The sequence below is a fragment of the Hydractinia symbiolongicarpus genome, chromosome 6, assembly GCF_029227915.1.
Source record: "Hydractinia symbiolongicarpus strain clone_291-10 chromosome 6, HSymV2.1, whole genome shotgun sequence".
NCBI lineage: Eukaryota > Metazoa > Cnidaria > Hydrozoa > Anthoathecata > Hydractiniidae > Hydractinia > Hydractinia symbiolongicarpus.
The window spans coordinates 31952539-32024627 of record NC_079880.1 but is presented as its reverse complement, the minus strand read 5'-3'; positions in this window follow the sequence as shown (position 1 = coordinate 32024627).

Sequence of the window (72089 nt, the reverse complement as noted above, 5' to 3'; positions counted from 1 at the left end):
GTTGACGATGTTCTAGAGCCATGGTGCCAAAGAAAATGACTTAAGACGTCGTAGTCCATGTAGGATGGATGGACTAGGAAAATGGTAACATGTGCAAGCGCGTGGAAACACGTGATTTACGTGTAAGGCCTTTACTAGATGGCAAAAGGCCATATTACGGCATTTAGAGGCCTGTGCATGTAGTTGACGGCGTTCTAAAGCCATGGTGCGAAGGAAAGCGACTTAGGACAGCAGTAGTCCATTGAGACTTGACGGAGTAGACCAATGGTAACCTGCCCAGTCACGTAGAACCACGTGATTTACATGCTAAGCCTTTATTAGGCAACAAAAGGCCATATTACGGTCTCTAGATTCATGTGCATGTAGTTGACGGCGTTCTAAACCCATGGCTCTGGCGAAAACGACTTAAGACGTCGTAGTCCATGTATGGTAACCTGTGCAAGCGCGTGGAAACACGTGATTTACGTGTAAGGCCTTTAATAGGCGGCAAAAGGCCATATTACGTCCTTTAGAGGCCTGTGCATGTAGTTGACGGCGTTCTAAACATATGGCTCTGGAGAAAAAGACTTAAGACGTCGTAGTCCATTGAGAGTAGAAGGACTAGACCAATGGTAACCTGTGCAAGAGCGTGGAAACACGTGATTTACACGTAAGGCCTTCATTAGGCATGTAAGAAGCATATTGTAACCTTTAGAGGCCTGTGCATGTAGTTGACGGCGTTGTAAAGCCATAGTGCCAAAGAAAACGACTTAGGACGCAGTAGTCCATTGAGAGTTGAAGAAGTAGACCAATGGTAACCTGCACAGCCACGTAGAACCACGTGACTTACGTTTCAAGCCTTTATTAGGCATATAAAAAGCATAATGCAACCTTTAGAGGCCTGGGCAGTTGACGATGTTCTAAAGCCATGGCGCTGCGGAAAACGACTTAGGACGTCGCACTCCATGGACAGTGGAAGTACTAGACCAATGGTAACCTGCGCAGGAACCTGGGAGCACCTAATTTACGCGTAAGCCCTTTATTAGCTGGCAAAAAGCCATATTACAGTCTTTAGAGGTGTGTGCATGTAGTTGACAGCGTTGTAAAGCCATGGTGCCAAGGAAAATGACTTAGAACGTCGCAGTCTATGGAGAGTGGAAGGAGTTGACCAATGGTAACAAGCACACACACGTGGAACCACGTGATTTTCGTGTATTGCCTTTTTTAGGGGGCAAAAGGCCATATTACGGTCTCTAGATTCATGTGCATGTAGTTGACGGCGTTCTAAACCCATGGCTCTGGCGAAAACGACTTAAGACATCGTAGTCCATGTAGGATGGATGGACTAGAAAAATGGTAACCTGTGCAAGCGCGTGGAAACACGTGATTTACGTGTAAGGCCTTTAATAGGCGGCAAAAGGCCATATTACGGCCTTTAGAGGCCTGTGCATGTAGTTGACGGCGTTCTAAACCCATGGCTCTGGGGAAAAAGACTTAAGACGTGGTAGTCCATTGAGAGTAGAAGGACTAGACCAATGGTAACCTGTGCAAGAGCGTGGAAACACGTGATTTACACGTAAAGCCTTTATTAGGCATGTAAGAAGCATATTGTAACCTTTAGAGGCCTGTGCATGTAGTTGACGGCGTTCTAAAGCCATGGTGTCAAAGAAAACGACTTAAGACGTCGTAGTCCATGTAGGATGGATGGACTAGAAAAATGGTAACCTGTGCAAGCGCGTGGAAACACGTGATTTACGTGTAAGGCCTTTAATAGGCGGCAAAAGGCCATATTACGGCCTTTAGATGCCTGTGCATGTAGTTGAGGGCGTTCTAAACCCATGGCTCTAGGGAAAACGTTTTAAGACGTCGTAGTCCATTCAGAGTAGAAGGACTAGACCAATGGTAACCTGTTCAAGAGCGTGGAAACACGTGATTTACACGTAAGGCCTTTATTAGGCATGTAAGAAGCATATTGTAACCTTTAAAGGCCTGTGCATGTAGTTGACGATGTTCTAGAGCCATGGTGCCAAAGAAAATGACTTAAGACGTCGTAGTCCATGTAGGATGGATGGACTAGAAAAATGGTAACATGTGCAAGCGCGTGGAAACACGTGATTTACGTGTAAGGCCTTTACTAGACGGCAAAAGGCCATATTACGGCATTTAGAGGCCTGTGCATGTAGTTGACGGCGTTCTAAAGCCATGGTGCGAAGGAAAGCGACTTAGGACAGCAGTAGTCCATTGAGACTTGACGGAGTAGACCAATGGTAACCTGCACAGTCACGTAGAACCACGTGATTTACATGCTAAGCCTTTATTAGGCAACAAAAGGCCATATTACGGTCTCTAGATTCATGTGCATGTAGTTGACGGCGTTCTAAACCCATGGCTCTGGCGAAAACGACTTAAGACGTCGTAGTCCATGTATGGTAACCTGTGCAAGCGCGTGGAAACACGTGATTTACGTGTAAGGCCTTTAATAGGCGGCAAAAGGCCATATTACGTCCTTTAGAGGCCTGTGCATGTAGTTGACGGCGTTCTAAACATATGGCTCTGGAGAAAAAGACTTAAGACGTCGTAGTCCATTGAGAGTAGAAGGACTAGACCAATGGTAACCTGTGCAAGAGCGTGGAAACACGTGATTTACACGTAAGGCCTTCATTAGGCATGTAAGAAGCATATTGTAACCTTTAGAGGCCTGTGCATGTAGTTGACGGCGTTGTAAAGCCATAGTGCCAAAGAAAACGACTTAGGACGCAGTAGTCCATTGAGAGTTGAAGGAGTAGACCAATGGTAACCTGCACAGCCACGTACAACCACGTGACTTACGTTTCAAGCCTTTATTAGGCATATAAAAAGCATAATGCAACCTTTAGAGGCCTGGGCATAAAGTTGACGATGTTCTAAAGCCATGGCGCTGCGGAAAACGACTTAGGACGTCGCACTCCATGGACAGTGGAAGAACCAGACTAATAGTAACATGCGCAGGAACCTGGGAGCACCTAATTTACGCGTAAGGCCTTTATTAGCTAGCAAAAAGCCATATTACAGCCTTTAGAGGTGTGTGCATGTAGTTGACAGCGTTGTAAAGCCATGGTGCCAAGGAAAATGACTTAGAACGTCGCAGTCTATGGAGAGTGGAAGGAGTTGACCAATGGTAACAAGCACACACACGTGGAACCACGTGATTTTCGTGTATTGCCTTTATTAGGGGGCAAAAGGCCATATTACGGCCGTTAGAGGCCTGTGCTTGTAGTTGACGGAGTTCTAAAGCCAGGGTGCCAGGGAAAACGACTTATGACCTTGTAGTACATTGAAAATGGAAGGACTACACCAATGGTAACTTGCACAACCACGTGGAACCGGGGGATTTACCTGCTAAGCCTTTATTAGGCGGCAAAAGCCATATTACGGCCTTTAGAAGTCTGTGCTTGTAGTTGACGGAGTTCTAAAGCCAGGGTTCCAGGGAAAACGACTTATGACCTTGTAGTACATTGAAAATGGAAGGACTAAACCAATGGTAACTTGCACAACCACGTGGAACCGGGGGATTTACCTGCTAAGCCTTTATTAGGCGGCAAAAGCCATATTACGGCCTTTAGAAGTCTGTGCATGTAGTTGACGGCGTTCTAAACCCATGGCTCTGGGGAAAAAGACTTAAGACGTCGTAGTCCATTGAGAGTAGAAGGACTAGACCAATGGTAACCTGTGCAAGAGCGTGGAAACACGTGATTTACACGTAAGGCCTTTATTAGTTGGCAAAAAGCCATATTACAGCCTTTAGAGGCCTGTGCATGTAGTTGACGGCGTTGTAAAGCCATGGTGCCAAAGAAAATGACTTAAGACGTCGTAGTCCATGTATGGTAACCTGTGCAAGAGCGTGGAAACACGTGATTTACACGTAAGGCCTTCATTAGCATGTAAGAAGCATATTGTAACCTTTAGAGGCCTGTGCATGTAGTTGACGGCGTTGTAAAGCCATAGTGCCAAAGAAAACGACTTAGGACGCAGTAGTCCATTGAGAGTTGAAGGAGTAGACCAATGGTAACCTGCACAGCCACGTACAACCACGTGACTTACGTTTCAAGCCTTTATTAGGCATATAAAAAGCATAATGCAACCTTTAGAGGCCTGGGCATAAAGTTGACGATGTTCTAAAGCCATGGCGCTGGGAAAAACGACTTGCAACGTCGCAGTCTATGGACAGTGGAAGGAGTTGACCAATGGTAACCAGCACACACATGTGGAACCACGTGATTTTCGTGCATGGCCTTTATTAGGGGGCAAAAGGCTGTATTACGGCCTTTAGAGGCCTGTGCATGTAGTTGATGGAGTTCTAAAGCCAAGGTGCTAGGGAAAACGACTTATGACCTTGTAGCCCATTGAGAGTGGAAGGACTAGACCAATGGTAACCTGCACAAGCACGTGGAAGCGGGGGAATTACGTGTAAGGGTTTTATTAGGCATGTAAGAAGCATATTGTAACCTTTAGAGGCCTGTGCATGTAGTTGACGATGTTCTAAAGCAATGGCGCTGGGGAAAACGACTTAGGACGTTGCAGTCCATGGGGAGTGGAAGAATTAGACCAATGGTAACCTGCGCAAGAACGTGGAAACACGTGATTTACACGTAAGGCCTTTATTAGGCAACAAAACACCATACTACGGCTTTTAGAGGCCTGTGCATGTAGTTGACGATGTTCTAAAGCCATGGCGCCGGGGAAAACGACTTAGAACGTCGCAGTCCATGAAGAGTGGAAGGATTAGACCAATGGTAACCTGCGCAAGAACGTGGGAACACGTAATTTACACGTAAGGCCTTTATTAGGCAGCAAAACGCCATATTACGGCTTTTAGAGGCCTGTGCATGTAGTTGACGGAATTCTAATGCCATGATGCCAGGAAAAGCGACGTACGACCTTGTAGTTCATTGAGAGTGGAAGGGCTAGGCCAATAGTAACCTGCACAAGCACGTGGAACCGGGGGATTTCCATGTAAGGCCTTTATTAGGCGGCAAAAGCCACATTACGGCCTTTAGAGGCCTGTGCATGTAGTTGACGGCGTTCTAAGCCCATGGCTCTGGGGAAAACAACTTAAGACGTCGTAGTCCATTGAGAGTGGAAGGACTGGACCAATACTAACCTGTGCAAGAGCGTGGAAACACGTGATTTACACGTGAGGCCTTTATTAGGCAATAAAACGCCATATGACAGCTTTTAGAGGCCTGTGCATGTAGTTGAGGATGTTCTAAAGCCATGGCGCTGGGGAAAACGACTTAGAACGTTGCAGTCCAAGGAGAATGGAAGGACTGGACCAATACTAACCTGTGCAAGAGCGTGGAAACACGTGATTTACACGTAAGGCCTTTATTAGGCAACAAAACGCCATATGACAGCTTTTAGAGGCCTGTGCATGTAGTTGAGGATGTTCTAAAGCCATAACGCTGGGGAAAACGACTTAGAACGTCGCAGTCCAAGGAGAATGGAAAGACTGAACCAATGGTAACCTGCCAACCCTTCTGGAACCACGTGATTCTCGTGTATCGCCTTTATTAGGCCGCAAAAGCCGATATCACAAGCTTTAGTGGCCTGTGCATGTAGAGATAGGGAAAGGGGGATGTTAGGACAGACCCCTTAGCACTTTACCATTCCACGTCAAATCATGGATCATCCCCGTTAAATCAACGATAGAAGAGTCCATAAAATCCATGTGCACTTTACCACTTTACGTCAAATAATGGATCATGATCCATTAAATCAACGATATCCGTCCAAACCCCACTCCCCCACCCCAACCCCCACCCCCCTCCCCGTCCCATGGGTCCCTACCCACCCTCCCTGCCGTGTCCCCCAGATTATAGTGATATGTGTCTATAATGGCCTCTAGCAAGTGTGGTAATACCATCTTCCATAATTATGCGCTTATCATCATCCACATTGAGCGCGAGTTTGTTTGTTTTTATGGTATGAACATCATGCTTAATCGATCGAAAGGTCATCTGTTCTCTGTAAACATTTTCACCCTCCAACAGACATCTCTTATAATCATCGAAACCTATGGTCTTCCTTACCACACATTTCTTGACCCCCTTGCACCTCTTATCCTCCCTACCACATAGCTGTTTGTAAGCGTAGGTCTTCGCTCTTAGGGCGACAAACTCCGTCATTACCTTGCCACCTAACTCGTCCTTCATCAGCCCAATGATCTTTTTATTCAAACCTAATGGTAGAGGTCTACCATCTTCCCCATCATACCCCGATGTGTCAAATCTCAAGGCTACATCGTCGGCGATATCTTTGTAAAAGTCGTCGGTTTTTATGTGGTAGACGAATGAATCCGTATCCATGTAGCAAAGCTTTACATCCACACCATATTTTGGTCTCATGTAATCATAGTGGAACTCATACATAACCATCTTGGACAAGTCGAGAATTGCCAGTCCCAGGTAGATTGGCTTATTCATTTTGATCTTGATCTTGGACATCTCTATGCCCATCAGTGTTTCCGAGAACCACGTGCTACCCTTGAAGTTGGGCTTCATCACCAGCTTCTCATATTGTTCTTTCTTGGTAGCCAAGCGTATGTCTTTTTGTTTACGTTGATTCTCCATAGTTTTACCAAAGACAGAATTGTTCATAAGCTTGAAAAAGTCCTTTTCGAAGTCATTCGTTGATTTGGTACGCAAATCAGTGTTAAAATCTATGTACGACTTCAACCACGCACTCTGATCAAATCTCAAGACCCTATGAACCTTCTCAAGAACAAGACCATGCTTCAACGCTTGATCAAGCGCACGGATATGAGTGATATATTTCTTCTTGTCTGAAAGACATGGTGTCAGCTTCTCGACGCCATTAATGATCTTCCTCTCGGGCATGAAAGGAAGGTCGTTATGAGAATCATGAAGCTCCCGTGGATAGCTAACATCAACCTCAAGGATGTACCCCTTTTCACCGTTTTCCACAGCTAATCGTGAAATCAGTTCGGGTGTAAAATCAGAAACCATTCTCTTTCCCGTCCTAGGAGAGTTTACCACACGATTGAAAGTGTTGGTTACAGGATCGTGAACAACTTTTCCACTATTAATAAGACCTTGGAGAAGTGCGTTTCTCTTTCCCGTCCTAGGAGAGTTTACCACACGATTGAAAGTGTTGGTTACAGGATCGTGAACAACTTTTCCACTATTAATAAGACCTTGGAGAAGTGCGTTTCTCTTTCCCGTCCTAGGAGAGTTTACCACACGATTGAAAGTGTTGGTTACAGGATCGTGAACAACTTTTCCACTATTAATAAGACCTTGGAGAAGTGCGTTTCTAAGAGTTGGTGTAGGTCTCGAGGGTATCGGTGCTGGTACGGGTTCGGGCAATTTACTAACGTCATCAACCCACTCAAACCCTCCGGTCGGCATCTTCTGAATCATGGCCCAGCCGTACAAATTATTTGCATCGAGGTACTGGAGATAGCTATTCATATCCGATGTGTTGTACTCGCCCCCCATATACTTATTGTTGGCTTTGACGTATCGGTGAACAGCCTGACACAATCCACCCCTAATACCACTCTCAATGAACATGACCATCTCCATATCCGACAATAAATCTAGACTAACCTTGGTCTTTTTCAAACACGCCCTCCAGGCTAATCCCGGAGCAGTGTAAAAGTGAGCAGGGTCTAGATCGTAGTTTCTCAAGCATGTTTCTCTGAATGTCTCAAACACATCACTCAGAAGCAGAACATCCGTCTTGAGATAGATATCATGATAAACGCCCATATTTTCAACTTTCATGTCCTTCCACACCTTTTGGGCATGCGCATAATCGGCATCGCTGATACCATTCATGTTCAACTTGCTATAAAAGTCATCTTTCAACGGAAGCTTAGTTTCATTAAACCTATCGAATGAATCAACATACTCATATGGGTATACACCCTTCCTTCTCATTATGTTGAATTCCTCATCATTGAAGAATTTTCTAAGGTTTTTGCATTGATCATCGGATAGATTGTTTACCAAGGAACTTAATCCGCTTGACATAAATCTAAATGAGTCTATGAATCTCAGTTGTATCTTTTTGTCTTTGGTCTCACCATTTTTGTCAATGTATTCACCAACTTTAACATCCGTAGAGAAAGAGATATATTTCTCTTTATTTTCAGCGATAACGCTCATGCCACCTTCTCCATACTTCCTCGCAAGCTCCTTAATGAATAAATGCGCATCGTAGCCACTCAGATTGTGGAAGACAACCGGAATATAATTGGGCACTTTGTATCGGATATTACATTCTTGATGGGCAGCCCCGCGAAACTTACCGGTGAAATGGCAGTGATCCCTAACCTTGATGTCATCCTTGTCATCAAATTCTTCCATGCAAATGTGGCACACCCCGGCTCTCTTGAAACTGTCACGCTCCTCATCCGTCAGTGGATCCATTGCTTTCTGAGGAAACATGTTATATAACCTTTTCGCCTCAGAAACTACATGATCTACAAAGCGCGGGACACAGTCCTCGCCGCGGTAAAGATTCAGAGGGTCCGGCACTTCACCATGAGCATATTTACTATAACAACAGAATCCGGTGGGAACATGTTTACCAACTTTCTCGGTTGATGATCCGCATTTTCTTTCATCCTCGGGCAACTCTTTTGTAAAAGCTTCGAAATCGGCATACATGATGAATGGGGCTTTGAGCTGAAACTTACCATCAGTGAAGGTTAAGGTGCTACCCTCCTTAGGGAGTTGAATCTTAGCGGCATCGTTATTCTTGCAATACTCAAAGTGCTCATCCCTTTTCGGTTCGCTTGGAAAACCATAGAGACAATTCAAGCAATAATACTCCTTATTTTTATGCTTTGAGTTGGCCTTGCTCAGGACACCGCTCAAGTTCTTAACGGCAATGTAGTGCCTCTTTTCACCCTCACACAATAGAAACAAAACAACAGTTTCCTCGCGATCAAGATGTTTCGACTTGCGACACATGTAGATACCTTCTCCCTCATCCTTTGTCAAAACATGCACAGCGACATCGGGGTTCCTCCTCTCGAAGAGATCTATCTTGTTTAGCACCATTGGGAAAGTTAGACCATCCCAATTATACTTATCATGCTTCTTAAGGATTGAGATTCGTTCAGGGTGATTATCGATCTTATCATGATTGAGAGCAGCGATAATAGCCCATCTGAAACATTTATCATCATCCTCGTTATGAGGGTTAATCACAGATCGCTTTCCACTGAAATTCTTGGGTAGCGGTAAGTAAGAACTACCTCTGGTTAATTTCAGTTTATGAAAGTCCACATGCATATGCAAGATTTTATCAATTGTGAATCCGCTAGCTGGCAGCGCGGGGTTTTCAATCTGCTCGATTATCTTATTACGCATACGATCGAAAACATCAGAAATGTCATCGTGGGCGTGCAGTATCTCCATATAGCTATTGAAAGCTTTATCGACATGTACACACGGGGCATCGGTCGAGCTGGTGTCCTCCCTTACCCACTTCACCCACAAGGTCGCCTGAGTCTTCAGCGACTTCTTCTGCCCGAGCACGTCACTCATCAACCTATTTACGACGTGCTCGACCTTTTCGAGAAAGACCCTGACATTCTTCCCACCATCCGAGTTTATTTTGAAACGTTTGTATGAACCTACAAAAGCTTCTTCAATGGGGGTATAGGGGTTTTCCTCCCCCTCTTCCTCCTCCTCCACCTCTTCCTCTTCCTCTTCCTCTCCACTGCCCTTTTTATACAAACCCATGATCTTATCCTTCATGGTTTTGAAAGCTTTGCTCGCTTTCTCCTTAATAGCCTTAGGTACATGATTTATTAACCAGTCTCTCCATTCGATCAACTTGCTTTTCAAATCCATGTCTTGTTGGCTAGTGCCTGGTCTAGGTGCTGGTATGGGTCTTGGCATGGGTATGGGTGCCGGTACCGGTCTTGGCATGGGTACGGGTCTAGTGGGTCTCGGCATGGGTACGGGTCTAGTGGGTCTCGGCATGGGTACGGGTCTAGTGGGTCTCGGCATGGGTACGGGTCTAGTGGGTCTCGGCATGGGTACGGGTGCTGACACAGTAGTGGGTGTCAATAATTCGATCAGATCGGCCTTTCTGAGCCTTGAGTAGCCACGTAGGCCGCGTTCTCTAGCGAGAGCTCTTAATTCAACAACTGTATTTCTCGAAGTCATGTTTGATATACGATTTTGAACCTTTAAGATGGTTTTATATAATCAACTGTTGATGTAATGCTTGGCTATGATATACGATTTTGTAATCTTTAAGCCATTTTTATAAATCGTAAACCGTGTTGGAGGGTCGCGAGTGTCCTACTTTGTGGGGCAACCACCATGCTAAATTGTAGTAAAACACGCTTTGTGATACATACATCGATACACCATGGGTACCCACCCATTGGCACCTCGAGGGTCGTGAATCACATTTGTTACCCGTCCGAGTAACAAAAAATGCCCTAACAATCCGACCCCTCAAATATATTGTCTAATGACAAGATCTATTGATGCGCGACATATAGGGCATTTATCCCCCCTCTTCTCCAATTTATATGCGCACGATAAACAGCAGCAAAAATGCCCTGTTCTACCATGAACAATGGTGGCAGTCTTTCGTTTAGAAAGACAAATGATACATCTATCATCTTCATCAATACCATCGTCCGCGTCGTCCTCATCATCAACCTCAACCCGTGCCGGTACCGGTCTAATCGGTGCTGGTACCGGTCTTGGCACTGATACATTTGGTCTCATCACGGGTCCTGAAAATTCGGTCACTTCGAGATCCAGCATCCCTAGGACGAGCGGCAAAGTCATATCGGGATATCTTGCGGGTACTGTTGATAACAACAATTCGATAAGCTCAGCCCTTCTGAGCCGCGAGTATCCACGTAGGCCAAGGTACCTCGCTCGGGCTCTTAAATCAGGGACCGTGAAAAGATCAAAGTCATCAATATATTCTCTACTGTGTATCAAATCGAGAACGATTCCTGAAGACATGCTTGGTTGTGATATACGATTTTGTAATCTTTAAGATGGTTTTATAAATCGTAAGCCGTGTTGGAGTGTAATGAGTGTCCTAGTTTGTGGTTGCCCCACCATGCTAAAATTGTAGTAAAAACACGCTAAAACACACATACATCGATAGACCATGGGTACCCACCCACCAGCACCTTGAGGGCCATGACCGGTTAGACCATGGGTACCCACCCACCAACACCTAGAGGGTCGTGACCGGTTAGACCATAGGTACCCACCCACCAGTACCTTGAGGGCCATGACCGGTTAGACCATGGGTACCCACCCACCAACACCTAGAGGGTCGTGACCGGTTAGACCATGGGTACCCACCCACCAGCACCTTGAGGGCCATGACCGGTTAGACCATGGGTACCCACCCACCAACACCTAGAGGGTCGTGACCGGTTAGACCATGGGTACCCACCCACCAACACCTTTAGGGTCGTGACCGGTTAGACCATGGGTACCCACCCACCAACACCTTGAGGGCCATGACCGGTTAGACCATGGGTACCCACCCACCAACACCTAGAGGGTCGTGACCGGTTAGACCATGGGTACCCACCCACCAACACCTAGAGGGTCGTGACCGGTTAGACCATGGGTACCCACCCACCAACACCTTGAGGGTCGTGACCGGTTAGACCATGGGTACCCACCCACCAGCACCTTGAGGGCCATGACCGGTTAGACCATGGGTACCCACCCACCATTACCTAGAGGGTCGTGACCGGTTAGACCATGGGTACCCACCCACCAACATTTGTTACTCGTCTGAGTAACAAAAAAAAAAAAAGGGTTGTTCAATCACTTGGATCTTTTGTCGTTATAACGTTTTTGAGCTTTTAGATATGCCTCCCTGTTTTTCGACCTCCACCTTGAACAGTATCCATACCATTCCTTCTTGGTATCCAGATCGATGGTGTAGGATGGGTCGAGATCATTCTTCTCAATCACCTCAACCAGTTTAGCCTTTCTCATACCCACGATATACTTAATTCCGCGGGATTTAGCAACCTCTCGCAACTCTCTCAGTTTCATCAATTTGTATTCGGGTACGGTGGAATCGCAATGTAGATCGGTATCGGTATTCATGTCTGACATCTTAATATATATAATAAATATAAAAACTTTAAGCACTTTTATCGTAACACATCATAACAAAAAGGAGATAAATAAAGGTGTGCATAAATAAAACATGTCAAACTCTAAACTTCAAGAGACTTACTATCAACCTCAAAATTTATGGAAAGGACAAAAGGCTGTTCAGAGCTTAAGAGGATTCGGTTTCAGGCCAAAGGAGGTTAAGAAGTGGCTATCAAAACAAGCATTTTGGCAAGTACATTTACCCGCTCCAAAACATGTTGAAAGACCACATTATGAAGTTACCACCCCTAATGATTTACATCAATTCGATTTATTGTACATGCCCGGTGACATACTGTATGGTAATAAATATAAGTACATTTTGTCGGGAATCGATGCTGCTTCCAGATACAAAGTAGCCCGACCTTTGAGGACTAAGAAAGCCAAAGAGGTTGCCGCTATGATTGAGGACATCTACAAGGCAGGACCATTAACTTATCCGAAAACTTTCCAATGTGATAACGGTTCAGAATTCAAAGCAGATGTGACAAAGCTGTTGGAGAAGCATAAGGTTGAAATTAAAAGGGCGACTACAAAATATAAGCATACACACACAGCTTTTGTTGAGGCGTTGAACAAGATACTTGCGGAAAATTTATTCAAAATACAAGATGCTCAAGAACTGAATGATTCGGAAAAGGTATCATCTACATGGGTTAAGCATCTGTATAAACTGATTGATAGGCTAAACGATACAAAGACGCAGATGATTGATATGAAGCCGAAAGATGCTATTATAATGAAAGAGGTGCCTCTGGTTAATCAAGAGAGCTATCCACCTGAAGTAGAATTACCTAAAGATGGCCTGTATAGATATCTACTACAACCTGGTGAAGAGCATGATGATGGGCGGAGACGGGCAACCGATAGAATATGGTCGAAAAACACATATAGATTGCGTGAGGTAATAGCGCAACCTGGTAACCGTGTAATGTACTATGTTCAAGACGGACCCGGACGGGCTTTTGTAAAAGAGGAATTGATGTTAATACCTGAAGATACAGAATTACCTCCTGATTATGTGCAAGGTTGGTGAAAAAGGGGGCGATATCTTTACCTGTTTCTGGTAAAGATGATTGTGCCGAGGATCGCGCGGGGCGGTCGGCAGATAGGGCCGCTATGGCTCAGTCTTGGGGGGACGATCGCGCCGCATAATGTCACAAACCGCCTTAATATTAATTTTTATCGTACCACACGAAATATGCGAGCGGTGTACATGCGCACATCACTAACCTTGATTTACGGTCCTTCTGAGGCTTTGAACCTGGTCCATTAGACTTTTTTCAAACTGGTTGCGAGTTTCGCTCTCCATCTTTCTGTCGGTTTTCGTCATCTTGTCCAGAGCTTCGTAGTATATACCGCTCAGGGTTTGAAATTCAATGTGACTAATGTCGTCATTATTCAGAGCCCGCGAGACGGAGTTTTCAAACACGGCGATGGCGGACGTCGCAACATCATATAATTTCATGACCTTGTCAAGTTTGCTCCGATATCTTTTAATCAGGGCCATGACGGAGCCCGTGAAAATGGTTCCGGACAGTGCTACGGCTCCCAATCCCACGGAAGCGGGGATTCCGATGAGCGTGGCACCGGTTACCACCGAACCTATGCCCGAAGCGACGGTTAGGGCCGTGGCGCTGGCATTTAAAAGCACCAGTCTGTGCAGCGTCTTGTTATATTTCTCATATTTTGTATTGAACTTATCACGTAATTTTCTAAGCTCCCCAAGTTGAGAGTTCACGGTATTAGTATTAAACTTGTCCTGCTCGCTCGAATACTCGGGAGCCGTGGGTAGCTTCGGATAAATCTCTGCCATTGTGTGGTTACTACAAAGAAAAAAACTTTACTCTAAATAACCTATATCCAGTTTATCCAGATCCTTGAGAGTTCTATGATACGTATCACACAAATTCTCAAAATCGGCTCTACAGATCCGAGTGTGCCAGAGTAGCGTTTTATCGAAAACATCGATGGCATTTTGTACAACGCGATATGCGGCTCTTAATTTGATAAGTTTCTCCCGATATGTCCTAACATATTGGGCGGTAACCGCATAGGAAGCCGAGCCCAATAGACACATACCCGAATTCCGCATGTAATTTCCATGGGTACCGCCCAAATTTCTAATAATGGTCACCGCGGTCGCTATCGAGCCGGTAATGGCTGCGGTTCCGGATAATCCCTCCAGAATCGACCATATGATCAGAGATCCTCCGTGTTCGTGTGTCCTGTCTTGGAACTTACCTCGTAATTTCACCAGCTCCTCAAGTTGGGAATTGGATATATCCGTTTTAAACACTTCTTCTCTGGTACTAGAACTCTCTGCCATTTCTATTATATTAGGAAAAAACTATCCTCTAAATAAATAAAATAATGGCGGACATTGATATTGATCCGTTTGGTGACCATGGTCAACCCGACGAGGGTACCGATGACTCCACGCCCCTGGTACCGAAGGAACGCACACGGGTACAGATACACACACCTGATGAAAAGGAGACATCATTCGGAGGAGGCTCCACTCAACGTACCAGAGTTTTGCGGGAAATGGTTGATGTGTTGTATGATAGATTATCTGAAGGATCCCTGTCAAAACCTGAGGTGCTACATACAGACCTTTTTGAAATTAAGGATGGTGAATTATACTACAGAGATAAAAACGAACCTTTGACAAACAATGGAAGACTAAGGGCCACCGGTACTATATCAGATATATTAGGCAAGAGAAGGCTGCGTAATTTAGGCTTTGACATACCAAAAGGTAAGATTACAGCCCGACAAGCTGCTAAGCTAAACAAAATACAAGAAGAATTACCCTCGTCATCTAAAATAACAACAGCAAGTGATGTAGAATTAGAAGCTATATCCGGGGATGTGGTAAACAGTACGGAAGATTTAATTTCATTGGTCAAACAATCTGTAGACCATGAAGCAACCCAGACCGGTGATCTATTTGAATATCCTATGCGTGAATTGCTAGGATTGGATAGATCATTGAGAAACATAAGAGGAAGTCTTCAGGATGAAGTTGCAAAAAAGGTTCAGCTCGAACAGCATATTGACAGAGAAAAAAACAAGTTGGAAGAGATGGTAAACACACCAAATATGACCGAGGAACAACAAAATGAAGCGAAAGAAAGGTTGAAAGGTTTGCAAAATGAGTTGAAAGGCCGGCAAGAGATTATCGATATTCTCAAAGGTAAACTTAACAGTCAAATAAAAAGCATCAGGGAGACGATTACCAAAGTACTTGACAAAGAAACTACATTGGGTGAAAAGATACGAACGCTATTCCGTGAGCAGGGTATCACCGTTGTCAGTGTACTAACGGCATTCGGGATGGTTATCGGACTTTTGGTTGAAACTTTGACGCCCGGAGGTGGGGGGTCATCCACCGATAATACAAAAAATCATGAAAAAACCGAGGGCGGTGCGAGGGAATGGATAAAGAACAAGCTGAGCGCGCTAGGATCTCTCCTGGGTAGATTAGCCGGTGCCGCAGCCGCGTCCCTACCGGGTATAATTGGATCCATCGTATCGTGGATCCTAAATAGAGCAAAGGAAGCCGTCGGTTGGTTGAGTCAAAACCTGTGGGCTTTGATAGTTGGAATCGGAGGTCTGATATACACCTACATGGTGACAAAGCGTTAGCGGATATGTATTATATGTTACATGACACATGTAACATAGTAGTAGTACCACGCGTACTATTTTTCGAAATACCACACGGCACCTCCGACGCCGATCATGCTTAGCGCGATAAATGCCAATTCCCGTTCATGCTGGCCATTGCTGGGTGTATAAAAGTCGCTCAATACGGGTTCGCGCGGAATATCCGTGAGAGGTGATCCTCCAAATACTTTTTTATATTCCCGCATCGCGTCATCCAGCTCCGTGAATTTACCCTCGGCCTTCTTCTCAAGTCTGAGCTGCTTATTGATAAAGTCCACCCTCTCCTGTCTTTTACGTTGCCATATAACCTGAGCCTTCTGCAGTTGTTCTATGGCTAGATCATGCCGCTTCCGTTCCTTATCTATCCTATCCTTTGATAAACTTGAAAAGAGGTAGCTTGATCCGGTGAAGGCCAAAGCGTTCGCGAAGGCACCTCCCAACATCATTGCAATTGAAGCCATGTTTCATATACTACTACAGTATATTTTAGTGGCGTTATTTTAATACGATAGCTTCGGAGTCTATTATATCCGTATCCACCTCCGTGTATTCCACCTTGGGTAAAATACTCTCAACTTTCTTACGTCGATATGAAACCCAGACCAACCATTCCAGTATTCGCAACATTATATATTTATAGTTTCAGGTATAATTTTTTGCTTAACTAGATATTCTCTTGTCATTTCACTTGCGGCGACTATGGCTACAAGCTTTCCGGTATCTTCCAGGTCAAACTTCTGAATTGAGGGTGGTGTCATTTTTAATACCTTTTTCCCGAGCATTGAATAGCCCACAGCGAAAACGCATACGACCGATGCTTTATAAATATCGTTGACTATACTTTTCTTATCCATGTCTTATATTTACTTCAAGATTATAGTATCGCGATATTATCCCTTTATTCCATTTCAAGTTTACTTATTCTCACGGTTTTTTTAGGATCGGAGGGTGGTGGGGTACCCTTCACCTTAATATTTTTGTCCTTATTTTTATACACGAAATAAGCACCAATTAAGACTAGTACTATCACTCCTCCCCCCATTATGGTGTAGTTCATGGGCCCTCCATCTGGTTTAGGGCCTTCGGTCATAGAATCCACATCTATTACAATATCATTTGAATCTTCGGGCTGTGTTTGTGCTTGAGGCGTCGGCTGTGTTTGTGCTTGAGGCGTAGGCTGTGCTTGATTCTGTGCCATGAGCCATTTTTTATATTCCTCCCTCTTTTTACGGTTGTATTCCGCCAACCTCTTACCAGATTCAACCTTTTTAGGGTTCTTCGTTGTCACCTGAATAGGAGTCTGTTCCTCTGACATCTTTATTATCTATATCTATATTATTATTTGCGTTTAAATTTCTTCCAGCGATATAATGCCTACCTGTAATTAGACCCACACTGATTGGTGATAAGAATGAGCCGAATCTATAATACAAATCGCACGTGAACCTTTGAAGGGCGGAGTTTAGGAATGGGTCATTCTCCAGGTCATCTCTCAATGCATCTTGATTGTTTATTCCTAAGACTGTACAGGCCCCCATGGAATACATGTGAATGATTGATTGCCCCAAAGACTTAACCATTTGACCTGATAGTTTAGCTTCATAGATACTAAAGAGTTTCTTTACCTCTTCATCTTTGAGCTTTTGAATTTGCTCGTCCGTATACATTTTACCCAGGTATAGCTTGCTATTTCCGGTTAACACACACTCGATCAATTTTTGCCTCTTGCCATCATCGGGTGTAGGACCCTTAATAAAAATTAAGTTGTCAATTGCAGTTTCAGCCATTTTCAATAGCGATAGGTATTTTTTAACACAAAAAAAGCAAAAACTAAGTACTACTACTAGTATTAGTACTAATATTATGAAATTGATATATTCTATCATGGTCCTATAGTAGTCTATAGGAGTATTATAGGATAGTCTTATAGGAGTCTATAGGAGTATTATAGGATAGTCTTATAGGAGTCTATAGGAGTATTATAGGAGTCTATAGATCCGTTACTTTTTGTTACAAGAGTCTTGTAACAAAAAAAAAACGTCCAATCTAGCAAATCACATAAGTTCTTGGATGTTCCATTCTCATGACTAAATGTGTGTATTTGCCATCTTTTAGCCTTTCCTTAACCTTCTGGATCTCTGACCGTGATTCAATGACATCATTCTCTTCATGAATAGTTGCGAGATCTTGCCTGTCCTTCGGATACCACACATATAACATTTTCGCCTGCCTTCGTAAGTTCTTCGGTATCGCGGTGTATGATTGCGTGAGTAGCCACATGGTGTGGTTTCGATGCCGACCACTGATGGCCAGCTCCAGCAGTGGTTGTCTCTTTTTGTCCAGTTTCTCATCTGCGATTATATCGTCGATCAGGAATAATGTTTTGTATCCGGCACAGAAATCCGTCATCTTTTGAATCCATTCATATAACATACCTCTGGGCTCAATTAGAATCACATATCTGTCGTTCCAAAACCATTTTCGACACATATATGTCTTGTTCCATCTTAATGTTGGACATATAATCACAATGAAATCAAAGTGATCAAAGTATTCACTCTCTAGCAGCGTTACAACGCGTTTGGATTTTCCGCAGCCGGTTGGACCGACGAATAGTGCCGTGTGAGGATCTTTCATGTAGTCCATCTTAATATAGTACATCCATAATTTCACCGTTTTGAATATTTAATTGAGCATCCATGATTAGATATATGTAAGCGTTTAAGGATCCCGCGGTTTCGGCGGTCTTTTCAACTTGTAGTGTGATCCCCTCACTAGCATTTTCAATTCGTCGGCCGGTCCCGTGCAGTGAGTTTTCATCTATGGTTCTGAAATCCAGCCATAGAGCATATTTTGTAGTTAGGTAGTCGGAGACTTTCACATCATGTAATTGCAAATGTTTTTGTATTTCACCGGCATTGCCATCCCTTTGCTTGCCCTCCGCAAAATACTTGCAAATTTCACCATAATGCTCAAACGGTTGCATTCCCTGAGCGAAAAGTTGGTTAGGCTTACCCTCAACTATGGCGGATACCTTTTTGATCTTAGGATTGTAGAACCTACCTGTATCTCGTTTGTAAGATTTCTCTTCCTCAAACAAAACCAATATACCCTTCAGAGACTTGCACAGTGTATTGAACGACCAATTCCATGTTGTGTCCGACTTATCCACCCTAATTTGTCTATGTCTCAAGAATCTGTCGTAAAGTACGGCCATGTTTTGGTATTCATTTGAGATGAATCTGGCGAGCGTGGGTTGTGTCACAATCTCATATTCCAGAGATATGTTGGATATTTTATATTTGGCGTCCGGCGCCGGTGCCGCGGATGCTCCCGAGGGTTTGGCCGGTGTTGATAGTACTACCCTGTCGTAATTGTTGAATGTTATCTCATAACACAGCCTATTACCTAGTCCGGCCTGATAATATGGGATCGTGCTATCCAACATTTCGAAATCCAGTGGTATGGTGAACTTATTACCATATGCATCATGGATTGCTTTGTCCGCGACCTCCGATGCGTCCTTGTCGGCGGCTCCAACTCTCAGTTTCATACAATTTTCCTTGCACCCATCGCCGGATATGATACCTTGTCTGATTGAGTTCCCCTTCTCATGCTTTGTCAGCCATAAATCTCTGTAACATCCGAAAAGATCAAAGTCATCAATGCTCAGAATCTCGGTACCCTCGAACTTGATAGCCAACTTTTTAACAATTGCCCTCCCTATGTTAGAGACCAATGTTCTCTTCGTGTCAGCTTTTGACTCGAGATCAATGTCGAAACTTATTTTCGAAGTACCAGGAACAATGACATCATCGTTACCTAAATTAGGGAACCTAATCAGGAGTAACTGGTTCTGATCAATCTCACTTGGGTTGTGAGTGACAATTACTTTTTGATGCGTTCCTTTTACGCCATGTGCGGTTCTAAGTGAACGCTCTGGGTTTAACTTTTTCCCGTATTCCATGCTATTCCATATTACTTTTATTTTATTTTACTTTAATTCGGTTAATGCTACGGTATCATCCGTCCACCGTATCTCTTATGTGTAGGGTAACTGCTGTCTTCATACCACCCCATAGCACCTTACCATCCTGACCTGTGACTCTCATGGTAAGTGATTGAAGTAAACCTTTCTTTAGTTTCTTATATTGCGGATTTTTCGGTTCAATATATGTAAAATCACCACCATACTCGGATATATGATATGTCATCAGGTTGTTGCTATATTCACCATCTTTAAGATTTAACGAGTTATCCAATTCATTAAGATTAAAATGTAGTTCCGTTATACCCCCTAGATTGAATATTTTACTCAACTTAGAGTTTCTAGCTAGTTGTGTTGATTTTACATCACCTCTCATTATTGAATTCAACTCCCTCCCCGTGTAGTGCTGACCCTGTTGTAACCTAACCGTGGTAACTCCATCAGCCAAGGGTATATCTATTGGAGCTGCAACCACATATGTGACATTGTCTGAAAACGTCTCCACGATCGCAACCTCCTTTGTACCATGTGAGTTGTCTGTCGGTTGATACAAATAGATTTTCTTCTCGCTATTTACGTCCTTTATTGTGATATACATTATTATATTAGAGATTGTGAATATATTTAAATCAAAGAATGGATGACATTTTCAGATATAACCCGAATGCGGCATATAAGCCAAATGGAGGGCTGGATCTTCAAATATTGGGCGCTAGGGATCTGTACAAACAGGCCATTATTGTGTCCGAAAGTGGCTCTTTCCCCGCTTCCTTTCCTAATATTTTTACCAATTATGAACTTAGTCATAACGCGCAACGTATGAGAATTTGGAATGAGCAACCTTTTAGATTATGGCAAACCCAGCTAAATTTCGCCACTTGGTGCGCTTCAAGTGCCTGTGGGGTAAGTTCGGAACACCTGAAGGATGGTAGATCTATGGTCAGGTCAATATATCGTTTTCATGTGTATTATCACATTAGACGAATCATTAAGCGCCTACAGACACCTCTACCCTTTGAGAATAGTTTTAATCAATATGATAATCCTTATTCAAATGAGGAATTTCTAAAAATCTGTGGTGAGTATGATGTTGATTCCAACCCCATGAAATACAGAGGTCAGTACTTTTTCACTTCATATCAAAAAAGACGTAAAGACTATCCAACTCCCGGGTTGAGTTATTTCACTAACGACTCCATGACGCGGTGGATTGTGGAAAAATCCGATGGATTTACAAAAACGGGCCTTGTGAAGATCTCAAGCAGTGTTAGGGCCTATGCCTATCTTGTTCTTAGTTCTCAGGCCTCGGCACGCTCCTCCATCCTTGGTAATGATTCAAGTGCTCTGACCGCCCAAAGAGTTTTTATGAATAACCTTGAAGACATTGTTAACCGTAGGGTTGATATTCAGGAGGACATTAAACGTTATCAGGATACGTTAAACTACGCTTCAAGTAAGGTTGATTATTCGGTTGGACAAGGTATTTATATGTTACCTAGTGACATGAATCTCAGAATTAAGACAGGGGTGGTAGGTTACAACAACAAGATTTTGATATCGGGTGAAGATCTTACCATTGGTATCAATCGAAAGGTCAATGTTACCGAATCACATAAGATAACTAAAAAGAAGCCTGTAACACCCGATCATCCTGATAAACACATCACCGTACACCACGTGGATACTACAGATAAACACATTACTGCACCTTACCACAAAGATACTCCTCCTACACACGAAGATGAGAAGATCGCTCTTGTGATTGTTATGACAACGGGTTATTTCATATGGTATTTGTTTAGATAAAGATTGACGTCAATTAAATGTCAATCAAGCCAGAATAACAATAGAGAAACAATGCATTCCTTACATACCAAATATCCTTAGCAACGGCTACTTTCGTTTTAACTTTTTTCTTATGTAAACAACTTTCTGGTATGTAAAATATGTAAAATCCTATTGTTATAAGCGTTTGATTGACAGATGGTTTTACAAGATAACAAAAACTGCTTTCCGATAGAATCTATAAAGTGGTATAAAGAGATGTAATCGTGAATATAAACACAATGGCTTTTCCAACAGTTGAAGAATTTGAACAAAACATAGAACAAGTTACTCCAATCATAAAGTGGAGAGAGCTGCCTAAAAACGATATTTACCTTGTTAAATATGTGAAAGAGATGGAAATATCAAGACCTGGTGCTCTTTCTGAAAAATCTATGTATGCGGAGGTTCAAGATAGAATGGGAAATAAATATAAGACATGGTTGCCCGCAAGACTTTGTGATGAATTGAAGGATTATGGTTGGAATGGAGATGCCTTTGTCAGATCAAATGGTCTCAAACAATCTCAAAATAATCATCAAAATCGATTCTTCAGTTATGACATTATGTGGCGCTAAACCTTGCAACATTGCAATCATCTTTACCACACTGGCGAGAAGACATTATAGACACACATAACACTATAAATTATAAGGCACGACGGATGAGGGTGGGTAGGGACCCATGGGACGGGGAGGGGGCCCGGGGGACACGGTGGGGGGTAGGGGTTGGGGTGGGGGAGGGGGGTTTGGACGGATATCGTTGATTTAATGGATCATGATCCATTATTTGACGTAAAGTGGTAAAGTGCACATGGATTTTATGGACTCTTCTATCGTTGATTTAACGGGGATGATCCATGATTTGACGTGGAATGGTAAAGTGCTAAGGGGTCTGTCCTAACATCCGCCTTTCCCTATCTCTCATGTAGTTGACGGCGTTCTAAAGCCATGGCGCTGGGGAAAACGACTTATGACCTTGTAGTCCATTGAGAGTGGAAGGACTAGACCAATGGTAACCTGCACAAGCACGTGGAAGCAGGGGAATTACGTGCTAAACGTTTATTAGGCGGCAAAAGGCCATATTACGGCCTTTAGAAGTCTGTGCATGTAGTTGACGGCGTTCTAAAGCCATGGTGCCAAAGAAAACGACTTATGACGTAGTAGTCTATTGAGAGTTAAAGGAGTAGACCAATGGTAACCAGCACAGCCACGTAGAACCACGTGATTTATGTTTCAAACCTTTATTAGGCATGTAAAAAGCATATTGCAACCTTTAGAAGCCTGGGCATAAAATTGACGATGTTCTAAAGCCATGACTTAAGACGTCGTAGTCCATTGAGAGTAGAAGGACTAGACCAATGGTAACCTGTGCAAGAGCGTGGAAACACGTGATTTTCACGTAAGGCCTTTATTAGGCAACAAAACGCAATACTACGGCTTTTAGAGGTCTGTGCATGTAGTTGACGATGTTCTAAAGCCATGGCGCTGGGGAAAACGAATTAGAACGTCGCAGTTTATGGAGAGTGGAAGGAGTAGACCATTGGTAACCAGCACACACACGTGGAACCACGTAATTTTCGTGTATCGCCTTTATTAGGGGGCAAAAGGCCATATTACGGCATTTAGAGGCCTGTGCATGTAGTTGACGGAGTTTTAAAGCCAAGGTGCTAGGGAAAACGACTTATGACCTTGTAGTCCATTGAGAGTGGAAGGACTAGACCAATGGTAACCTGCACAAGCACGTGGAAGCAGGGGAATTACGTGTAAGGGTTTTATTAGGCGGCAAGAGGCCATATTACGGCCTTTACAAGCCTGTGCATGTAGTTGACGGCGTTTTAAAGCCATAGTACCAAAGAAAACGACTTAGGACGCAGTAGTCCATTGAGAGTTGAAGGAGTAGACCAATGGTAACCTGCACAGCCACGTAGAACCACGTGACTTACGTTTCAAGCCTTTATTAGGCATATAAAAAGCATAATGCAACCTTTAGAGGCTTGGGCCTAAAGTTGACGATGTTCTAAAGCCATGGCGCTGCGGAAAACGACTTAGGACGTCGCACTTCATGGAGAGTGGAAGGACTAGACCAATGGTAACCCGCGCAAGAACCTGGGAGCACCTAATTTACGCGTAAGGCCTTTATTAGCCGGCAAAAAGCCATATTACAGCCTTTAGAGGCCTGTGCATGTAGTTGACGACGTTGTAAAGCCATGGTGCTAAAGAAAATGACTTAGGATACAGTAGTCCATTGAGAGTTGAAGTAGTAGACCAATGGTAACCTGCACATGCACGTAGAACCACGTGATCTACGTGCTAAGCCTATATTAGGCAACAAAAGGCCATATTACGGTCTCTAGATTCATGTGCATGTAGTTGACGGCGTTCTAAACCCATGGCTCTGGCGAAAACGACTTAAGACGTCGTAGTCCATGTAGGAAGGATGGACTAGAAAAATGGTAACCTGTGCAAGCGCGTGGAAACACGTGATTTACGTGGAAGGCCTTTAATAGGCGGAAAAAGGCCATATTATGGCCTTTAGAGGCCTGTGCATGTAGTTGACGGCGTTCTAAACCCATGGCTCTGGGGAAAACGACTTAAGACGTCGTAGTCCATTGAGAGTAGAAGGACTAGACCAATGGTAACCTGTGCAAGAGCATGGAAACACGTGATTTACACGTAAGGCCTTTATTAGGCATGTGAGAAGCATATTGTAACCTTTAGAGGCCTGTGCATGTAGTTGACGGCGTTCTAAAGCCATGGTGCCAGGGAAAACGACTTATGACCTTGTAGCCCATTGAGAGTGGAAGGACTAGACCAATGGTAACCTGCACAAGCACGTGGAAGCGGGGGAATTACGTGTAAGGGTTTTATTAGGCATGTAAAAAGCATATTGTAACCTTTAGAGGCCTGTGCATGTAGTTGACGATGTTCTAAAGCAATGGCGCTGGGGAAAACGACTTAGGACGTTGCAGTCCATGGAGAGTGGAAGGATTAGACCAATGGTAACCTGCCAACCCTCGTGGAACCACGTGATTCTCGTGTATCGCCTTTATTAGGCCGCAAAAGCCCATATCACAAGCTTTAGTGGCCTGTGCATGTAGTTGACGGCGTTCTAAAGCCATGGCGCTGGGGAAAACGACTTAGGTCGTTGCAGTCCATGGAAAATGGAAGGACTACACCAATGGTAACTTGCACAACCACGTGGAACCGGGGGATTTACGTGCTAAACATTTATTAGGCGGCAAAAGGCCATATTACGGCCTTTAGAAGTCTGTGCATGTAGTTGACGGCGTTCTAAAGCCATGGTGCCAAAGAAAACGACTTATGACGTAGTAGTCTATTGAGAGTTAAAGGAGTAGACCAACGGTAACCAGCACAGCCACGTAGAACCACGTGATTTACGTTTCAAACCTTTATTAGGCATGTAAAAAGCATATTGCAACCTTTAGAAGCCTGGGCATAAAATTGACGATGTTCTAAAGCCATGACCTAAGACGTCGTAGTCCATTGAGAGTAGAAGGACTAGACCAATGGTAACCTGTGCAAGAGCGTGGAAACACGTGATTTTCACGTAAGGCCTTTATTAGGCAACAAAACGCCATACTACGGCTTTTAGAGTCCTGTGCATGTAGTTGACGATGTTCTAAAGCCATGGCGCTGGGGAAAACGACTTAGAACGTCGCAGTTTATGGAGAGTGGAAGGAGTAGACCAATGGTAACCAGCACACACACGTGGAACCACGTAATTTTCGTGTATCGCCTTTATTAGGGGGCAAAAGGCCATATTACGGCATTTAGAGGCCTGTGCATGTAGTTGACGGAGTTCTAAAGCCAAGGTGCTAGGGAAAACAACTTATGACCTTGTAGTCCATTGAGAGTGGAAGGACTAGACCAATGGTAACCTGCACAAGCACGTGGAAGCAGGGGAATTACGTGTAAGGGTTTTATTAGGCGGCAAGAGGCCATATTACGGCCTTTACAAGCCTGTGCATGTAGTTGACGGCGTTTTAAAGCCATAGTGCCAAAGAAAACGACTTATGACTTTGTAGTCCATTGAGAGTGGAAGAAATAGACCAATGGTAACCTGCACAAGCATGTGGAACTGGGGAATTTACGTGTAAGGCCTTTATTAGCCGGCAAAATCCATGTTACGGCCTTTAGAGGCCTGTGCATGTAGTTGACGGAGTTCTAAAGCCAAGGTGCTAGGCAAAACGACTTATGACCTTGTAGCCCATTGAGAGTGGAAGGACTAGACCAATGGTAACCTGCACAAGCACGTGGAAGCGGGAGAATTACGTGTAAGGGTTTTATTAGGCATGCAAGAAGCATATTGTAACCTTTAGAGGCCTGTGCATGTAGTTGACGATGTTCTAAAGCTATGGCGCTGGGGAAAACGACTTAGGACGTTGCAGTCCATGGAGAGTGGAAGAATTAGACCAATGGTAACCTGCGCAAGAACGTGGAAACATGTGATTTACACGTAAGGCCTTTATTAGGCAACAAAACACCATACTACGGCTTTTAGAGGCCTGTGCATGTAGTTGACGATGTTCTAAAGCCATGGCGCCGGGGAAAACGACTTAGAACGTCGCAGTCCATGGAGAGTGGAAGGATTAGACCAATGGTAACCTGCCAACCCTCGTGGAACCACGTGATTCTCGTGTATCGCCTTTATTAGGCCGCAAAAGCCCATATCACAAGCTTTAGTGGCCTGTGCATGTAGTTGACGGCGTTCTAAAGCCATGGCGCAGGGGAAAACGGCTTAGGACGTCGCAGTCCATGGAGAATGGAAGGACTACACCAATGGTAACTTGCACAACCACGTGGAACCGGGGGATTTACGTGCTAAACGTTTATTAGGCGGCAAAAGGCCATATTACGGCCTTTAGAAGTCTGTGCATGTAGTTGACGGCGTTCTAAAGCCATGGTGCCAAAGAAAACGACTTATGACGTAGTAGTCTATTGAGAGTTAAAGGAGTAGACCAATGGTAACCAGCACGGCCACGTAGAACCACGTGATTTACGTTTCAAACCTTTATTAGGCATGTAAAAAGCATATTGCAACCTTTAGAAGCCTGGGCATAAAATTGACGATGTTCTAAAGCCATGACTTAAGACGTCGTAGTGCATCGAGAGTAGAAGGACTAGACCAATGGTAACCTGCGCAAGAGCGTGGAAACACGTGATTTACACGTAAGGCCTTTATTAGGCAAAAAAACACCATACTACGGCTTTTAGAGGCCTGTGCATGAAGTTGACGATGTTCTAAAGCCATGGCGCCGGGGAAAACGACTTAGAACGTCGCAGTCCATGGAGAGTGGAAGGATTAGACCAATGGTAACCTGCCAACCCTTGTGGAACCACGTGATTCTCGTGTATCGCCTTTATTAGGCCGCAAAACCCATATCACAAGCTTTAGTGGCCTGTGCATGTAGTTGACGGCGTTCTAAAGCCATGGCGCTGGGGAAAACGGCTTAGGACGTCGCAGTCCATGGAGAATGGAAGGACTACAACAATGGTAACTTGCACAACCACGTGGAACCGGGGAATTTACGTGCTAGACGTTTATTAGGCGGCAAAAGGCCATATTACGGCCTTTAGAAGTCTGTGCATGTAGTTGACGGCGTTCTAAAGCCATGGTGCCAAAGAAAACGACTTATGACGTAGTAGTCTATTGAGAGTTAAAGGAGTAGACCAATGGTAACCAGCACAGCCACGTAGAACCACGTGATTTACGTTTCAAACCTTTATTAGGCATGTAAAAAGCATATTGCAACCTTTAGAAGCCTGGGCATAAAATTGACGATGTTTTAAAGCCATGACTTAAGACGTCGTAGTCCATTGAGAGTAGAAGGACTAGACCAATGGTAACCTGTGCAAGAGCGTGGAAACACGTGATTTTCACGTAAGGCCTTTATTAGGCAACAAAACGCCATACTACGGCTTTTAGAGGCCTGTGCATGTAGTTGAGGATGTTCTAAAGCCATGGCGCTGGGGAAAACGACTTAGAACGTCGCAGTCCAAGGAGAATGGAAAGACTAGACCAATGGTAACCTGCCAACCCTCGTGGAACCACGTGATTCTCGTGTATCGCCTTTATTAGGCCGCAAAAGCCCATATCACAAGCTTTAGTGGCCTGTGCATGTAGTTGACGGCGTTCTAAAGCCATGGCGCTGGGGAAAACGGCTTAGGACGTCGCAGTCCATGGAGAATGGAAGGACTACACCAATGGTAACTTGCACAACCACGTGGAACCGGGGGATTTACGTGCTAAACGTTTATTAGGCGGCAAAAGGCCATGTTACGGCCTTTAGAAGTCTGTGCATGTAGTTGACGGCGTTCTAAAGCCATGGTGCCAAAGAAAACGACTTATGACGTAGTAGTCTATTGAGAGTTAAAGGAGTAGACCAATGGTAACCAGCACAGCCACGTAGAACCACGTGATTTACGTTTCAAACCTTTATTAGGCATGTAAAAAGCATATTGCAACCTTTAGAAGCCTGGGCATAAAATTGACGATGTTTTAAAGCCATGACTTAAGACGTCGTAGTCCATTGAGAGTAGAAGGACTAGACCAATGGTAACCTGTGCAAGAGCGTGGAAACACGTGATTTTCACGTAAGGCCTTTATTAGGCAACAAAACGCCATACTACGGCTTTTAGAGGCCTGTGCATGTAGTTGACAATGTTCTAAAGCCATGGCGCTGGGGAAAACGACTTAGAACGTCGCAGTTTATGGAGAGTGGAAGGAGTAGACCAATAGTAACCAGCACACACACGTGGAACCACGTAATTTTCGTGTATCGCCTTTATTAGGGGGCAAAAGGCCATATTACGGCATTTAGAGGCCTGTGCATGTAGTTGACGGAGTTCTAAAGCCAAGGTGCTAGGGAAAACAACTTATGACCTTGTAGTCCATTGAGAGTGGACGGACTAGACCTATGGTAACCTGCACAAGCACGTGGAAGCAGGGGAATTACGTGTAAGGGTTTTATTAGGCGGCAAGAGGCCATATTACGGCCTTTACAAGCCTGTGCATGTAGTTGACGGCGTTTTAAAGCCATAGTGCCAAAGAAAACGACTTAGGACGCAGTAGTCCATTGAGAGTTGAAGGAGTAGACCAATGGTAACCTGCACAGCCACGTAGAACCACGTGACTTACGTTTCAAGCCTTTATTAGGCATATAAAAAGCATAATGCAACCTTTAGAGGCTTGGGCATCAAGTTGACGATGTTCTAAAGCCATGGCGCTGCGGAAAACGACTTAGGACGTCGCACTCCATGGAGAGTGGAAGGACTAGACCAATGGTAACCCGCGCAAGAACCTGGGAGCACCTAATTTACGCGTAAGGCCTTTATTAGCCGGCAAAAAGCCATATTACAGCCTTTAGAGGCCTGTGCATGTAGTTGACGACGTTGTAAAGCCATGGTGCCAAAGAAAATGACTTAGGATACAGTAGTCCATTGAGAGTTGAAGGAGTAGACCAATGGTAACCTGCGCATGCACGTAAAACCACGTGATTTACGTGCTAAGCCTTTATTAGGCAACAAAAGGCCATATTACGGTCTCTAGATTCATGTGCATGTAGTTGACGGCGTTCTAAGCCCATGGCTCTGGGGAAAACAACTTAAGACGTCGTAGTCCATTGAGAGTGGAAGGACTGGACCAATACTAACCTGTGCAAGAGCGTGGAAACACGTGATTTTCACGTAAGGCCTTTATTAGGCAACAAAACGCCATACTACGGCTTTTAGAGGCCTGTGCATGTAGTTGACGATGTTCTAAAGCCATGGCGCTGGGGAAAACGACTTAGAACGTCGCAGTTTATGGAGAGTGGAAGGAGTAGACCAATGGTAACCAGCACACACACGTGGAACCACGTAATTTTCGTGTATCGCCTTTATTAGGGGGCAAAAGGCCATATTACGGCATTTAGAGGCCTGTGCATGTAGTTGACGGAGTTCTAAAGCCAAGGTGCTAGGGAAAACAACTTATGACCTTGTAGTCCATTGAGAGTGGAAGGACTAGACCTATGGTAACCTGCACAAGCACGTGGAAGCAGGGGAATTACGTGTAAGGGTTTTATTAGGCGGCAAGAGGCCATATTACGGCCTTTACAAGCCTGTGCATGTAGTTGACGGCGTTTTAAAGCCATAGTGCCAAAGAAAACGACTTAGGACGCAGTAGTCCATTGAGAGTTGAAGGAGTAGACCAATGGTAACCTGCACAGCCACGTAGAACCACGTGACTTACGTTTCAAGCCTTTATTAGGCATATAAAAAGCATAATGCAACCTTTAGAGGCTTGGGCATAAAGTTGACGATGTTCTAAAGCCATGGCGCTGCGGAAAACGACTTAGGACGTCGCACTCCATGGAGAGTGGAAGGACTAGACCAATGTTAACCCGCGCAAGAACCTGGGTGCACCTAATTTACGCGCAAGGCCTTTATTAGCCGGCAAAAAGCCATATTACAGCGTTTAGAGGCCTGTGCATGTAGTTGACGACGTTGTAAAGCCATGGTGCCAAAGAAAATGACTTAGGATACAGTAGTCCATTGAGAGTTGAAGGAGTAGACCAATGGTAACCTGCACATGCACGTAGAACCACGTGATTTACGTCTTAAGCCTTTATTAGGCAACAAAAGGCCATATTACGGTCTCTAGATTCATGTCCATGTAGTTGACGTCGTTCTAAGCCCATGGCTCTGGGGAAAACAACTTAAGACGTCGTAGTCCATTGAGAGTGGAAGGACTGGACCAATACTAACCTGTGCAAGAGCGTGGAAACACGTGATTTACACGTAAGGCCTTTATTAGGCAACAAAACGCCATATGACAGCTTTTAGAGGCCTGTGCATGTAGTTGAGGATGTTCTAAAGCCATGGCGCTGGGGAAAACGACTTAGAACGTCGCAGTCCAAGGAGAATGGAAAGACTAGACCAATGGTAACCTGCCAACCCTCGTGGAACCACGTGATTCTCGTGTATCGCCTTTATTAGGCCGCAAAAGCCCATATCACAAGCTTTAGTGGCCTGTGCATGTAGTTGACGGCGTTCTAAAGCCATGGCGCTGGGGAAAACGGCTTAGGACGTCGCAGTCCATGGAGAATGGAAGGACTACACCAATGGTAACTTGCACAACCACGTGGAACCGGGGGATTTACGTGCTAAACGTTTATTAGGCGGCAAAAGGCCATATTACGGCCTTTAGAAGTCTGTGCATGTAGTTGACGGCGTTCTAAAGCCATGGTGCCAAAGAAAACGACTTATGACGTAGTAGTCTATTGAGAGTTAAAGGAGTAGACCAATGGTAACCAGCACAGCCACGTAGAACCACGTGATTTACGTTTCAAACCTTTATTAGGCATGTAAAAAGCATAATGCAACATTTAGAGGCTTGGGCATAAAGTTGACGATGTTCTAAAGCCATGGCGCTGCGGAAAACGACTTAGGACGTCGCACTCCATGGAGAGTGGAAGGACTAGACCAATGGTAACCCGCGCAAGAACCTGGGAGCACCTAATTTACGCGTAAGGCCTTTATTAGCCGGCAAAAAGCCATATTACAGCCTTTAGAGGCCTGTGCATGTAGTTGACGACGTTGTAAAGCCATGGTGCCAAAGAAAATGACTTAGGATACAGTAGTCCATTGAGAGTGGAAGGAGTAGACCAATGGTAACCTGCACATGCACGTAGAACCACGTGATCTACGTGCTAAGCCTTTATTAGGCAACAAAAGGCCATATTACGGTCTCTAGATTCATGTGCATGTAGTTGACGGCGTTCTAAACCCATGGCTCTGGCGAAAACGACTTAAGACGTCGTAGTCCATGTAGGAAGGATGGACTAGAAAAATGGTAACCTGTGCAAGCGCGTGGAAACACGTGATTTACGTGTAAGGCCTTTAATAGGCGGAAAAAGGCCATATTATGGCCTTTAGAGGCCTGTGCATGTAGTTGACGGCGTTCTAAACCCATGGCTCTGAGGAAAACGACTTAAGACGTCGTAGTCCATTGAGAGTAGAAGGACTAGACCAATGGTAACCTGTGCAAGAGCATGGAAACACGTGATTTACACGTAAAGCCTTTATTAGGCATGTGAGAAGCATATTGTAACCTTTAGAGGCCTGTGCATGTAGTTGACGGCGTTCTAAAGCCATGGTACCAGGGAAAACGACTTATGACCTTGTAGCCCATTGAGAGTGGAAGGAGTAGACCAATGGTAACCTGCACAAGCACGTGGAAGCGGGGGAATTACGTGTAAGGGTTTTATTAGGCATGTAAGAAGCATTTTGTAACCTTTAGAGGCCTGTGCATGTAGTTGACGATGTTCTAAAGCAATGGCGCTGGGGAAAACGACTTAGGACGTTGCAGTCCATGGAGAGTGGAAGAATTAGACCAATGGTAACCTGCGCAAGAACGTGGAAACACGTGATTTACACGTAAGGCCTTTATTAGGCAACAAAACACCATACTACGGCTTTTAGAGGCCTGTGCATGTAGTTGACGATGTTCTAAAGCCATGGCGCCGGGGAAAACGACTTAGAACGTCGCAGTCCATGGAGAATGGAAGGATTAGACCAATGGTAACCTGCCAAACCTCGTGGAACCACGTGATTCTCGTGTATCGCCTTTATTAGGCCGCAAAAGCCCATATCACAAGCTTTAGTGGCCTGTGCATGTAGTTGACGGCGTTCTAAAGCCATGGCGGTGGGGAAAACGGCTTAGGACGTCGCAGTCCATGGAGAATGGAAGGACTACACCAATGGTAACTTGCACAACCACGTGGAACCGGGGGATTTACGTGCTAAACGTTTATTAGGCGGCAAAAGGCCATATTACGGCCTTTAGAAGTCTGTGCAAGAGCATGGAAACACGTGATTTACACGTAAGGCCTTTATTAGGCATGTGAGAAGCATATTGTAACCTTTAGAGGCCTGTGCATGTAGTTGACGGCGTTCTAAAGCCATGGTGCCAGGGAAAACGACTTATGACCTTGTAGCCCATTGAGAGTGGAAGGACTAGACCAATGGTAACCTGAACAAGCACGTTGAAGCGGGGGAATTACGTGTAAGGGTTTTATTAGGCATGTAAGAAGCATATTGTAACCTTTAGAGGCCTGTGCATGTAGTTGACGATGTTCTAAAGCAATGGCGCTGGGAAAACGACTTAGGACGTTGCAGTCCATGGAGAGTGGAAGAATTAGACCAATGGTAACCTGCGCAAGAACGTGGAAACACGTGATTTACACGTAAGGCCTTTATTAGGCAACAAAACACCATACTACGGCTTTTAGAGGCCTGTGCATGTAGTTGACGATGTTCTAAAGCCATGGCGCCGGGGAAAACGACTTAGAACGTCGCAGTCCATGGAGAGGGGAAGGATTAGACTAATGGTAACCTGCCAACCCTCGTGGAACCACGTGATTCTCGTGTATCGCCTTTATTAGGCCGCAAAAGCCCATATCACAAGCTTTAGTGGCCTGTGCATGACGTTCTAAAGCCATGGCGCTGGGGAAAACGGCTTAGGACGTCGCAGTCCATGGAGAATGGAAGGACTACACCAATGGTAACTTGCACAACCACGTGGAACCGGGGGATTTACGTGCTAAACGTTTATTAGGCGGCAAAAGGCCATATTACGGCCTTTAGAAGTCTGTGCATGTAGTTGACGGCGTTCTAAAGCCATGGTGCCAAAGAAAACGACTTATGACGTAGTAGTCTATTGAGAGTTAAAGGAGTAGACCAATGGTAACCAGCACAGCCACGTAGAACCACGTGATTTACGTTTCAAACCTTTATTAGGCATGTAAAAAGCATATTGCAACCTTTAGAAGCCTGGGCATAAAATTGACGATGTTCTAAAGCCATGACTTAAGACGTCGTAGTCCATTGAGAGTAGAAGGACTAGACCAATGGTAACCTGTGCAAGAGCGTGGAAACACGTGATTTTCACGTAAGGCCTTTATTAGGCAACAAAACGCCATACTACGGCTTTTAGAGGCCTGTGCATGTAGTTGACGATGTTCTAAAGCCATGGCGCTGGGGAAAACGACTTAGAACGTCGCAGTTTATGGAGAGTGGAAGGAGTAGACCAATGGTAACCAGCACACACACGTGGAACCACGTAATTTTCGTGAATCGTCTTTATTAGGGGGCAAAAGGCCATATTACGGCATTTAGAGGCCTGTGCATGTAGTTGACGGAGTTCTAAAGCCAAGGTGCTAGGGAAAACAACTTATGACCTTGTAGTCCATTGAGAGTGGAAGGACTAGACCAATGGTAACCTGCACAAGCACGTGGAAGCAGGGGAATTACGTGTAAGGGTTTTATTAGGCGGCTAGAGGCCATATTACGGCCTTTACAAGCCTGTGCATGTAGTTGACGGCGTTTTAAAGCCATAGTGCCAAAGAAAACGACTTAGGACGCAGTAGTCCATTGAGAGTTGAAGGAGTAGACCAATGGTAACCTGCACATGCACGTAGAACCACGTGATTTACGTGCTAAGCCTTTATTAGGCAACAAAAGGCCATATTACGGTCTCTAGATTCATGTGCATGTAGTTGACGGCGTTCTAAACCCATGGCTCTGGCAAAAACGACTTAAGACGTCGTACTCCATGTAGGAAGGATGGACTAGAAAAATGGTAACCTGTGCAAGCGCGTGGAAACACGTGATTTACGTGTAAGGCCTTTAATAGGCGGAAAAAGGCCATATTATGGCCTTTAGAGGCCTGTGCATGTAGTTGACGGCGTTCTAAAGCCATGGTGCCAGGGAAAGCGACGTACGACCTTGTAGTCCATTGAGAGTGGAAGGACTAGACCAATAGTAACCTGCACAAGCACGTGGAACCGGGGGATTTCCGTGTAAGGCCTTTATTAGGCAGCAAAAGCCATATTACGGCCTTTAGAGCCCTGTGCATGTAGTTGACGGCGTTCTAAACCCATGGCGCTGCGGAAAACGACTTAGGACGTCGCACTCCATGGAGAGTGGAAGGACTAGACCAATGTTAACCCGCGCAAGAACCTGGGAGCACCTAATTTACGCGCAAGGCCTTTATTAGCCTGCAAAAAGCCATATTACAGCCTTTAGAGGCCTGTGCATGTAGTTGACGACGTTGTAAAGCCATGGTGCCAAAGAAAATTACTTAGGATACAGTAGTCCATTGAGAGTTGAAGGAGTAGACCAATGGTAACCTGCACATGCACGTAGAACCACGTGATTTACGTCTTAAGCCTTTATTAGGCAACAAAAGGCCATATTACGGTCTCTAGATTCATGTCCATGTAGTTGACGTCGTTCTAAGCCCATGGCTCTGGGGAAAACAACTTAAGACGTCGTAGTCCATTGAGAGTGGAAGGACTGGACCAATACTAACCTGTGCAAGAGCGTGGAAACACGTGATTTACACGTAAGGCCTTTATTAGGCAACAAAACGCCATATGACAGCTTTTAGAGGCCTGTGCATGTAGTTGAGGATGTTCTAAAGCCATGGCGCTGGGGAAAACGACTTAGAACGTCGCAGTCCAAGGAGAATGGAAAGACTAGACCAATGGTAACCTGCCAACCCTCGTGGAACCACGTGATTCTCGTGTATCGCCTTTATTAGGCCGCAAAAGCCCATATCACAAGCTTTAGTGGCCTGTGCATGTAGTTGACGGCGTTCTAAAGCCATGGCGCTGGGGAAAACGGCTTAGGACGTCGCAGTCCATGGAGAATGGAAGGACTACACCAATGGTAACTTGCACAACCACGTGGAACCGGGGGATTTACGTGCTAAACGTTTATTAGGCGGCAAAAGGCCATATTACGGCCTTTAGAAGTCTGTGCATGTAGTTGACGGCGTTCTAAAGCCATGGTGCCAAAGAAAACGACTTATGACGTAGTAGTCTATTGAGAGTTAAAGGAGTAGACCAATGGTAACCAGCACAGCCACGTAGAACCACGTGATTTACGTTTCAAACCTTTATTAGGCATGTAAAAAGCATAATGCAACATTTAGAGGCTTGGGCATAAAGTTGACGATGTTCTAAAGCCATGGCGCTGCGGAAAACGACTTAGGACGTCGCACTCCATGGAGAGTGGAAGGACTAGACCAATGGTAACCCGCGCAAGAACCTGGGAGCACCTAATTTACGCGTAAGGCCTTTATTAGCCGGCAAAAAGCCATATTACAGCCTTTAGAGGCCTGTGCATGTAGTTGACGACGTTGTAAAGCCATGGTGCCAAAGAAAATGACTTAGGATACAGTAGTCCATTGAGAGTGGAAGGAGTAGACCAATGGTAACCTGCACATGCACGTAGAACCACGTGATCTACGTGCTAAGCCTTTATTAGGCAACAAAAGGCCATATTACGGTCTCTAGATTCATGTGCATGTAGTTGACGGCGTTCTAAACCCATGGCTCTGGCGAAAACGACTTAAGACGTCGTAGTCCATGTAGGAAGGATGGACTAGAAAAATGGTAACCTGTGCAAGCGCGTGGAAACACGTGATTTACGTGTAAGGCCTTTAATAGGCGGAAAAAGGCCATATTATGGCCTTTAGAGGCCTGTGCATGTAGTTGACGGCGTTCTAAACCCATGGCTCTGAGGAAAACGACTTAAGACGTCGTAGTCCATTGAGAGTAGAAGGACTAGACCAATGGTAACCTGTGCAAGAGCATGGAAACACGTGATTTACACGTAAAGCCTTTATTAGGCATGTGAGAAGCATATTGTAACCTTTAGAGGCCTGTGCATGTAGTTGACGGCGTTCTAAAGCCATGGTACCAGGGAAATCGACTTATGACCTTGTAGCCCATTGAGAGTGGAAGGACTAGACCAATGGTAACCTGCACAAGCACGTGGAAGCGGGGGAATTACGTGTAAGGGTTTTATTAGGCATGTAAGAAGCATATTGTAACCTTTAGAGGCCTGTGCATGTAGTTGACGATGTTCTAAAGCAATGGCGCTGGGGAAAACGACTTAGGACGTTGCAGTCCATGGAGAGTGGAAGAATTAGACCAATGGTAACCTGCGCAAGAACGTGGAAACACGTGATTTACACGTAAGGCCTTTATTAGGCAACAAAACACCATACTACGGCTTTTAGAGGCCTGTGCATGTAGTTGACGATGTTCTAAAGCCATGGCGCCGGGGAAAACGACTTAGAACGTCGCAGTCCATGGAGAGTGGAAGGATTAGACCAATGGTAACCTGCCAAACCTCGTGGAACCACGTGATTCTCGTGTATCGCCTTTATTAGGCCGCAAAAGCCCATATCACAAGCTTTAGTGGCCTGTGCATGTAGTTGACGGCGTTCTAAAGCCATGGCGGTGGGGAAAACGGCTTAGGACGTCGCAGTCCATGGAGAATGGAAGGACTACACCAATGGTAACTTGCACAACCACGTGGAACCGGGGGATTTACGTGCTAAACGTTTATTAGGCGGCAAAAGGCCATATTACGGCCTTTAGAAGTCTGTGCAAGAGCATGGAAACACGTGATTTACACGTAAGGCCTTTATTAGGCATGTGAGAAGCATATTGTAACCTTTAGAGGCCTGTGCATGTAGTTGACGGCGTTCTAAAGCCATGGTGCCAGGGAAAACGACTTATGACCTTGTAGCCCATTGAGAGTGGAAGGACTAGACCAATGGTAACCTGAACAAGCACGTTGAAGCGGGGGAATTACGTGTAAGGGTTTTATTAGGCATGTAAGAAGCATATTGTAACCTTTAGAGGCCTGTGCATGTAGTTGACGATGTTCTAAAGCAATGGCGCTGGGAAAACGACTTAGGACGTTGCAGTCCATGGAGAGTGGAAGAATTAGACCAATGGTAACCTGCGCAAGAACGTGGAAACACGTGATTTACACGTAAGGCCTTTATTAGGCAACAAAACACCATACTACGGCTTTTAGAGGCCTGTGCATGTAGTTGACGATGTTCTAAAGCCATGGCGCCGGGGAAAACGACTTAGAACGTCGCAGTCCATGGAGAGGGGAAGGATTAGACTAATGGTAACCTGCCAACCCTCGTGGAACCACGTGATTCTCGTGTATCGCCTTTATTAGGCCGCAAAAGCCCATATCACAAGCTTTAGTGGCCTGTGCATGACGTTCTAAAGCCATGGCGCTGGGGAAAACGGCTTAGGACGTCGCAGTCCATGGAGAATGGAAGGACTACACCAATGGTAACTTGCACAACCACGTGGAACCGGGGGATTTACGTGCTAAACGTTTATTAGGCGGCAAAAGGCCATATTACGGCCTTTAGAAGTCTGTGCATGTAGTTGACGGCGTTCTAAAGCCATGGTGCCAAAGAAAACGACTTATGACGTAGTAGTCTATTGAGAGTTAAAGGAGTAGACCAATGGTAACCAGCACAGCCACGTAGAACCACGTGATTTACGTTTCAAACCTTTATTAGGCATGTAAAAAGCATATTGCAACCTTTAGAAGCCTGGGCATAAAATTGACGATGTTCTAAAGCCATGACTTAAGACGTCGTAGTCCATTGAGAGTAGAAGGACTAGACCAATGGTAACCTGTGCAAGAGCGTGGAAACACGTGATTTTCACGTAAGGCCTTTATTAGGCAACAAAACGCCATACTACGGCTTTTAGAGGCCTGTGCATGTAGTTGACGATGTTCTAAAGCCATGGCGCTGGGGAAAACGACTTAGAACGTCGCAGTTTATGGAGAGTGGAAGGAGTAGACCAATGGTAACCAGCACACACACGTGGAACCACGTAATTTTCGTGAATCGTCTTTATTAGGGGGCAAAAGGCCATATTACGGCATTTAGAGGCCTGTGCATGTAGTTGACGGAGTTCTAAAGCCAAGGTGCTAGGGAAAACAACTTATGACCTTGTAGTCCATTGAGAGTGGAAGGACTAGACCATTGGTAACCTGCACAAGCACGTGGAAGCAGGGGAATTACGTGTAAGGGTTTTATTAGGCGGCTAGAGGCCATATTACGGCCTTTACAAGCCTGTGCATGTAGTTGACGGCGTTTTAAAGCCATAGTGCCAAAGAAAACGACTTAGGACGCAGTAGTCCATTGAGAGTTGAAGGAGTAGACCAATGGTAACCTGCACATGCACGTAGAACCACGTGATTTACGTGCTAAGCCTTTATTAGGCAACAAAAGGCCATATTACGGTCTCTAGATTCATGTGCATGTAGTTGACGGCGTTCTAAACCCATGGCTCTGGCAAAAACGACTTAAGACGTCGTACTCCATGTAGGAAGGATGGACTAGAAAAATGGTAACCTGTGCAAGCGCGTGGAAACACGTGATTTACGTGTAAGGCCTTTAATAGGCGGAAAAAGGCCATATTATGGCCTTTAGAGGCCTGTGCATGTAGTTGACGGCGTTCTAAAGCCATGGTGCCAGGGAAAGCGACGTACGACCTTGTAGTCCATTGAGAGTGGAAGGACTAGACCAATAGTAACCTGCACAAGCACGTGGAACCGGGGGATTTCCGTGTAAGGCCTTTATTAGGCAGCAAAAGCCATATTACGGCCTTTAGAGCCCTGTGCATGTAGTTGACGGCGTTCTAAACCCATGGCCGTGGGGAAAACGACTTATGACTTTGTAGTCCATTGAGAGTGGAAGAAATAGACCAATGGTAACCTGCACAAGCATGTGGAACTGGGGAATTTACGTGTAAGGCCTTTATTAGCCGGCAAAAGTCCATGTTACGGCCTTTAGAGGCCTGTGCATGTAGTTGACGGAGTTCTAAAGCCATGATGCCAGGGAAGGCGACGTACGACCTTGTAGTCCATTGAGAGTGAAAGGGATAGACCAATAGTAACCTGCACAAGCACGTGGAACCGGGGGATTTACGTGTAAGGCCTTTATTAGGCGGCAAAGGCCACATTACGGCCTTTAGAGGCCTGTGCATGTTGTTGATGGCGTTGAAAAACCATGGCTCTGGGGAAAACGACTTAAGACGTCGTAGTCCATGTAGGATGGATGGACTAGCAAATGGTAACCTGTGCAAGAGCGTGGAAACACGTGATTTACACGTAAGGCCTTTATTAGGCAACAAAAAGCCATACTACGGCTTTTAGAGGCCTTTGCATGTAGTTGACGATGTTCTAAAGGAATGGCGCTGGGGAAAACGACTTAGGACGTTGCAGTCCATGGAGAGTGGAAGAATTAGACCAATGGTAACCTGAGCAAGAACGTGGAAACACGTGATTTACACGTAAGGCCTTTATTAGGCAACAAAACACCATACTACGGCTTTTAGAGGCCTGTGCATGTAGTTGACGATGTTCTAAAGCCATGGCGCCGGGAAAAACGACTTAGAACGTCGCAGTCCATGGAGAGTGGAAGGATTAGACCAATGGTAACCTGCCAACCCTCGTGGAACCACGTGATTCTCGTGTATCGCCTTTATTAGGCCGCAAAAGCCCATATCACAAGCTTTAGTGGCCTGTGCATGACGTTCTAAAGCCATGGCGCAGGGGAAAACGGCTTAGGACGTTGCAGTCCATGGAGAATGGAAGGACTACACCAATGGTAACTTGCACAACCACGTGGAACCGGGGGATTTACGTGCTAAACGTTTATTAGGCGGCAAAAGGCCATATTACGGCCTTTAGAAGTCTGTGCATGTAGTTGACGGCGTTCTAAAGCCATGGTGCCAAAGAAAACGACTTATGACGTAGTAGTCTATTGAGAGTTAAAGGAGTAGACCAATGGTAACCAGCACAGCCACGTAGAACCACGTGATTTACGTTTCAAACCTTTATTAGGCATGTAAAAAGCATATTGCAACCTTTAGAAGCCTGGGCATAAAATTGACGATGTTCTAAAGCCATGACTTAAGACGTCGTAGTCCATTGAGAGTAGAAGGACTAGACCAATGGTAACCTGTGCAAGAGCGTGGAAACACGTGATTTACACGTAATGGTAACTTGCACAACAACGTGGAACCGGGGGATTTACGTGCTAAACGTTTATTAGGCGGCAAAAGGCCATATTACGGCCTTTAGAAGTCTGTGCATGTAGTTGACGGCGTTCTAAAGCCATGGTGCCAAAGAAAACGACTTATGACGTAGTAGTCTATTGAGAGTTAAAGGAGTAGACCAATGGTAACCAGCACAGCCACGTAGAACCACGTGATTTACGTTTCAAACCTTTATTAGGCATGTCAAAAGCATATTGCAACCTTTAGAAGCCTGGGCATAAAATTGACGATGTTCTAAAGCCATGACTTAAGACGTCGTAGTAGAAGGACTAGACCAATGGTAACCTGTGCAAGAGCGTGGAAACACGTGATTTTCACGTAAGGCCTTTATTAGGCAACAAAACGCCATACTACGGCTTTTAGAGGCCTGTGCATGTAGTTGACGATGTTCTAAAGCAATGGCGCTGGGGAAAACGACTTAGGACGTTGCAGTCCATGGAGAGTGGAAGAATTAGACCAATGGTAACCTGCGCAAGAACGTGGAAACACATGATTTACACGTAAGGCCTTTATTAGGCAACAAAACGCCATACTACGACTTTTAGAGGCCTGTGCATGTAGTTAACGATGTTCTAAAGCCATGGCGCCGGGGAAAACGACTTAGAACGTCGCAGTCCATGGAGAGTCGAAGGATTAGACCAATGGTAACCTGCGCAAGAACGTGGGAACACGTAATTTACACGTAAGGTCTTTATTAGGCAACAAAACACCATACTACGGCTTTTAGAGGCCTGTGCATGTAGTTGACGATGTTCTAAAGTCATGGCGCCGGGAAAAACGACTTAGAACGTCGCAGTCCATGGAGAGTGGAAGGATTAGACCAATGGTAACCTGCCAACCCTCGTGGAACCACGTGATTCTCGTGTATCGCCTTTATTAGGCCGCAAAAGCCCATATCACAAGCTTTAGTGGCCTGTACATGTAGTTGACGGCGTTCTAAAGCCATGGCGCAGGGGAAAACGGCTTAGGACGTGGCAGTCCATGGAGAATGGAATGACTACACCAATGGTAACTTGCACAACCACGTGGAACCGGGGGATTTACGTGCTAAACGTTTATTAGGCGGCAAAAGGCCATATTACGGCCTTTAGAAGTCTGTGCATGTAGTTGACGGCGTTCTAAAGCCATGGTGCCAAAGAAAACGACTTATGACGTAGTAGTCTATTGAGAGTTAAAGGAGTAGACCAATGGTAACCAGCACAGCCACTTAGAACCACGTGATTTACGTTTCAAACCTTTATTAGGCATGTAAAAAGCATATTGCTACCTTTAGAAGCCTGGGCATAAAATTGACGATGTTCTAAAACCATGACTTAAGACGTCGTAGTCCATTGAGAGTAGAAGCACTAGACCAATGGTAACCTGTGCAAGAGCGTGGAAACACGTGATTTACACGTAAGGCCTTTATTAGGCAACAAAACACCATACTACGGCTTTTAGAGGCCTGTGCATGTAGTTGACGATGTTCTAAAGCCATGGCGCTGGGGAAAACGACTTAGAACGTCGCAGTCCATGGAGAGTGGAAGGATTAGACCAATGGTAACCAGCACACACACGTGGAACAACGTAATTTTCGTGTATCGCCTTTATTAGGGGGCAAAAGGCCATATTACGGCATTTAGAGGCCTGTGCATGTAGTTGACGGAGTTCTAAAGCCAAGGTGCTAGGGAAAACAACTTATGACCTTGTAGTCCATTGAGAGTGGAAGGACTAGACCAATGGTAACCTGCACAAGCACGTGGAAGCAGGGGAATTACGTGTAAGGGTTTTATTAGGCGGCAAGAGGCCATATTACAGCCTTTACAAGCCTGTGCATGTAGTTGACGGCGTTTTAAAGCCATAGTGCCAAAGAAAACGACTTAGGACGCAGTAGTCCATTGAGAGTTGAAGGAGTAGACCAATGGTAACCTGCACAGCCACGTAGAACCACGTGACTTACGTTTCAAGCCTTTATTAGGCATATAAAAAGCACAATGCAACCTTTAGAGGCTTGGGCATAAAGTTGACGATGTTCTAAAGCCATGGCGCTGCGGAAAACGACTTAGGACGTCGCACTCCATGGAGAGTGGAAGGACTAGACCAATGGTAACCCGCGCAAGAACCTGGGAGCACCTAATTTACGCGTAAGGCCTTTATTAGCCGGCAAAAAGCCATATTACAGCCTTTAGAGGCCTGTGCATGTAGTTGACGACGTTGTAAAGCCATGGTGCCAAAGAAAATGACTTAGGATACAGTAGTCCATTGAGAGTTGAAGGAGTAGACCAATGGTAACCTGCACATGCACGTAGAACCACGTGATCTACGTGCTAAGCCTTTATTAGGCAACAAAAGGCCATATTACGGTCTCTAGATTCATGTGCATGTAGTTGACGGCGTTCTAAACCCATGGCTCTGGCGAAAACGACTTAAGACGTCGTAGTCCATGTAGGAAGGATGGACTAGAAAAATGGTAACCTGTGCAAGCGCGTGGAAACACGTGATTTACGTGTAAGGCCTTTAATAGGCGGAAAAAGGCCATATTATGGCCTTTAGAGGCCTGTGCATGTAGTTGACGGCGTTCTAAACCCATGGCTCTGGGGAAAACGACTTAAGACGTCGTAGTCCATTGAGAGTAGAAGGACTAGACCAATGGTAACCTGTGCAAGAGCATGGAAACACGTGATTTACACGTAAGGCCTTTATTAGGCATGTGAGAAGCATATTGTAACCTTTAGAGGCCTGTGCATGTAGTTGACGGCGTTCTAAAGCCATGGTGTCAGGGAAAGCGACGTACGACCTTGTAGTCCATTGAGAGTGGAAGGACTAGACCAATAGTAACCTGCACAAGCACGTGGAACCGGGGGATTTCCGTGTAAGGCCTTTATTAGGCAGCAAAAGCCATACTACGCCTTTAGAGCCCTGTGCATGTAGTTGACGGAGTTCTAAAGCCAAGGTGCTAGGAAAAACGACTTATGACCTTGTAGCCCATTGAGAGTGGAAGGACTAGACCAATGGTAACCTGCACAAGCACGTGGAAGCGGGGGAATTACGTGTAAGGGTTTTATTAGGCATGTAAGAAGCATATTGTAACCTTTAGAGGCCTGTGCATGTAGTTGACGATGTTCTAAAGCAATGGCGCTGGGGAAAACGACTTAGGACGTTGCAGTCCATGGAGAGTGGAAGAATTAGACCAATGGTAACCTGCGCAAGAACGTGGAAACACGTGATTTACACGTAAGGCCTTTATTAGGCAACAAAACACCATACTACGGCTTTTAGAGGCTTGTGCATGTAGTTGACGATGTTCTAAAGCCATGGCGCCGGGGAAAACGACTTAGAACGTGGCAGTCCATGGAGAGTTGAAGGAGTAGACCAATGGTAACCTGCACATGCACGTAGAACCATGTGATTTACGTGCTAAGCCTTTATTAGGCAACAAAAGGCCATATTACGGTCTCTAGATTCATGTGCATGTAGTTGACGGCGTTCTAAACCCATGGCTCTGGCGAAAACGACTTAAGACGTCGTAGTCCATGTAGGAAGGATGGACTAGAAAAATGGTAACCTGTGCAAGCGCGTGGAAACACGTGATTTACGTGTAAGGCCTTTAATAGGCGAAAAAAGGCCATATGATGGCCTTTAGAGGCCTGTGCATGTAGTGGACGGCGTTCTAAAGCCATGGTGCCAGGGAAAGCGACGTACGACCTTGTAGTCCATTGAGAGTGGAAGGACTAGACCAATAGTAACCTGCACAAGCACGTGGAACCGGGGGATTTCCGTGTAAGGCCTTTTTTAGGCAGCAAAAGCCATATTACGGCCTTTAGATCCCTGTGCATGTAGTTGACGGCGTTCTAAACCCATGGCCCTGGGGAAAACGACTTATGACCTTGTAGTCCATTGAGAGTAGAAGAAATAGACCAATGGTAACCTGCACAAGCATGTGGAACTGGGGAATTTACGTGTAAGGCCTTTATTAGCCGGCAAAAGTCCATGTTACGGCCTTTAGAGGCCTGTGCATGTAGTTGACGGAGTTCTAAAGCCATGATGCCAGGGAAGGCGACGTACGACCTTGTAGTCCATTGAGAGTGAAAGGGATAGACCAATAGTAACCTGCACAAGCACGTGGAACCGGGGGATTTACGTGCTAAACGTTTATTAGGCGGCAAAAGGCCATATTACGGCCTTTAGAAGTCTGTGCATGTAGTTGACAGCGTTCTAAAGCCATGGTGCCAAAGAAAACGACTTATGACGTAGTAGTCTATTGAGAGTTAAAGGAGTAGACCAATGGTAACCAGCACAGCCACGTAGAACCACGTGATTTACGTTTCAAACCTTTATTAGGCATGTAAAAAGCATATTGCAACCTTTAGAAGCCTGGGCATAAAATTGACGATGTTCTAAAGCCATGACTTAAGACGTCGTAGTAGAAGGACTAGACCAATGGTAACCTGTGCAAGAGCGTGGAAACACGTGATTTTCACGTAAGGCCTTTATTAGGCAACAAAACGCCAAACTACGGCTTTTAGAGGCCTGTGCATGTAGTTGACGATGTTCTAAAGCAATGGCGCTGGGGAAAACGACTTAGGACGTTGCAGTCCATGGAGAGTGGAAGAATTAGACCAATGGTAACCTGCGCAAGAACGTGGAAACACGTTATTTACACGTAAGGCCTTTATTAGGCAACAAAACGCCATACTACGACTTTTAGAGGCCTGTGCATGTAGTTGACGATGTTCTAAAGCCATGGCGCCGGGGAAAACGACTTAGAACGTCGCAGTCCATGGAGAGTGGAAAGATTAGACAAATGGTAACCTGCCAAACCTCGTGGAACCACGTGATTCTCGTGTATCGCCTTTATTAGGCCGCAAAAGCCCATATCACAAGCTTTAGTGGCCTGTGCATGTAGTTGACGGCGTTCTAAAGCCATGGCGCAGAGGAAAACGGCTTAGGACGTCGCAGTCCATGGAGAATGGAAGGACTACACCAATGGTAACTTGCACAACCACGTGGAACCGAGGGATTTACGTGCTAAACGTTTATTAGGCGGCAAAAGGCCATATTACGGCCTTTAGAAGTCTGTGCATGTAGTTGACGGCGTTCTAAAGCCATGGTGCCAAAGAAAACGACTTATGACGTAGTAGTCTATTGAGAGTTAAAGGAGTAGACCAATGGTAACCAGCACAGCCACGTAGAACCACGTGATTTACGTTTCAAACCTTTATTAGGCATGTAAAAAGCATATTGCAACCTTTAGAAGCCTGGGCATAAAATTGACGATGTTCTAAAGCCATGACTTAAGACGTCGTAGTCCATTGAGAGTAGAAGGACTAGACCAATGGTAACCTGTGCAAGAGCGTGGAAACGCGTGATTTACACGTAAGGCCTTTATTAGGCAACAAAACACCATACTACGGGTTTTAGAGGCCTGTGCATGTAGTTGACGATGTTCTAAAGCCATGGCGCCGGGGAAAACGACTTAGAACGTCGCAGTCCATGGAGAGTGGAAGGATTAGACCAATGGTAACCAGCACACACACGTGGAACCACGTAATTTTCGTGTATCGCCTTTATTAGGGGGCAAAAGGCCATATCACGGCATTTAGAGGCCTGTGCATGTAGTTGACGGAGTTCTAAAGCCAAGGTGCTAGGGAAAACAACTTATGACCTTGTAGTCCATTGAGAGTGGAAGAACTAGACCAATGGTAACCTGCACAAGCACGTGGAAGCAGGGGAATTACGTGTAAGGGTTTTATTAGGCGGCAAGAGGCCATATTACGGCCTTTACAAGCCTGTGCATGTAGTTGACGGCGTTTTAAAGCCATAGTGCCAAAGAAAACGACTTAGGACGCAGTAGTCCATTGAGAGTTGAAGGAGTAGACCAATGGTAACCTGCACAGCCACGTAGAACCACGTGACTTACGTTTCAAGCCTTTATTAGGCATATAAAAAGCATAATGCAACCTTTAGAGGCTTGGGCATCAAGTTGACGATGTTCTAAAGCCAGGGCGCTGCGGAAAACGACTTAGGACGTCGCACTCCATGGAGAGTGGAAGGACTAGACCAATGGTAACCCGCGCAAGAACCTGGGAGCACCTAATTTACGCGTAAGGCCTTTATTAGCCGGCAAAAAGCCATATTACAGCCTTTAGAGGCCTGTGCATGTAGTTGGCGACGTTGTAAAGCCATGGTGCCAAAGAAAATGACTTAGGATACAGTAGTCCATTGAGATTTGAAGGAGTAGACCAATGGTAACCTGCACATGCACGTAGAACCACGTGATCTACGTGCTAAGCCTTTATTAGGCAACAAAAGGCCATATTACGGTCTCTAGATTCATGTGCATGTAGTTGACGGCGTTCTAAACCCATGGCTCTGGCAAAAACGACTTAAGACGTCGTAGTCCATGTAGGAAGGATGGACTAGAAAAATGGTAACCTGTGCAAGCGCGTGGAAACACGTGATTTACGTGTAAGGCCTTTAATAGGCGGAAAAAGGCCATATTATGGCCTTTAGAGGCCTGTGCATGTAGTTGACGGCGTTCTAAACCCATGGCTCTGGGGAAAACGACTTAAGACGTCGTAGTCCATTGAGAGTAGAAGGACTAGACCAATGGTAACCTGTGCAAGAGCATGGAAACACGTGATTTACACGTAAGGCCTTTATTAGGCATGTGAGAAGCATATTGTAACCTTTAGAGGCCTGTGCATGTAGTTGACGGCGTTCTAAAGCCATGGTGCCAGGGAAAGCGACGTACGACCTTGTAGTCCATTGAGAGTGGAAGGACTAGACCAATAGTAACCTGCACAAGCACGTGGAACCGGGGGATTTCCGTGTAAGGCCTTTATTAGGCAGCAAAAGCCATACTACGGCCTTTAGAGCCCTGTGCATGTAGTTGACGGAGTTCTAAAGCCAAGGTGCTAGGAAAAACGACTTATGACCTTGTAGCCCATTGAGAGTGGAAGGACTAGACCAATGGTAACCTGCACAAGCACGTGGAAGCGGGGGAATTACGTGTAAGGGTTTTATTAGGCATGTAACAAGCATATTGTAACCTTTAGAGGCCTGTGCATGTAGTTGACGATGTTCTAAAGCAATGGCGCTGGGGAAAACGACTTAGGACGTTGCAGTCCATGTAGGAAGGATGGACTAGAAAAATGGTAACCTGTGCAAGCGCGTGGAAACACGTGATTTACGTGTAAGGCCTTTAATAGGCGGAAAAAGGCCATATTATGGCCTTTAGAGGCCTGTGCATGTAGTTGACGGCGTTCTAAAGCCATGGTGCCAGGGAAAGCGACGTACGACCTTGTAGTCCATTGAGAGTGGAAGGACTAGACCAATAGTAACCTGCACAAGCACGTGGAACCGGGGGATTTCCGTGTAAGGCCTTTTTTAGGCGGAAAAAGGCCATATTACGGATTTTAGATCCCTGTGCATGTAGTTGACGGCGTTTTAAAGCCATAGTGCCAAAGAAAACGACTTAGGACGCAGTAGTCCATTGAGAGTTGAAGGAGTAGACCAATGGTAACCTGCACAGCCACGTAGAACCACGTGACTTACGTTTCAAGCCTTTATTAGGCATATAAAAAGCATAATGCAACCTTTAGAGGCTTGGGCATAAAGTTGACGATGTTCTAAAGCCATGGCGCTGCGGAAAACGACTTAGGACGTCGCACTCCATGGAGAGTGGAAGTACTAGACCAATGGTAACCCGCGCAAGAACCTGGGAGCACCTAATTTACGCGTAAGGCCTTTATTAGCCGGCAAAAAGCCATATTACAGCCTTTAGAGGCCTGTGCATGTAGTTGACGACGTTGTAAAGCCATGGTGCCAAAGAAAATGACTTAGGATACATTAGTCCATTGAGAGTTGAAGGAGTAGACCAATGGTAACCTGCACATGCACGTAGAACAGGGGAATTTACGTGTAAGGCCTTTATTAGCCGGCAAAAGTCCATGTTACGGCCTTTAGAGGCCTGTGCATGTAGTTGACGGAGTTTTAAAGCCATGATGCCAGGGAAGGCGACGTACGACCTTGTAGTCCATTGAGAGTGAAAGGGATAGACCAATAGTAACCTGCACAAGCACGTGGAACCGGGGGATTTACGTGTAAGGCCTTTATTAGGCGGCAAAGGCCACATTACGGCCTTTAGAGGCCTGTGCATGTTGTTGACGGCGTTGAAAAACCATGGCTCTGGGGAAAACGACTTAAGACGTCGTAGTCCATGTAGGATGGATGGACTATCAAATGGTAACCTGTGTAAGAGCGTGGAAACACGTGATTTACACGTAAGGCCTTTATTAGGCAACAAAAAGCCATACTACGGCTTTTAGAGGCCTGTGCATGTAGTTGACGATGTTCTAAAGCCATGGCGCCGGGAAAAACGACTTAGAACGTCGCAGTCTATGGACAGTGGAAGGAGTTGACTAATGGTAACCAGCACACACACGTGGAACCACGTGATTTTCGTGCATCGCCTTTATTAGGGGCAAAAGGCTGTATTACGGCCTTTAGAGGCCTGTGCATGTAGTTGACGGAGTTCTAAAGCCAAGGTGCAAGGGAAAACGACTTATGACCTTGTAGCCCATTGAGAGTGGAAGGACTAGACCAATGGTAACCTGCACAAGCACGTGGAAGCGGGGGAATTACGTGTAAGGGTTTTATTAGGCATGTAAGAAGCATATTGTAACCTTTAGAGGCCTGTGCATGTAGTTGACGATGTTCTAAAGCAATGGCGCTGGGGAAAACGACTTAGGACGTTGCAGTCCATGTAGGAAGGATGGACTAGAAAAATGGTAACCTGTGCAAGCGCGTGGAAACACGTGATTTACGTGTAAGGCCTTTAATAGGCGGAAAAAGGCCATATTATGGCCTTTAGAGGCCTGTGCATGTAGTTGACGGCGTTCTAAAGCCATGGTGCCAGGGAAAGCGACGTACGACCTTGTAGTTCATTGAGAGTGGAAGGGCTAGACAAATAGTAACCTGCACAAGCACGTGGAACTGGGGAATTTACGTGTAAGGCCTTTATTAGCCGGCAAAAGTCCATGTTACGGCCTTTAGAGGCCTGTGCATGTAGTTGACGGAGTTCTAAACCCATGGCCCTGGGGAAAACGACTTATGACCTTTTAGTCCATTGAGAGTGGAAGAAATAGACCAATGGTAACCTGCACAAGCATGTGGAACTGGGGAATTTACGTGTAAGGCCTTTATTAGCCGGCAAAAGTCCATGTTACGGCCTTTAGAGGCCTGTGCATGTAGTTGACGGAGTTCTAAAGCCATGATGCCAGGGAAGGCGACGTACGACCTTGTAGTCCATTGAGAGTGAAAGGGATAGACCAATGGTCACCTGCACAAGCACGTGGAACCGGGGGATTTACTTGTAAGGCCTTTATTAGGCGGCAAAGGCCACATTACGGCCTTTAGAGGCCTGTGCATGTTGTTGACGGCATTGAAAAACCATGGCTCTGGGGAAAACGACTTAAGACGTCGTAGTCCATGTAGGATGGATGGACTATCAAATGGTAACCTGCGCAAGAGCGTGGAAACACGTGATTTACACGTAAGGCCTTTATTAGGCAACAAAAAGCCACACTACGGCTTTTAGAGGCCTGTGCATGTAGTTGACGATGTTCTAAAGCCATGGCGCCGAGAAAAACGACTTAGAACGTCGCAGTCTATGGACAGTGGAAGGAGTTGACCAATGGTAACCAGCACACACACGTGGAACCACGTGATTTTCGTGCATCGCCTTTATTAGGGGGCAAAAGGCTGTATTACGGCCTTTAGAGGCCTGTGCATGTAGTTGACGGAGTTCTAAAGCCAAGGTGCTAGGGAAAACGACTTATGACCTTGTAGCCCATTGAGAGTGGAAGGACTAGACCAATGGTAACCTGCACAAGCACGTGGAAGCGGGGGAATTACGTGTAAGGGTTTTATTAGGCATGCAAGAAGCATATTGTAACCTTTAGAGGCCTGTGCATGTAGTTGACGATGTTCTAAAGCAATGGCGCTGGGGAAAACGACCTAGGAAGTTGCAGTCCATGGAGAGTGGAAGAATTAGACCAATGGTAACCTGCGCAAGAACGTGGAAACACGTGATTTACACGAAAGGCCTTTATTAGGCAACAAAACGCCATACTACGGCTTTTAGAGGCCTGTGCATGTAGTTGACGATGTTCTAAAGCCATGGCGCCGGGGAAAACGACTTAGAACGTCGCAGTCCATGGAGAGTGGAAGGATTAGACCAATGGTAACCTGCGCAAGAACGTGGGAACACGTAATTTACACGTAAGGCCTTTATTAGGCAGCAAAACGCCATATTACGGCTTTTAGAGGCCTGTGCATGTAGTTGACGGAATTCTAAAGCCATGATGCCAAGGAAAGCGACGTACGCCCTTGTATTTCATTGAGAGTGGAAGGGCTAGACCAATAGTAACCTGCACAAGCACGTGGAACCGGGGGATTTCCGTGTAAGGCTTTTATTAGGCAGCAAAAGCCATATTACGGCCTTTAGATCCCTGTGCATGTAGTTGACGGCGTTCTAAACCCATGGCCCTGGAGAAAACGACTTATGACCTTGTAGTCCATTGAGAGTGGAAGAAATAGACCAATGGTAACTTGCACAAGCATGTGGAACTGGGGAATTTACGTGTAAGGCCTTTATTAGCCAGCAAAAGTCCATGTTACGGCCTTTAGAGGCCTGTGCATGTAGTTGACGGAGTTTTAAAGCCATGATGCCAGGGAAGGCGACGTACGACCTTGTAGTCCATTGAGAGTAAAAGGGATAGACCAATAGTAACCTGCACAAGCACGTGGAACCGGGGGATTTACGTGTAATTCCTTTATTAGGCGGCAAAGGCCACATTACGGCCTTTAGATGCCTGTGCATGTTGTTGACGGCGTTGAAAAACCATGGCTCTGGGGAAAACGACTTAAGACGTCGTAGTCCATGTAGGATGGATGGACTATCAAATGATAACCTGTGCAAGAGCGTGGAAACACGTGATTTACACGTAAGGCCTTTATTAGGCAACAAAAAGCCATACTACGGCTTTTAGAGGCCTGTGCATGTAGTTGACGATGTTCTAAAGCTATGGCGCCGGGAAAAACGACTTAGAACGCCGCAGTCTATGGACAGTGGAAGGAGTTGACCAATGGTAACCAGCACACACACGTGGAACCACGTGATTTTCGTGCATCGCCTTTATTAGGGGGCAAAAGGCTGTATTACGGCTTTTAGAGGCCTGTGCATGTAGTTGACGGAGTTCTAAAGCCAAGGTGCAAGGGAAAACGACTTATGACCTTGTAGCCCATTGAGAGTGGAAGGACTAGACCAATGGTAACCTGCACAAGAACGTGGAAGCGGGGGAATTACGTGTAAGGGTTTTATTAGGCATGAAAGAAGCATATTGTAACCTTTAGAGGCCTGTGCATGTAGTTGACGATGTTCTAAAGCAATGGCGCTGGGGAAAACGACTTAGGACGTTGCAGTCCATGGAGAGTGGAAGAATTAGACCAATGGTAACCTGCGCAAGAACGTGGAAACACGTGATTTAGACGTAAGGCCTTTATTAGGCAACAAAACGCCATACTACGGCTTTTAGAGGCCTGTGCATGTAGTTGACAATGTTCTAAAGCCATGGCGCCGGGGAAAACGACTTAGAACGTCGCAGTCCATGGAGAGTCGAAGGATTAGACCAATGGTAACCTGCGCAAGAACGTGGGAACACGTAATTTACACGTAAGGCCTTTATTAAGCAGCAAAACTCCATATTACGGCTTTTAGAGGCCTTTGCATGTAGTTCACGGAATTCTAAAGCCATGATGCCAGGGAAAGCGACGTACGACCTTGTAGTTCATTGAGAGTGGAAGGGTTAGACCAATAGTAACCTGCACAAGCACGTGGAACTGGGGAATTTACGTGTAAGGCCTTTAATAGCCGGCAAAAGTCCATGTTACGGCCTTTAGAGGCCTGTGCATGTAGTTGACGGAGTTCTAAAGCCATGATGCCAGGGAAGGCGATGTACGACCTTGTAGTCAATTGAGAGTGAAAGGGATAGACCAATGGTCACCTGCACAGGCACGTGGAACCGGGGGATTTACGTGTAAGGCCTTTATTAGGCGGCAAAGGCCACATTACGGCCTTTAGAGGCCTGTGCATGTTGTTGACGGCGTTGAAAAACCATGGCTCTGGGGAAAACGTTTTAAGACGTCGTAGTCCATGTAGGATGGATGGACTAGCAAATGGTAACCTGTGCAAGAGCGTGGAAACACGTGATTTACACGTAAGGCCTTTATTAGGCAACAAAAAGCCATACTACGGCTTTTAGAGGCCTGTGCATGTAGTTGACGATGTTCTAAAGCCATGGCGCCGAGAAAAACGACTTAGAACGTCGCAGTCTATGGACAGTGGAAGGAGTTGACCAATGGTAACCAGCACACACACGTGGAACCACGTGATTTTCGTGCATCGCCTTTATTAGGGGGCAAAAGGCTGTATTACGGCCTTTAGAGGCCTGTGCATGTAGTTGACGGAGTTCTAAAGCCAAGGTGCTAGGGAAAACGACTTATGACCTTGTAGCCCATTGAGAGTGGAAGGACTAGACCAATGGTAACCTGCACAAGCACGTGGAAGCGGGGGAATTACGTGTAAGGGTTTTATTAGGCATGCAAGAAGCATATTGTAACCTTTAGAGGCCTGTGCATGTAGTTGACGATGTTCTAAAGCAATGGCGCTGGGGAAAACGACCTAGGACGTTGCAGTCAATGGAGAGTGGAAGAATTAGACCAATGGTAACCTGCGCAAGAACGTGGAAACACGTGATTTAAACGTAAGGCCTTTATTAGGCAACAAAACGCCATACTACGGCTTTTAGAGGCCTGTGCATGTAGTTGACGATGTTCTAAAGCCATGGCGCCGGGGAAAACGACTTAGAACGTCGCAGTCCATGGAGAGTGGAAGGATTGGACCAATGGTAACCTGCGCAAGAACGTGGGAACACGTAATTTACACGTAAGGCCTTTATTAGGCAGCAAAACGCCATATTACGGCTTTTAGAGGCCTGTGCATGTAGTTGACGGAATTCTAAAGCCATGATGCCAGGGAAAGCGACGTACGCCCTTGTAGTTCATTGAGAGTGGAAGGGCTAGACCAATAGTAACCTGCACAAGCACGTGGAACCGGGGGATTTCCGTGTAAGGCCTTTATTAGGCGGCAAAAGCCACATTACGGCCTTTAGAGGCCTGTGCATGTAGTTCACGGCGTTCTAAGCACATGGCTCTGGGGAAAACAACTTAAGACGTCGTAGTCCATTGAGAGTGGAAGGACTAGACCAATACTAACCTGTGCAAGAGCGTGGAAACACGTGATTTACACGTAAGGCCTTTATTAGGCAACAAAACGCCATATGACAGCTTTTAGAGGCCTGTGCATGTAGTTGAGGATGTTCTAAAGCCATAACGCTGGGGAAAACGACTTAGAACGTTGCAGTCCAAGGAGAATGGAAGGACTAGACCAATGGTAACCTGCCAACCCTCGTGGAACCACGTGATTCTCGTGTATCGCCTTTATTGGGCCGCAAAAGCCCATATCACAAGCTTTAGTGGCCTGTGCATGTAGTTGACGGCGTTCTAAAGCCATGGCGCTGGGGAAAACGGCTTAGGACGTCGCAGTCCATGGAGAATGGAAGGACTACACCAATGGTAACTTGCACAACCACGTGGAACCGGGGGATTTACGTGCTAAGCGTTTATTAGGCGGCAAAAGGCCATATTACGGCCTTTAAAAGTCTGTGCATGTAGTTGACGGCGTTCTAAAGCCATGGTGCCAAAGAAAACGACTTATGACGTAGTAGTCTATTGAGAGTTAAAGGAGTAGACCAATGGTAACCAGCACAGCCACGTAGAACCACGTGATTTACGTTTCAAACCTTTATTAGGCATGTAAAAAGCATATTGCAAACTTTAGAAGCCTGGGCATAAAATTGACGATGTTCTAAAGCCATGACATAAGACGTCGTAGTCCATTGAGAGTAGAAGGACTAGACCAATGGTAACCTGTGCAAGAGCGTTGAAACACGTGATTTACACGTAAGGCTTTTATTAGGCATGTAAGAAACATATTGTAACCTTTAGAGGCCTGTGCATGTAGTTGACGGCGTTCTAAAGGCATTGTGCCAAAGAAAACGACTTAAGACGTCGTAGTCCATGTAGGATGGATGGACTAGAAAAATGGTAACCTGCGCAAGAACGTGGGAGCACGTAATTTACGCGTAAGGTTTTTATTGGTCGGTAAAAGTCCATATTACGGCCTTTAGAGGCCTGTGCATGTAGTTGACGGCGTTCTAAACCCATGGCTCTGGGGAAAACAACTTAAGACGTCGTAGTCCATTGAGAGTGGAAGGACTAGACCAATACTAACCTGTGCAAGAGCGTGGAAACACGTGATTTACACGTAAGGCCTTTATTAGGCAACAAAACGCCATATGACAGCTTTTAGAGGCCTGTGCATGTAGTTGAGGATGTTCTAAAGCCATAACGCTGGGGAAAACGACTTAGAACGTTGCAGTCCAAGGAGAATGGAAGGACTAGACCAATGGTAACCTGCCAACCCTCGTGGAACCACGTGATTCTCGTGTATCGCCTTTATTGGGCCGCAAAAGCCCATATCACAAGCTTTAGTGGCCTGTGCATGTAGTTGACGGCGTTCTAAAGCCATGGCGCTGGGGAAAACGGCTTAGGACGTCGCAGTCCATGGAGAATGGAAGGACTACACCAATGGTAACTTGCACAACCACGTGGAACCGGGGGATTTACGTGCTAAGCGTTTATTAGGCGGCAAAAGGCCATATTACGGCCTTTAAAAGTCTGTGCATGTAGTTGACGGCGTTCTAAAGCCATGGTGCCAAAGAAAACGACTTATGACGTAGTAGTCTATTGAGAGTTAAAGGAGTAGACCAATGGTAACCAGCACAGCCACGTAGAACCACGTGATTTACGTTTCAAACCTTTATTAGGCATGTAAAAAGCATATTGCAAACTTTAGAAGCCTGGGCATAAAATTGACGATGTTCTAAAGCCATGACATAAGACGTCGTAGTCCATTGAGAGTAGAAGGACTAGACCAATGGTAACCTGTGCAAGAGCGTTGAAACACGTGATTTACACGTAAGGCTTTTATTAGGCATGTAAGAAACATATTGTAACCTTTAGAGGCCTGTGCATGTAGTTGACGGCGTTCTAAAGGCATTGTGCCAAAGAAAACGACTTAAGACGTCGTAGTCCATGTAGGATGGATGGACTAGAAAAATGGTAACCTGCGCAAGAACGTGGGAGCACGTAATTTACGCGTAAGGTTTTTATTGGTCGGTAAAAGTCCATATTACGGCCTTTAGAGGCCTGTGCATGTAGTTGACGGCGTTCTAAACCCATGGCTCTGGGGAAAAAGACTTAAGACGTCGTAGTCCATTGAGAGTAGAAGGTCTAGACCAATGGTAACCTGTGCAAGATCGTGGAAACACGTGATTTACACGTAAGGCCTTTATTAGGCATGTAAGAAGCATATTGTAACCTTTAGAGGCCATATTACGGTCTCTAGATTCATTTGCATGTAGTTGACGGCGTTCTAAACCCATGGCTCTGGGGAAAAAGACTTAAGACGTCGTAGTCCATTGAGAGTGGAAGGACTAGACCAATACTAACCTGTGCAAGAGCGTGGAAACACGTGATTTACACGTAAGGCCTTTATTAGGCAACAAAACACCATACTACGGCTTTTAGAGGCCTGTGCATGTAGTTGACGATGTTCTAAAGCCATGGCGCCAGGGAAAACGACTTAGAACGTTGCAGTCTATGGAGGAGCACACACACGTGGAACCACGTGATTTTCGTGTATCGCCTTTATTAGGCGGCAAAAGGCTGTAATACGGCCTTTAGAGGCCTGTGCATGTAGTTGACGGAGTTCTAAAGCAAAGGTGCTAGGGAAAACGACTTATGACCTTGTAGTCCATTGAGAGTGGAAGGACTAGACCAATGGTAACCTGCACAAGCACGTGGAAACGGGGGATTTACGTGTAAGGGTTTTATTAGGCGGCAAGAGGCCATACTACGGCCTTTAGAGGCCTGTGCAAGTAGTTTACGGCGTTCAAAAGCCATGGTGCCAGGGAAAACGGCTTATGACATTGCACGTGGAACCGGGGGATTTACGTGTAAGGCCTTTATTAGGCGGCAAAAGGCCATATTACAGCCTTTAGAGGCCTGTGCATGTAGTTGACGGCGTTGTAAAGCCATAGTGCCAAAGAAAACGACTTAGGACGTCGCACTCCATGAAGAGTGGAAGGACTAGACCAATGGTAACCTGCGCAAGAACCTGGGAGCACCTAATTTACGCGTAAGGCCTTTATTAGCCGGTAAAAAGCCATATTACAGCCTTTAGAGGCCTGTGCATGTAGTTGACGGCGTTGTAAAGCCATTGTGCCAAAGAAAATGACTTAGGACGCAGTAGTCCATGTAGGATGGATGGACTAGAAAAATGGTAACCTGCGCAAGAACGTGGGAGCACGTAATTTACGCGTAAGGCTTTTATTGGTCGGCAAAAGTCCATATTACGGCCTTTAGAGGCCTGTGCATGTAGTTGACGGCGTTCTAAACCCATGGCTCTGGGGAAAAAGACTTAAGACGTCGTAGTCCATTGAGAGTAGAAGGTCTAGACCAATGGTAACCTGTGCAAGATCGTGGAAACACGTGATTTACACGTAAGGCCTTTATTAGGCATGTAAGAAGCATATTGTAACATTTAGAGGCCTGCGCATGTAGTTGACGATGTTCTAAAGCCATGGCGCTGGGAAAACGACTTAGGACGTTGCAGTCCATGAAGAGTGGAAGGATTAGACCAATGGTAACCTGCGCAAGAACGTCGGAACACGTAATTTACACGTAAAGCCTTTATTAGGCAGCAAAACGCCATATTACGGCTTTTAGAGGCCTGTGCATGTAGTTGACGGAATTCTAAAGCCATGATGCCAGGGAAAGCGACGTACGACCTTGCAGTCCATTGAGAGTGGAAGGGCTAGACCAATGGTAACCTGCACAAGCACGTGGAACCGGGGGATTTACGTGTAAGGCCTTTATTACGCGGCAAAAGCCATATTACGGCCTTTAGAGGCCTGTGCATGTAGTTGACGGCGTTCTAAACATATGGCTCTGGGGAAAACGACTTATGACCTTGTAGTCCATTGAGAGTGGAAGGACTAGACCAATGGTAACCTGCGCAAGAACGTGGGAGCACGTAATTTACGTGTAAGGGCTTTAATAGGCGGCAAATGGCCATATTACGGCCTTTAGAGGCCTGTGCATGTAGTTGACGGCGTTCTAAAGCCATGATGGCACGGAACACGACTAAGGACGTCGTAGTCCATGGAGAATGGAAGGATTAGACCAATGGTAACCTGCGCAAGCTCGTTTAAACACCTTATTTACGCGTAAGGTCTTTATTAGGCCTCTAAAAGGCCATACTACGGCTTTAGAGTCCTGTGCATGTAGTTGACAAAGTTCTAAAGCCATGGTACCAAGGAAAACGACGCAGTAGTCTATTGTGATTTGAAAGAGTAGACCAATGGTAACCTACACAGGCACGTAGAACCACATGATTTACGTGTTAAGTCTTTATTAGGCCTCTAAAAAGCATATTACGGCCTTTAGAGGCCTGTGCATATAGTTGACGATGTTCTAAAGGGGAAAACGACTTAGGACGTCGCAGTCCTTGGAGAATGGAAGGACTAGACCAATGGTAACCTGCACAAGAACGTGGGAACACGTAATTTACACGTAAGGCCTTTATTAGGCAGCAAAACGCCATATTACGGCTTTTAGAGGCCTGTGCATGTAGTTGACGGAATTCTAAAGCCATGATGCCAAGGAAAGCGACGTACGCCCTTGTATTTCATTGAGAGTGGAAGGGCTAGACCAATAGTAACCTGCACAAGCACGTGGAACCGGGGGATTTCCGTGTAAGGCCTTTATTAGGCAGCAAAAGCCATATTACGGCCTTTAGATCCCTGTGCATGTAGTTGACGGCGTTCTAAACCCATGGCCCTGGAGAAAACGACTTATGACCTTGTAGTCCATTGAGAGTGGAAGAAATAGACCAATGGTAACCTGCACAAGCATGTGGAACTGGGGAATTTACGTGTAAGGCCTTTATTAGCCAGCAAAAGTCCATGTTACGGCCTTTAGAGGCCTGTGCATGTAGTTGACGGAGTTTTAAAGCCATGATGCCAGGGAAGGCGACGTACGACCTTGTAGTCCATTGAGAGTAAAAGGGATAGACCAATAGTAACCTGCACAAGCACGTGGAACCGGGGGATTTACGTGTAATTCCTTTATTAGGCGGCAAAGGCCACATTACGGCCTTTAGATGCCTGTGCATGTTGTTGACGGCGTTGAAAAACCATGGCTCTGGGGAAAACGACTTAAGACGTCGTAGTCCATGTAGGATGGATGGACTATCAAATGGTAACCTGTGCAAGAGCGTGGAAACACGTGATTTACACGTAAGGCCTTTATTAGGCAACAAAAAGCCATACTACGGCTTTTAGAGGCCTGTGCATGTAGTTGACGATGTTCTAAAGCTATGGCGCCGGGAAAAACGACTTAGAACGTCGCAGTCTATGGACAGTGGAAGGAGTTGACCAATGGTAACCAGCACACACACGTGGAACCACGTGATTTTCGTGCATCGCCTTTATTAGGGGGCAAAAGGCTGTATTACGGCTTTTAGAGGCCTGTGCATGTAGTTGACGGAGTTCTAAAGCCAAGGTGCAAGGGAAAACGACTTATGACCTTGTAGCCCATTGAGAGTGGAAGGACTAGACCAATGGTAACCTGCACAAGAACGTGGAAGCGGGGGAATTACGTGTAAGGGTTTTATTAGGCATGCAAGAAGCATATTGTAACCTTTAGAGGCCTGTGCATGTAGTTGACGATGTTCTAAAGCAATGGCGCTGGGGAAAACGACTTAGGACGTTGCAGTCCATGGAGAGTGGAAGAATTAGACCAATGGTAACCTGCGCAAGAACGTGGAAACACGTGATTTAGACGTAAGGCCTTTATTAGGCAACAAAACGCCATACTACGGCTTTTAGAGGCCTGTGCATGTAGTTGACGATGTTCTAAAGCCATGGCGCCGGGGAAAACGACTTAGAACGTCGCAGTCCATGGAGAGTCGAAGGATTAGACCAATGGTAACCTGCGCAAGAACGTGGGAACACGTAATTTACACGTAAGGCCTTTATTAAGCAGCACAACGCCATATTACGGCTTTTAGAGGCCTTTGCATGTAGTTGACGGGATTCTAAAGCCATGATGCCAGGGAAAGCGACGTACGACCTTGTAGTTCATTGAGAGTGGAAGGGTTAGACCAATAGTAACCTGCACAAGCACGTGGAACTGGGGAGTTTACGTGTAAGGCCTTTAATAGCCGGCAAAAGTCCATGTTACGGCCTTTAGAGGCCTGTGCATGTAGTTGACGGAGTTCTAAAGCCATGATGCCAGGGAAGGCGACGTACGACCTTGTAGTCCATTGAGAGTGAAAGGGATAGACCAATGGTCACCTGCACAAGCACGTGGAACCGGGGGATTTACGTGTAAGGCCTTTATTAGGCGGCAAAGGCCACATTACGGCCTTTAGAGGCCTGTGCATGTTGTTGACGGCGTTGAAAAACCATGGCTCTGGGGAAAACGTCTTAAGACGTCGTAGTCCATGTAGGATGGATGGACTAGCAAATGGTAACCTGTGCAAGAACGTGGAAACACGTGATTTACACGTAAGGCCTTTATTAGGCAACAAAAAGCCATACTACGGCTTTTAGAGGCCTGTGCATGTAGTTGACGATGTTCTAAAGCCATGGCGCCGAGAAAAACGACTTAGAACGTCGCAGTCTATGGACAGTGGAAGGAGTTGACCAATGGTAACCAGCACACACACGTGGAACCACGTGATTTTCGTGCATCGCCTTTATTAGGGGGCAAAAGGCTGTATTACGGCCTTTAGAGGCCTGTGCATGTAGTTGACGGAGTTCTAAAGCCAAGGTGCTAGGGAAAACGACTTATGACCTTGTAGCCCATTGAGAGTGGAAGGACTAGACCAATGGTAACCTGCACAAGCACGTGGAAGCGGGGGAATTACGTGTAAGGGTTTTATTAGGCATGCAAGAAGCATATTGTAACCTTTAGAGGCCTGTGCATGTAGTTGACGATGTTCTAAAGCAATGGCGCTGGGGAAAACGACCTAGGACGTTGCAGTCAATGGAGAGTGGAAGAATTAGACCAATGGTAACCTGCGCAAGAACGTGGAAACACGTGATTTAAACGTAAGGCCTTTATTAGGCAACAAAACGCCATACTACGGCTTTTAGAGGCCTGTGCATGTAGTTGACGATGTTCTAAAGCCATGGCGCCGGGGAAAACGACTTAGAACGTCGCAGTCCATGGAGAGTGGAAGGATTGGACCAATGGTAACCTGCGCAAGAACGTGGGAACACGTAATTTACACGTAAGGCCTTTATTAGGCAGCAAAACGCCATATTACGGCTTTTAGAGGCCTGTGCATGTAGTTGACGGAATTCTAAAGCCATGATGCCAGGGAAAGCGACGTACGCCCTTGTAGTTCATTGAGAGTGGAAGGGCTAGACCAATAGTAACCTGCACAAGCACGTGGAACCGGGGGATTTCCGTGTAAGGCCTTTATTAGGCGGCAAAGGCCACATTACGGCCTTTAGATGCCTGTGCATGTTGTTGACGGCGTTGAAAAACCATGGCTCTGGGGAAAACGACTTAAGACGTCGTAGTCCATGTAGGATGGATGGACTATCAAATGGTAACCTGTGCAAGAGCGTGGAAACACGTGATTTACACGTAAGGCCTTTATTAGGCAACAAAAAGCCATACTACGGCTTTTAGAGGCCTGTGCATGTAGTTGACGATGTTCTAAAGCTATGGCGCCGGGAAAAACGACTTAGAACGTCGCAGTCTATGGACAGTGGAAGGAGTTGACCAATGGTAACCAGCACACACACGTGGAACCACGTGATTTTCGTGCATCGCCTTTATTAGGGGGCAAAAGGCTGTATTACGGCTTTTAGAGGCCTGTGCATGTAGTTGACGGAGTTCTAAAGCCAAGGTGCAAGGGAAAACGACTTATGACCTTGTAGCCCATTGAGAGTGGAAGGACTAGACCAATGGTAACCTGCACAAGAACGTGGAAGCGGGGGAATTACGTGTAAGGGTTTTATTAGGCATGCAAGAAGCATATTGTAACCTTTAGAGGCCTGTGCATATAGTTGACGATGTTCTAAAGCAATGGCGCTGGGGAAAACGACTTAGGACGTTGCAGTCCATGGAGAGTGGAAGAATTAGACCAATGGTAACCTGCGCAAGAACGTGGAAACACGTGATTTAGACGTAAGGCCTTTATTAGGCAACAAAACGCCATACTACGGCTTTTAGAGGCCTGTGCATGTAGTTGACGATGTTCTAAAGCCATGGCGCCGGGGAAAACGACTTAGAACGTCGCAGTCCATGGAGAGTGGAAGGATTGGACCAATGGTAACCTGCGCAAGAACGTGGGAACACGTAATTTACACGTAAGGCCTTTATTAGGCAGCAAAACGCCATATTACGGCTTTTAGAGGCCTGTGCATGTAGTTGACGGAATTCTAAAGCCATGATGCCAGGGAAAGCGACGTACGCCCTTGTAGTTCATTGAGAGTGGAAGGGCTAGACCAATAGTAACCTGCACAAGCACGTGGAACCGGGGGATTTCCGTGTAAGGCCTTTATTAGGCGGCAAAGGCCACATTACGGCCTTTAGATGCCTGTGCATGTTGTTGACGGCGTTGAAAAACCATGGCTCTGGGGAAAACGACTTAAGACGTCGTAGTCCATGTAGGATGGATGGACTATCAAATGGTAACCTGTGCAAGAGCGTGGAAACACGTGATTTACACGTAAGGCCTTTATTAGGCAACAAAAAGCCATACTACGGCTTTTAGAGGCCTGTGCATGTAGTTGACGATGTTCTAAAGCTATGGCGCCGGGAAAAACGACTTAGAACGTCGCAGTCTATGGACAGTGGAAGGAGTTGACCAATGGTAACCAGCACACACACGTGGAACCACGTGATTTTCGTGCATCGCCTTTATTAGGGGGCAAAAGGCTGTATTACGGCTTTTAGAGGCCTGTGCATGTAGTTGACGGAGTTCTAAAGCCAAGGTGCAAGGGAAAACGACTTATGACCTTGTAGCCCATTGAGAGTGGAAGGACTAGACCAATGGTAACCTGCACAAGAACGTGGAAGCGGGGGAATTACGTGTAAGGGTTTTATTAGGCATGCAAGAAGCATATTGTAACCTTTAGAGGCCTGTGCATATAGTTGACGATGTTCTAAAGCAATGGCGCTGGGGAAAACGACTTAGGACGTTGCAGTCCATGGAGAGTGGAAGAATTAGACCAATGGTAACCTGCGCAAGAACGTGGAAACACGTGATTTAGACGTAAGGCCTTTATTAGGCAACAAAACGCCATACTACGGCTTTTAGAGGCCTGTGCATGTAGTTGACGATGTTCTAAAGCCATGGCGCCGGGGAAAACGACTTAGAACGTCGCAGTCCATGGAGAGTCGAAGGATTAGACCAATGGTAACCTGCGCAAGAACGTGGGAACACGTAATTTACACGTAAGGCCTTTATTAAGCAGCAAAACGCCATATTACGGCTTTTAGAGGCCTTTGCATGTAGTTGACGGGATTCTAAAGCCATGATGCCAGGGAAAGCGACGTACGACCTTGTAGTTCATTGAGAGTGGAAGGGTTAGACCAATAGTAACCTGCACAAGCACGTGGAACTGGGGAATTTACGTGTAAGGCCTTTAATAGCCGGCAAAAGTCCATGTTACGGCCTTTAGAGGCCTGTGCATGTAGTTGACGGAGTTCTAAAGCCATGATGCCAGGGAAGGCGACGTACGACCTTGTAGTCCATTGAGAGTGAAAGGGATAGACCAATGGTCACCAGCACAAGCACGTGGAACCGGGGGATTTACGTGTAAGGCCTTTATTAGGCGGCAAAGGCCACATTACGGCCTTTAGAGGCCTGTGCATGTTGTTGACGGCGTTGAAAAACCATGGCTCTGGGGAAAACGTCTTAAGACGTCGTAGTCCATGTAGGATGGATGGACTAGCAAATGGTAACCTGTGCAAGAGCGTGGAAACACGTGATTTACACGTAAGGCCTTTATTAGGCAACAAAAAGCCATACTACGGCTTTTAGAGGCCTGTGCATGTAGTTGACGATGTTCTAAAGCCATGGCGCCGAGAAAAACGACTTAGAACGTCGCAGTCTATGGACAGTGGAAGGAGTTGACCAATGGTAACCAGCACACACACGTGGAACCACGTGATTTTCGTGCATCGCCTTTATTAGGGGGCAAAAGGCTGTATTACGGCCTTTAGAGGCCTGTGCATGTAGTTGACGGAGTTCTAAAGCCAAGGTGCTAGGGAAAACGACTTATGACCTTGTAGCCCATTGAGAGTGGAAGGACTAGACCAATGGTAACCTGCACAAGCACGTGGAAGCGGGGGAATTACGTGTAAGGGTTTTATTAGGCATGCAAGAAGCATATTGTAACCTTTAGAGGCCTGTGCATGTAGTTGACGATGTTCTAAAGCAATGGCGCTGGGGAAAACGACCTAGGACGTTGCAGTCAATGGAGAGTGGAAGAATTAGACCAATGGTAACCTGCGCAAGAACGTGGAAACACGTGATTTAAACGTAAGGCCTTTATTAGGCAACAAAACGCCATACTACGGCTTTTAGAGGCCTGTGCATGTAGTTGACGATGTTCTAAAGCCATGGCGCCGGGGAAAACGACTTAGAACGTCGCAGTCCATGGAGAGTGGAAGGATTGGACCAATGGTAACCTGCGCAAGAACGTGGGAACACGTAATTTACACGTAAGGCCTTTATTAGGCAGCAAAACGCCATATTACGGCTTTTAGAGGCCTGTGCATGTAGTTGACGGAATTCTAAAGCCATGATGCCAGGGAAAGCGACGTACGCCCTTGTAGTTCATTGAGAGTGGAAGGGCTAGACCAATAGTAACCTGCACAAGCACGTGGAACCGGGGGATTTCCGTGTAAGGCCTTTATTAGGCGGCAAAAGCCACATTACGGCCTTTAGAGGCCTGTGCATGTAGTTCACGGCGTTCTAAGCCCATGGCTCTGGGGAAAACAACTTAAGACGTCGTAGTCCATTGAGAGTGGAAGGACTAGACCATACTAACCTGTGCAAGAGCGTGGAAACACGTGATTTACACGTAAGGCCTTTATTAGGCAACAAAACGCCATATGACAGCTTTTAGAGGCCTGTGCATGTAGTTGAGGATGTTCTAAAGCCATAACGCTGGGGAAAACGACTTAGAACGTTGCAGTCCAAGGAGAATGGAAGGACTAGACCAATGGTAACCTGCCAACCCTCGTGGAACCACGTGATTCTCGTGTATCGCCTTTATTGGGCCGCAAAAGCCCATATCACAAGCTTTAGTGGCCTGTGCATGTAGTTGACGGCGTTCTAAAGCCATGGCGCTGGGGAAAACGGATTAGGACGTCGCAGTCCATGGAGAATGGAAGGACTACACCAATGGTAACTTGCACAACCACGTGGAACCGGGGGATTTACGTGCTAAGCGTTTATTAGGCGGCAAAAGGCCATATTACGGCCTTTAAAAGTCTGTGCATGTAGTTGACGGCGTTCTAAAGCCATGGTGCCAAAGAAAACGACTTATGACGTAGTAGTCTATTGAGAGTTAAAGGAGTAGACCAATGGTAACCAGCACAGCCACGTAGAACCACGTGATTTACGTTTCAAACCTTTATTAGGCATGTAAAAAGCATATTGCAAACTTTAGAAGCCTGGGCATAAAATTGACGATGTTCTAAAGCCATGACATAAGACGTCGTAGTCCATTGAGAGTAGAAGGACTAGACCAATGGTAACCTGTGCAAGAGCGTGGAAACACGTGATTTACACGTAAGGCTTTTATTTGGCATGTAAGAAACATATTGTAACCTTTAGAGGTCTGTGCATGTAGTTGACGGCGTTCTAAAGGCATTGTGCCAAAGAAAACGACTTAAGACGTCGTAGTCCATGTAGGATGGATGGACTAGAAAAATGGTAACCTGCGCAAGAACGTGGGAGCACGTAATTTACGCGTAAGGTTTTTATTGGTCGGTAAAAGTCCATATTACGGCCTTTAGAGGCCTGTGCATGTAGTTGACGGCGTTCTAAACCCATGGCTCTGGGGAAAAAGACTTAAGACGTCGTAGTCCATTGAGAGTAGAAGGTCTAGACCAATGGTAACCTGTGCAAGATCGTGGAAACACGTGATTTACACGTAAGGCCTTTATTAGGCATGTAAGAAGCATATTGTAACCTTTAGAGGCCATATTACGGTCTCTAGATTCATTTGCATGTAGTTGACGGCGTTCTAAACCCATGGCTCTGGGGAAAAAGACTTAAGACGTCGTAGTCCATTGAGAGTGGAAGGACTAGACCAATACTAACCTGTGCAAGAGCGTGGAAACACGTGATTTACACGTAAGGCCTTTATTAGGCAACAAAACGCCATACTACGGCTTTTAGAGGCCTGTGCATGTAGTTGACGATGTTCTAAAGCCATGGCGCCAGGGAAAACGACTTAGAACGTTGCAGTCTATGGAGCAGCACACACACGTGGAACCACGTGATTTTCGTGTATCGCCTTTATTAGGGGGCAAAAGGCTGTAATACGGCCTTTAGAGGCCTGTGCATGTAGTTGACGGAGTTCTAAAGCAAAGGTGCTAGGGAAAACGACTTATGACCTTGTAGTCCATTGAGAGTGGAAGGACTAGACCAATGGTAACCTGCACAAGCACGTGGAAACGGGGGATTTACGTGTAAGGGTTTTATTAGGCGGCAAGAGGCCATACTACGGCCTTTAGAGGCCTGTGCAAGTAGTTTACGGCGTTCAAAAGCCATGGTGCCAGGGAAAACGGCTTATGACATTGCACGTGGAACCGGGGGATTTACGTGTAAGGCCTTTATTAGGCGGCAAAAGGCCATATTACAGCCTTTAGAGGCCTGTGCATGTAGTTGACGGCGTTGTAAAGCCATAGTGCCAAAGAAAACGACTTAGGACGTCGCACTACATGAAGAGTGGAAGGACTAGACCAATGGTAACCTGCGCAAGAACCTGGGAGCACCTAATTTACGCGTAAGGCCTTTATTAGCCGGTAAAAAGCCATATTACAGCTTTTAGAGGCCTGTGCATGTAGTTGACGGCGTTGTAAAGCCATGGTGCCAAAGAAAATGACTTAGGACGCAGTAGTCCATGTAGGATGGATGGACTAGAAAAATGGTAACCTGCGCAAGAACGTGGGAGCACGTAATTTACGCGTAAGGCTTTTATTGGTCGGCAAAAGTCCATATTACGGCCTTTAGAGGCCTGTGCATGTAGTTGACGGCGTTCTAAACCCATGGCTCTGGAGAAAAAGACTTAAGACGTCGTAGTCCATTGAGAGTAGAAGGTCTAGACCAATGGTAACCTGTGCAAGAGCGTGGAAACACGTGATTTACACGTAAGGCTTTTATTAGGCATGTAAGAAGCATATTGTAACCTTTAGAGGCCTGTGCATGTAGTTGACGGCGTTCTAAACCCATGGCTCTGGGGAAAACGACTTAAGACGTCGTAGTCCATTGAGAGTGGAAGGACTAGACCAATACTAACCTGTGCAAGAGCGTGGAAACTCGTAATTTATACGTAAGGCCTTTATTAGGCAACAAAACGCCATACTACGGCTTTTAGAGGCCTGTGCATGTAGTTGACGATGTTCTAAAGCCATGCCGCTGGGGAAAACGACTTAGAACGTCGCAGTCTATGGACAGTGGAAGGAGTTGACCAATGGTAACCTGCACACACATGTGGAACCACATGATTTTCGTGTATAGCCCTTATTAGGCCGCAAAAGCCCATATCACAACCTTTAGAGGCCTGTGCATGTAGTTGACGGCGTTCTAAAGCCATGGCGCTTGCGAAAACGACTTAGGACGTCGCAGTCCATGGAGAGTGAAGGTCTAGACCAATGGTAACCTGCGCAAGAACGTGGGAGCACGTAATTTACGCGTAAGGCCTTTCTTAGCCGGCAAAAGTCCATATTATGACTTTTAGAGTCCTGTGCATGTAGTTGACAGAGTTCTAAAGGCATGGTGCCAAAGAAAACGACTTATGACGTAGTAGTCCATTGAGAGTTGAAGGAGTACACCAATGGTAACCTGCACAGCCACGTAGAACCACGTGATTTACGTTTTAAGCCTTTATTAGGTATGTAAAAAGCATATTGCAACCTTTAGGGACCTGTGCATGTAGTTGACGATGTTCTAAAGCCATAGCGCTGGGGAAAACAACCTAGGACGTCGCAGTCCATGGAGAGTGGAAGGACTAGACCAATGGTAACCTGCGCAAGAACGTGGGAGCACGTAATTTACGTGTAAGGCCTTTAATAGGCGGCAAATTGCCATATTACGGCCTTTAGAGGCCTGTGCATGTAGTTGACGGCGTTCTAAAGCCATGGTGCCAAAGAAAATGACTTAGGACGCAGTAGTCCATTGAGAGTTGAAGGAGTAGACCAATGGTAACCTGCACATGTACGTAGAACCACGTGAATTACGTGCTAAGCCTTTATTAGGCAACAAAAGGCCATATTACGGTCTCTAGATTCATTTGCATGTAGTTGACGGTGTTCTAAACCCATGGCTCTGGGGAAAACGACTTAAGACGTCGTAGTCCATTGAGAGTGGAAGGACTAGACCAATACTAACCTGTGCAAGAGCGTGGAAACAAGTAATTTACACGTAAGGCCTTTATTAGGCAACAAAACGCCATACTACGGCTTTTAGAGGCCTGTGCATGTAGTTGACGATGTTCTAAAGCCATGCCGCTGGGGAAAACGACTTAGAACGTCGCAGTCTATGGACAGTGAAAAGCGTGGACCAATGGTAACCAGCACACACACGTGGAACCACGTGATTTTCGTGTATCGCCATTATTAGGGGGCAAAAGGCCGTATTACGGCCTTTAGAGGCCTGTCCATGTAGTTGACGGAGTTCTAAAGCCACGGTGCCAAGGAAAACGAACTTATGACCTTGTAGTCCATTGAGAGTGGAAGGAATAGACCAATGGTAACCTGCACAAGCACGTGGAACCGGGAGACTTACGTGTAAGGCCTTTAATAGGCGGCAAATGGCCATATTACGGCCTTTAAAAGCCTGTGCATGTAGTTGATGGCGTTCTAAAGCTATGATGGCACGGAACACGACTAAGGACGTCGTAGTCCATGGAGAATTGAAGGATTAGACCAATGGTAAGGTGCGCAAGCACGTTTAAACACGTGATTTACGCGTAAGGTCTATATTAAGGCCTCTAAAAGGCCATGCTACGGCTTTAGAGTCCTGTGCATGTAGTTGACAAAGTTCTAAAGCCATGGTACCAAGGAAAACGACGCAGTAGTCTATTGAAATTTGAAAGAGTAGACCAATGGTAACCTACACAGGCACGTAGAACCACATGATTTACGTGTTAAGCCTTTATTAGGCCTCTAAAAAGCATATTACGGCCTTTAGAGGCCTGTGCATGTAGCTGACGATGTTCTAAAGGGGAAAACAACTTAGGACGTCGCAGTCCATGGAGAATGGAAGGACTAGGCCAATGGTAACCTGCACACCCTCGTGGAACCACATGATTCTCGTGTATCGCCTTTATTAGGCTGCAAAAGCCCATATCACAAGCTTTAGAGGCCTGTGCTTGTAGTTGACAGCGTTCTAAAGCCATGGCGCTGGGGAAAACGACTTAGGACGTCGCAGTCCATGGAAAGTGGAAGGACTAGACCAATGATAACCTGCGCAAGAACGTGGGAGCACGTTATTTACGCGTAAGGCCTTTATTAGGGGGCAAAAGGCTGTATTACGGCTTTTAGAGGCCTGTGCATGTAGTTGACGGAGTTCTAAAGCCAAGGTGCAAGGGAAAACGACTTATGACCTTGTAGCCCATTGAGAGTGGAAGGACTAGACCAATGGTAACCTGCACAAGAACGTTGAAGCGGGGGAATTACGTGTAAGGGTTTTATTAGGCATGCAAGAAGCATATTGTAACCTTTAGAGGCCTGTGCATGTAGTTGACGATGTTCTAAAGCAATGGCGCTGGGGAAAACGACTTAGGACGTTGCAGTTCATGGAGAGTGGAAGAATTAGACCAATGGTAACCTGCGCAAGAACGTGGAAACACGTGATTTACGCGTAAGGTCTATATTAATGCCTCTAAAAGGCCATGCTACGGCTTTAGAGTCCTGTGCATGTAGTTGACAAAGTTCTAAAGCCATGGTACCAAGGAAAACGACGCAGTAGTCTATTGAGATTTGAAAGAGTAGACCAATGGTAACCTACACAGGCACGTAGAACCACATGATTTACGTGTTAAGCCTTTATTAGGCCTCTAAAAAGCATATTACGGCCTTTAGAGGCCTGTGCATGTAGTTGACGATGTTCTAAAGGGGAAAACGACTTAAGACGTCGCAGTCCATGGAGAATGGAAGGACTAGGCCAATGGTAACCTGCACACCCTCGTGGAACCACATGATTCTCGTGTATCGCCTTTAATAGGCTGCAAAAGCCCATATCACAACCTTTAGAGGCCTGTGCTTGTAGTTGACAGCGTTCTAAAGCCATGGCGCTGGGGAAAACGACTTAGGACGTCGCAGTCCATGGAAAGTGGAAGGACTAGACCAATGATAACCTGCGCAAGAACGTGGGAGCACGTTATTTACGCGTAAGGCCTTTATTAGCCGGCAAAGGTCCATGTTACGGCCTTTAGAAGCCTGTGCATGTACTTGACGGAGTTGTAAAGCCATGGTGCTGGGGAAAACGACTTATGACGTAGTAGTCCAATAAGAGTAGAAGGAGTAGACCAATGGTAACCTGCACACACATGTGGAACCACGTGATTTTCGTGTATCGCATTTACTAGGCCACAAAAGGCCATATCACAGCCTTTCGACGCCGGTGCATGTAGTTGACGGCGTTCTAAAGCCATGGTGCCAGGGAAAACGACTTATCACGTAGTTGTCCATTAAGAGTAGAAGGAGTTGACCAATGGTAACCTGCACACTCACGTGGAACCACGTGATTTTCGTGTATCGCCTTCATTAGGCGGCAAAAGGCCATATTACGGCCTTTAGAGGCCGGTGCATGTAGTTGACGGAGTTCTAAAGCCATGGTGCTAGAGAAAACGACTTATGACCTTGTAGTCCATTGAGAGTGGAAGGACTAGACCAAAGGTAACCTGCACAAGTATGTGGAACCGGGGGATTAACGTGTAAGGCCTTTATTAGCCGCAAAAGTCCATGTAACGGCCTTTAGAGGCCTGTGCATGTAGTTGACGGAGTTCTAAAGCCATGATGCCAGGGAAAGCGACGTACGACCTTGTAGTCCATTGAGAGTGGAAGGGCTAGACCAATGGTAACCTGCACAAGCACGTGGAACCGGGGGATTTACGTGAAAGGCCTTTATTAGGCGGCAAAAGCCATATTAAGTCATTTAGAGGCCAGTGCATGTAGTTGACGGCGTTCTAAACCCATGGCTCTGGGGAAAACGACTTAAGACGTCGTAGTCCATTGAGAGTAGAAGGACTAGACCAATGGTAACCTGTGCAAGAGCGTTGAAACACGTGATTTACACGTAAGGCCTTTATTAGGCGGCAAAACGCCATATTACAGCTTTTAGAGGCCTGTGCATGTAGTTGACAGAGTTCTACAGCCATGGTGCCAAGGAAAACGACTTATGACGTAGTAGTCCATTGAGAGTTGAAGGAGTATACCAATGGTAACCTGCACAGCCACGTAGAACCACGTGATTTACGTTTTAAGCCTTTATTAGGCACGTAAAATACATATTGCAACCTTTAGGGACATGTGCATTTAGTTGACGGCGTTCTAAAGCCATGACGCTGGGGAAAACGACTTAAGACGTCGTAGTCCATGTAGGATGGAAGAAGTAGACAAATGGTAACCTGTGCAAGCGCGTGGAAACACGTGATTTACGCGTAATGCCTTTATTAGGCGGCAAAAGGCCATATTACGGCTTTTAGACGCCTGCGCATGTAGATGACGGAGTTCTGAAGCCATGGTGCGAGAGAAATCGTCCTAGAACGTAGTAGTCCATTAAGAGTAGAAGGAGTTGACCAATGGTAACCTGCACACACATGTGGAACCACGTGACTTACATTTCAAGCCCTTATTAGGCATATAAAAAGCATAATGCAACCTTTAGAGGCCTGGGCATAAAGTTGACGGAGTTGTAAAGCCATGGTGCTAGGGAAAGCGACTTATGACCTTGTAGTCCATTGAGAGTGGAAGGACTAGACCAATGGTAACCTGCACATGC